This window comes from Saccopteryx bilineata, chromosome 2, assembly GCF_036850765.1.
Source record: "Saccopteryx bilineata isolate mSacBil1 chromosome 2, mSacBil1_pri_phased_curated, whole genome shotgun sequence".
Taxonomy (NCBI): domain Eukaryota; kingdom Metazoa; phylum Chordata; class Mammalia; order Chiroptera; family Emballonuridae; genus Saccopteryx; species Saccopteryx bilineata.
Genome location: NC_089491.1, coordinates 308751269 through 308821473, shown reverse-complemented (window position 1 = coordinate 308821473; position 70205 = coordinate 308751269). Strand labels below are relative to the sequence as shown.

Genomic DNA, 70205 nt, shown 5'->3' with positions numbered 1-70205 from the left:
CTCAGGCCTCATCGCCGCCCGGCGGGCTCGCGAGCTCACACCGAGAGGCTGTCCTTGCCCGGCAGCGACCCCTGGGCGCAGTCGGAGGGCTCAGAGCAGGTGACTTTGACGTAGACCGGGGAAGGGCCCGCTTCGCAGGTGGCGGAGGCTGTGCGGGGCGCCAGGGCCACGTCCTCCGGGCCTCCCCTGGGCGGAGGCGCATACTTGCGGCGCAGGGAGCGGCTGACGGTCTGCGTCGGGTACCCCAGCAGGTGGGTGACGCGGCTGCCGCGCCCGCTGGCCTTGCACCCGGGCGCCACTGCGTCCTCTCTGTGGAGACAACAGGTGGGCGGGTGAGCAGCTCCGAGGCGGCGCGCGCGGGACTGGCCTGGCAGAGCCGCGGCTGCTGTCCACCTCCTGGCTCCCGCGCCTCTACATCCGGCGCCTTTCTGCCCCAACCCCCCGCTGGGCTCGCTCGGCCTCCACCTACTCTCCTCTCTGCCTCTTCCTAGACTGGCGACCCCACAGCGATCCCGAGCCATTCCCATCCTCCAGGCAGGGCTTGCCCACGCGTGTCCGGACAGCTCACAGCAGGCAGCCTCATCTAGGCGTTCTCCAGTCCCCTTCTGGTGTTTTCCCAGAACCACCGACTTTAATAGGGAGGGAGGGCCCCTTGGAGATCCCGAAGGAGCTGCTTTCCTGGTCCTTGTTCCCTTAAAAACCCCAGCTGTGCCCCCTCTCCCTCTCTTCTTACACCCGCCCCTCGATCTTCATCTTTTCCTCCATCCCCTGCGCATTGCAAACATTAACACTGCAAGTCTTTTTCTGTTTTTATTTCTAGTTTGTTTCTAATATAAATTATTATCCCTATTCTTATTACTAACTCTTCTTAAATAAATAAAAAAAAATCCAGAGTTCTCACAAGCTCAATACAGGAGGGAAAGTGGAAAACTACAGGCCCTGCCCTTCAGGAGCTTACAGTCTAGACGAGACAGAGAGGGGTGCCCGGAAGGAGATCATGACAGGGGAGCAGAGCTGAAGACGGCATGCGAAGCGGGAGAGAGAAAAGCCATGCGACAAGTGACAGGTCGACATGCTGCGGTCCCAGCACTCCATGGCTGTGGCAGGCAGGGTTGGGGTGGCAGGCAGGGGTGAGGAGGGGCAGGGCGCCAGTCCCGTCACACAGCTACATGCAGCATGCATCAGGTTTTACCTGATCTCATTAGCCAAGTCTCCGCAGTCCCCTCCGCCGACCCCGCTGTTGCCATAGCCGAAGGCACCGCGGGCGCGGCCAGCCCCGGCTCCCCCGCAGCAGCAGCAGACGAGCCCCCAGATGCCCACCAGCAGACAGCCCAGCAGGAGCAAAGAGCCCAGCACTGCACCGATGATCACTCCTACGCGCCGGGAGTCTGTGGAGAGAAGGAGAGACCCATCAGAATCTGCAGCCTGGCAGTTGCCTGACTAACCAAGATGTCCGTGGAAAAGGGGAGCTCAGGGCCCTGGGATATTCAATGAGAAACATATGGGGACAGGTGCAAGTTAACCCATGATGTCTGCGTGTTCCTCCCAGGGATTCCCAGCTGCCCTAGGCAGGCCTACATAGGATGCAATGGGCAGGCAGAGCCAGCTGCAGCTCCAAAACACAGCCCAGGTTCTCCAGTCCAGGCCTCCAAGCCACTGCACCTACCTGAGACCCTCACCTCCACCACACACACGCTGTAGCCCACGTGGTTGGCCACCGTGCACTGATACAGCCCGTCATCCTCACGGGAGATGTCCTTCAACATCAGGTCACCGTTGTTGAACAGACCTGAAACTGAAGTTGCAGCACAAAGCTGTAGTGAGGCAGAGGGGCCCAGTGTCTGAGAACCCCGCCCCAGATGGAGGCACTGTGGGATGCGGGATGAAAGGAGGGACAGTGTGGTAGGACTTCACACACAGGTGGGATATAAAACTGAGACTCATGGGCATAGATCAGGGGTCTCCAAACTACAGCCCGCGGGCTGCATGCGGCCCCCTGAGGCCATTTATCCCGCCCCGCCGCACTTCCGGAAGGGGCACCTCTTTCATTGGTGGTCAGTGAGAGGAGCATAGTTCCCATTGAAATACTGGTCAGTTTGTTGATTTAAATTTACTTGTTCTTTATTTTAAATATTGGATTTGTTCCTGTTTTGTTTTTTTACTTTAAAATAAGATATGTGCAGTGTGCATAGGGATTTGTTCATAGGTTTTTTTTATAGTCCGGCCCTCCAACGGTCTGAGGGACAGTGAACTGGCCCCCTGTGTAAAAAGTTTGGGGACCCCTGGCATAGATAAAAGTAAAGTAGTTACCAGGGAGATCAGGGTGTGGGGGAGGGGGAGCTGGAGTGGAGGGAAAGGTGTAAAGAGGGACAAATATAAGGTGACAGAAAATGATTTGACTTTGGGTGATGGGTATTACAATATAATCAACAGTTCAAATGCTATAGAAATGTTTACCTGAAACCTATGTGATCTTATTGATCAATATCACACCATTAAAGTTAATTTTCTAAATAAAATTTTTAAATTAAAAAAAAAAGGAGGGACAGTGTGCGCGCGCACACACCCAAGTCTGCCTTTCCCCTGATGAAACAAAAAGGCAAGAAAGGACCCCTCTGCCAATAACAGGACAGAGATATAATTACTTCACTCCATGATCTTAGGGAAATAGGTCCCTTCTGTGAGCCTTGGTCTCTTTGTACAGTGACGATAAGGTTGGACCAGGAAATGCTAAGGATTCCTCCAGCTCTGATTGTCTTGGTTGGATTCTCGGTACTAGCTAGAGTCTCTGTGTGCCAGCAGATTTGCACACTTCACCCCATTTAATTCTCACAGGCGCCTGGAAAGTAGATGTCATCATTCCCTTTTCATACATGATGGACCAAAGCACAGAGAAGTTAAACCACTTGCCTGAGCCTTGCAGCCAGTCAGTGATCCGGCCAGGATTCAAGCCCAGCTATCTATCTCACACCACGCTCTTTCCAAATTAACTATACTGCTTTTGGCTGGCCCTCCACCATCCCTTTGTCTCCTCTTCTCTCAATAGCAATTTCTGAAACAGGCTCAGTGGAGGCACCTCCCACAGGAGTTCTAGGTTTGACTTGGTGCCACTGATGACTCAAGGAAGTCCCAGTGGGTCCCAAAGTCTTGATCTCCCATCCATTTCAACCCCCTTTCCCCGGGGTTCCTCACCTTGATTTATAGAGCTGTGGAAGGACTCCTGGTAGGACAGCTCAGAGTGGAAACTGTGTTGGGAATGGTAGGATCCTGCACGGTAAGGATGGGTGTGCCCACTGATCTTGGCCCACTTGTAGGAGAGAGGCGGGGTGCCCCCATTGGCAAAGCACTTCAGCATCACATCATTGCCATATGCCATGTGGCCTTCAGACCAGCACATGGGCACTGCAGGCCGAGCTGCAGGGAAGCAGGCAGTGGTGAGCCAGGCTCAGTCAAAAAGCAGAGCCAAGATCAGAGTGGCCAAGCCACCCTTGGCTCTTAAGTCTGGGGAAGGGGAGCCCAGAGGAAACTGGCCATACCTTGGACAGTGACAATGACCTTCCGGCTTGCTGTGGTGGTCTTCTTCACTCGGCACTCATAAGTCGCTGTGTCAGATACCTGCAGGTTCATGAGGTTGATGGAAGCATCATACTGACTGGGGTCCGAGGCTGCAAAACGAACCCTCTGCTGCAAGTGGGGGAGGTTGCCATGGTTGATCCTCTTGTCCTGATAACTAAGGAACTGTGAAGAAAAGAAGAAAACAGAGGTAGTGAGACAGGCAGAACCAAGGAAGGCCGTGTAGATTGGCTCCTTTGGACAACTCACTTAATTTTTCTATGACTCACTTTTCTCAGCTGAAATATGGAAATGATCATGCCTAGTCCACAGGGATCAGATAAGATCAAGTACTTTAGAAAGCATAAGGTGAGGCTGGGAACTTCTTGAAGTCAGGTACCACCCCTTTGGAGTGGCTGCAGGGTTCTCATCCCTTTTGCCCCATTCTGTGAGAGGCCTTGGGAGAAGTTCAAGGTCTGGTTTTATTATCTTCCCTCCTTATCCCTTCCGAGTGGTTGCTGCCCAACACGTAGACCATGGAGTATAAGGTAAAGGAAACCATGTGCCCAGCACTCACCACATTCTCCCGATATGAAGGGTCTGCATTGACCTGCATCCACTCGATGTCCAGCCCACTGGGACCATAGTCCTCAGGGTCCAGAAGGTAGGGGCAGCCCAGTCTTACATTGTCACCTTCTGCCAGGTACAAGACCTCCTGGCCATCCCCATTGATCCGTACAGCAGACAGCAGTGCTAGAGGAAGGGCAGAGCAGATAGGCGGAGGGGAACAGAACCAGAATTTGGGTGGTCGGCTTCAGTCTCTCCCTCCACCATTCTCTGTCAGCAGCAATCCAGGAGCAGTGGAGGTTCCACAGGGAGGAGGGGCTTCCCTGAGTGTGTGTCTGTGTGTGTGCATGAAGCAATATATGCATGCTTCTATCCTATGATGGGTGAGATTGCTTCTCCATCCTGTTTGCATTATATACAGCTGTTAGTTATGCTTCTATGTGTGCATGACTGTATGTGCGTGTATATGTATGTATACACATGTCTACATATGTGTTTATGAATATTTGTGGCTGCTTGTGTGTACTATGAGGATACTCTTGCCACAACCAGGTAGGATGTCTTTTATATTAACATGGTTTTGCATGTGTGTGTGTATACAATCTGCACATGGAGTACACAGATCTGTTAAATGCTCTGATAGGAAGAACTGGCTGTTTAAAAGCTGCCTCTGTCTGGCCCAAGTGAGGTGCTCCTATCTGGAGTCAGGAAAATGAACACCATGGCCTCGCAGGTCATTTCCCAGCCCAAGAATAAAAAGGATTCTGTGAATTGTGTATGACAGTGTATGTCTGTGGTTGTATCCTGTGTGTGACAGCAGGTGCCTAGCTGTGTCAGTGCTCTGAGTGATAGTGTATGCCTGTGCATGACACTGAGTGGCTGTGACTGGGCTGTATTCATATGTGACAGTGAATGATAGTGTGTGCCTGACTCTGTGGCCACACGCATCTGTAGGACAATGTGAGCCTTGTGTGATGACATGTAGCCATGTTGACTTTGTGTCCTGCCATTGTGTGATTGTATGGCTCAAGTACAGCCACCCCCACACACTCACTCCAACTGGGGAAGCCTCACACTGCTGCCAGCCTGCTCTACTGAGTCAGCCTGGGTGAGGACCTGGCATCTGAAACTAGGCATTGAGTTCTCCCTCCTATTCTGGAGCTTCAGGCAAGGACTAGCCCCAACTAGCTGGTCCTAAAGAGGAATAGGAGGTGTGTGCCCAGGCCCCAACCTTGGCAGGCAGGGCAGGTAAGCTCCACCTTCCAATCTCCTGCACCTCTCCTCCACCAAGGTCCCTTGTCCAGCCTGGCTCACTCTCCTACATTCTTTGTTGAGAGGCAGCAAGTCCTTTGGAGTCTCAGTCTCTGATCTTAGCAGCTTATTGCGCTGTGCCCTGGCTCTCTCCTAAAACCACCTTCACACTTAGAGAGCATCTCACATATCAATTACACCACTCTGTCATAGCCAAATGTACAAACACATAGACATACTCTTACCTTCCAAATGCAGGCATGTAGTTATACAGTCCCAACTTCCTACACATGAATACTATCATATCCATATAGACACACATCTGCACACAAACACAGGTCCAGATTAATCCAGAAGACACGACCACTACATACCATATAGTCCATGTGTGCTTATTCAAAACCAGGCATACATGCTTAAGCTTACCCTGGTTCTAAAGAGCCAGCAGGCACTCCTCCAACAATCCTAACAGCTCAAGCATCACTGAATTTGCCCTGGGAACCCTGGGCACAGCTGGAACTTCCAGCTTCCCATAGCACAGCTGGAACTTCCTGTATAGGCTTTATGAGCCAAGCTCTCACCAAACAGAGGGTGCTTCAGACATCCTGCTGAAAACTCAATCATTCACACACACAAACCTTAGTGGGGTTAGGCCATCAGCCATGCCCTAACCCCACTAAGCTCCAAGGAGACTCAGAGCAGGCAGGCTAGCTGCTGGGGCTCTAACGGGACCTTGTGATGCCTCTTCCAGCTCCAGGCCAGAAGAATATCCACTCATTTCTGAGATAAGGATCCTGATGCCATCTGCCAAATCCTGGGTGGCACAAGGCAAGCCAGGGATGAGCCAGAACCTAGCAGAGAGCAGAGACTCCACCCAGAGGAAGGGCTCCTGGAAGCAACCCACAGAAAGAGGACTCTTCTCTGTACTTGAGGGACAGCCAGCAAGAGGGTAAGTATTCAGGGAAGGGGGCTTGGGAAGGAGGGGAAAGCTGAAAGAAGAATGTCTTCACCCTGCCGTAGGCTGGGTGTCTTCTTAAAAGCTTTCTCAACCTCTTCTCAAAGGCTCCAGCCTTTCTGCACTCTTTCACTCTCCTAGAGAAGTTCTTCCTGGTGTCTCACCTTGATTTCTCTTGCTGTGGCACTGAGGGAATGTGAGAGAAGAAAGAGACTGGAGAGGAGGCAGAAAGCCAGAGTGGAAAAGAGTACTGGGGAAGGAGATTCAGAGAAAGGAAAGGAAATCACAGTGGGCTTCAAGGAAGAGGACAGTGGTGACTAATTGTTCCCTCACAAAAGCACCAGAAGCTACACACTCTCTGTGGATGTCACCTAAATAGTAGTGTCTATTCTCAACTTGTAATCCCTTGTGAATTCTCAAGCTGCTTCCACAGCCTCTAATATTCCCTCTGGAAGTAAGAAAGGAGAAGGGAGGGGAGAAGAGGATATTGGTGCTAAATACACACAGGACACACATAGGACACGTACCATACACATGCAGATATCCCAGGTTCCCATAGCACAGCTGGAACCTCCTGCACAGGCTTTACGAGCCAAGCTCTCATCAAACAGAGGGTGCTTCAGACATCCTGCTGAAAACTCAATCATTCACACACACACACACACACACACACACACACACACACACACACACAGAGGCACGCAGAATTTCATCCTTAAGCTCTCTTTCCTCACCTTGCTTCAGCCCAAAACAAAACCCCAGGCCAGGGGGTCTCAAGGGCATTTCCAGCAATGCCCACGCAGGGTGACCTTTGCTGAGAGTTACCCCAACCTGAACAGGTAGCCACAACAACCAAGCTGAGCCTTGCCCTCCACGTGTGCCCCAGTGGTCTGAGGGGGCTCTGGGAGTTGCTGTCCCCACCCTCCTCGGGCCTCATCCTGGAGAGGGAACATTAGCCTGGACCTCTCACAACACAGAGTCTAGAGCAGAGGTCTCAGGCCAGGGCTGTAGCAGGCAGTGCTGGGAGCAGCCACTCGGACCACCTTAGTCTGAGGCTCTGCCCTCTGGAGGCAGCTCCCTGCCCTGTGCTCTGGCCTGGAAGTGGGGGACCCTCCTGCTGGAATAGCACACACACTGGTGAAAAGGGGTCCTCACTAGGCTCCTCCTCAGCCCCCATCCAGCTTTGATGCTCACCTGGCCATCCAACCCCCTCCCAGTTCCCACCACCCTGTACTCCTGTAATAGCACGTGTGTGCATGTGAGCCCCACAGGAAGGGACCACCAAAGGCCTCTGCCCCAAACTTGGCAATATCAGAACCTGGGTGGCAGCAAAGTGAGGGTGGGATGCACCCTGCTAGGGCATCTCAGACAGCTGCTGAGGCTCCTCTGTGCCCCTTGCTGCCTCTTTCTCTGCCCATCTGGCATTGCGCAGGTATCCCTGCCTGCTACCCAGCCCCATACCTGGGCTCAGGCACACGAGTAGAAGGTGGAATGCTCCTCGAACTCCCATGTTTCTAGGTTCGGTGTTTCTCCGCCTGGGCCGGGTATCCCTGAGCCAGTGCTGTCCAGCCCGTGGTAGTGCGTTGTGGGAATGGGTGGAGGGAGGGGGAGCTGAGGGCCCAGACACTGCCTGGGGTGGCAGGAAGGTGCAATGAGTGCCCAGCTGGGGAGCTGTCAGAGTTATTTCTATGGGAGGGAGGGGGCCTGGTCCCCGCCTTGGGGAGGAGTCCCCAAAACCTTAATTATCAGGGTGACAGAGTGGCCTACCCAGGCATTACCCAGTCATCACCCAAGCTCTTCTCTATCCGGAGAGTGGGGCAGGGCGGCCAGTGGCACTTGTAATTAGTCACCTGTTAAACTTCCACATCTTCCTGGACCATCCTCAAATGACAACAGTCACCCTATTTCATGATATCTATTGAGTTCCCTTCACCATTCAGGTTTGTTGCCTTTTCCCCCAGAGAAAATGGAAGAGGAAAGAGAAGCCAGGCTTGGGGAGGAAGACTGTCAGGCCTTGAAGGGTTAACACAGACCCCAGCGTACAAGGGTCTGATACACTTTCCAAATCCTACCCTCTCCTGTCTCTGATATTCTGAGGAATGCCCCCTCAGGTTGAGGTCTGTGGGAAGGGACACCAGGGAAGAGGATACTAGAGCTAGAGGGAAGGCCCAGCCTGATGAAAGGAGCCCTCCTGGGTAGGGAGGGTATCAGCCTACCTTCCACCTGAGGTCTCTGGCCCGTTAAAGGGAGTCAGCCCTCCTGAGCTGAACAAGGGAGGGAAGGGGTATGTGAGGGATCAGGGTCTTCCCCTGGCTGCCCCCTCTGGAGCTGTACCCTTAACTTATACCTGATGCAAGGTCATCCTTGAATGTTGAGGACCCCTGGGAGCTGGGAGTGTTATAGGGATCCAGCCCAACCTCCCCCTCAACACACACACAAAAAAAACAATTCAGTGAGGCTGAAGGAAGAAGGACCAAGGTGTATGGAAGGAGCACAGTGAGAGTGAAGGTTAGTAAGAGGATGTTGGGGAGAATAGCACCAAGAGAGCCAGGGAAGGGGGTGTGCCTCTGTGTGTATCTATTCACTGTGATATACCACATCTGTACTGAGGAAGGCTAAGCCCCCTGTGTATACTTCTTCTTTTTTTTTTTTTTTTTTTTTGAGAGAAGGGGGGAGGAGTAGGAAGCATCAACTCCCATATGTGCCTTGACCAGGCAAGCCCAGGGTTTCAAACTGGCAACCTCAGTGTTCCAGGTTGACATTTTACTGTGTATACTTCTTTTAGCAATTGTTTGGTGTCCTTGCTTCTGTACATAGGAAGGGAGACCAAGGACTCTCATAACCTAGACTGCTCATCAGGGTGACCAAGTCAGCAAGGTCTGGGCAGAATAGAGCTGGGGTAGGAGGTTCCTGGTAGGCAGAGGGAAGAAGCAGAGGGGCAACCTTGCTGGTTGTTCCAAGGGTTCCCAGAACAGCCCTTAGGCATCCTATGGGCTTCCAGAGAAATGGGTCAGGTCATGAGTGTCCCTGTTAATAGCCCACCCCATCCCTGACAGGGTGCACAGGAAGGACTTGGGGAAGAGTCTTGGGAAGAGTTATGAGACTCAAGGATACTGCCAGGGCCTACTCCTCCAAGGCAGAATGATAAGGAACCACAAGGAGCCCACACATCATTGCATTTCAAATCCCTCCACCTATACTTACCCTCAACAATAACACGGTGCCCTGGGACCCACCAGGTGTATACAATCAATATCTTAATTTCCTTATTTATTTTGAGGTTTATAGGATTGCCCTGCACACTCTGGAAAACAAGGATCATTAACTCCACTTTAAAAAAGGAGAACAGAGGCCTGGAGAAATATGAGGATTCCACTCAGGTGATGCTTCTGGGCCTGACTAAATAGAGGACACCCAGAAATCTTGATTCTCAACCAGCATGGTCCAAGAAAAGTGTTTGGTGATCCTATGGATTACTAGACCCGCCCATGGGGACAAAGCATGGAAGGTTAGTGATGGTTAGAGAGGAGAACAGGTAAGGACCAGGAAGAGGAAGACTAAAAAGAAAGGAGTAAAGCTGTCTTCCATTTAACTGAAGTGTAGGTTTGGAGTTTAATTGTGTTCTGGATTTCAGCTAATGTTAGAGTTGGGATGAAGGCTACATTAAGGTTGGGATGAAAGTTGGAGTTAATAGAACTATGAATGAATTTTAGGTCAGATTTGAGGTTAGGATGGGAATTAAGGTTGAGATTAGGGTTAGCGCAACAGCTAGAACTGAGGCTGGTGTTGAACAGCCAGGATCCATATTATAATAAGGAATAGGATTTTAGTTTCATTTGCAGTTATGTTTGAGAATGCAGCTACAGCTCAGTCAAAGGCAAGGTGGAGACTGATTTAGGATTGGGATTACAGCTGAGCTAGAATTGAATTTGCAATTTGAGTTAGAATAGACTGTGGTTCGATTTAGAACACGGGTTAAAGTTATATGGGCAGGAGGATTCATGGGAATAAAAAATGAGGCTTTATTTATGAAACAGAAAGACTCAGCCTCCATCTGCTAAAGCCAAGTTTGGCTAGAATTTTTATCCCTGTGTTCTAGGAGAATACTAATAGCACATGTTGATTGGGGACCCAAGATTTTGGGGCGAGTTGCAAATACATATGAGCCCATCTGAGGGGTATGAAACAACTTAATCCAATAACAAATGTAACAACTGAAGTCCAACTCCATGACCTCAGCTCACCACTGTTCACACACTCCCAGAAAAGGATTTGGGAAGGGGATACAGGAAGCTATTTGGAATGAGTAGAGCTCTGACACCACATTGAACTAGTAGATGGGTCCATCAGAGGCAGTTTTACTGGGGTGGGGGGAGGGTCCTGGTTTTGGAGTCTAAGAGATAGAAGTTGGGAAAGACTGAGGGCCTAGGTCAGGAGTCGGGAAACTTTTTGGCTGAGAGAGCGATGACCACCACATATTTTAAAATGTAATTCTGTGAGAGCCATACAATGACCCGTGTATGTTATGCATTATCCAATAAAAATTTGGTGTTGTCCCCGAGGACAACTGTGATTGGCTCCAGCCACCCACAACCATGAACATGAGTGGTAGGAAATGAATGGATTGTAATACATGAGAATGTTTATATTTTTAACGTTATTATTTTTTTATTAAAAGTTTGTCTGTGAGACAGATGCAGCCATCAAAAAAGCCACACCTGGCTCACGAGCCATAAGTTCCCGACCCCTGGCCTAGGTGATCCTAGAAGAACAGTTACTTTTGAGAGCACAATGCAGGGGCCCCTCTAAGCCTCAAAAGGCAAGGCACGTTGTTGTTCTCCCTTGACCCACTGAGGCCTAATTGCCACCTTCTTGCAGTTTGGGGCCCATAAAGGAAACTGTCAGCCTTTCTGTCTTGTACCCTGACCACTGCAGGGTTTGGGAGGGCAGTGGTAGACTGAGGGCACTGGGTATCAGCTTAGTTTTCACGGCATAGGTCTAGCCCATGGCCTCTTCCCTCTGGGACCAGCTCACAGCTCAAGTTTCTCTCTGAGCTTCATCTTCAGCAGAGGAAGAGGGCCATTCCTAGGAGGATTCCTACCCCAATTCATCCCTCTCCTTTTCCCCAACCCCAACCCCATCTTCACCTCAAACATTCCATTTCCCCACCCACTTCCTTTTCAAGTTCCATAAAAGTGTGGACAGAATCCTGAGACTACTGGGATTCCCTCTGTGCCCCCAGGAGAGACAGCAATTACTAAGAAGCAGAGGAACACATGTGGCATCCAAATGGCTCACCCAGAAGTTCAGAGACAGACACACACATAGGAGCTAAAGGCCAGTCTATGACCTAGGGCCCAGCATACAAATTTCCAAAAAGTGTCCTTTGCTTTTCCTTGAGAAATTCAGAGCTCTCCAGAGGAGAACAGCTCCTCTTTTGTGTATACTCCACAGTTTGAGTTGTATTTCCTTCTATTCTAAGACATAAACAGAAACTCAAAGACAGAGGGTTAGAAAGCAGTGAACAGACACCAAAGAGAAGGGAAGAGGCAGGTCAAGGACCCAGAAAAGCCCACAAACTGTTTCTGAAATGAGGTGCAGCCTGACCCCAGGACATTTGAGGGAAGGATAGGAGGTAGCCTTGGCCTGCCTACTCTTCCTCCAAAGCATCCTTCGTGACAACTTAGCACAACTCCAGTAACCCCTGCCCTCATCTGCCTAGACTGTCCCTCCAACCCCTCCCCCAGGCCCTCTGAGCTCAGGCTCAGATTCTTATCTCCCCTCTAGCCCCTGAATCTGCAACTTGACTCTTTTTGAAACACACACACAGGAGTCAGCAGGCTCCTTAGCACCTCTCCCGAGTCCTCTTGTAGACCTGGCTGACCCCTGCTACCCTCAGGAGTGAGCAGCAGACTCCTGGAATGGCCACACAGAGAAAGCCTCTGAGGAAAGGTCTGGGAGCAGGAGTCATGAACAGCACAGGATAGACAACATGCTGAGCCTCAGAGAGGGCAGACAAGGCACTACATGCACATAGTCACAGAGAAGCCAGGGAGTTGCTGCAGCTGTTGCCTTTCTGCGTAGCTCTCCGTGAAGATTTGGGGTTGGAGGACTACCAAGTGAGGCCGTGCTTGGTTGAGAAAAGTGGAAGGTTTAGAGGTGGTACAGGTGGTGTGATAAAAAAAAAATGTTAAGTTCAGTTGAGGAAGAGTTAATGTTAGGTACAGAGAGAAAAATAAAAGCCATGTGTAGAGTTCTCTTTCAGGATCTGGGTTAGGGTTAGAGACTGAGGTCTAGATGAGGGCTGGCAGGCAAGAGTTGTGAACTCATGCAACCTAGGGACTCTCTGAGCCCCTACTCAGGCTTCCCAAGCCTAGCGATTCTTGGTGCACCTCAGAAGAGAGGGATGCCAAGACAGAGCCTGGATATGCCCACATCTCTCTCATTGAATAATAAGTTAGCCTGGAGTTGGCCTGTACTCATAAGAGTAAACAGCACTAAAGTGGGCCCCATCACTGAAAGGAGTGGCCATCAGTAAAGCATCACAACAAAGGGTGGTGGATAAAATGTTATGAACTGAACTGGTATCTAGGGAATAATGGAGGAGAAAAGAATCCACTTATAAAGACTATGTAAATTCCATGATGACAGACCTGAAGAATTAAGAGACCCTGAAGATAAAATTTCTTCCTCACCTCGATCAACCATATACTACAGAACTTTTATCCCTCAGCAAATGGTCTGGGCCTTGTACTGGGCCCTGGGGAGCAGTAATTAATGAAATGCAGTATCTGTTCTTTTGTTCTTCTAGAGCATCCAGTCTGGTGAGGGAGGCAGACAAGGGAAGAGGCCAACCCCTTATCCCAGTGCGATGAGCTGTGGTGCTCTGACCTGGGAAAGAATGTTTAAACAGAGATCTGAAGGATATCCAATGCTGTGCAAGAGGATTAAGAGTGGAGAAAGGAGCCCTGGCCGACTGGCTCAGTGGTAGAGCATCGGCCTGGGGTGCAGAAGTCCCGGGTTCAATTCCCAGCCAGGGCACACAGGAGAAGCGCCCATCTGCTTCTCCACCCCTCCCCCTCTCCTTCCTCTCTGTCTCTCTCTTCCCCTCCCACAGCGGAGGCTCCATTGGAGCAAAGATGGCCCGGGCACTGGGGATGGCTCCTTGGTCTCTGCCCCAGGCGCTAGAGTGGCTCTGGTCACAATAGAGCAACACCCCGGAGGGGCAGAGCGTCGCCCCTGGTGGGCGTGCCGGGTGGATCCCGGTCGGGCACATGCGGGAGTCTGTCTGACTGTCTCTCCCCATTTCCAGCTTCAGAAAAATTAAAATAAAAAAAAAAGAGTGGAGAAAGGTAAGAGTAACTTCAGTCCATGGGAAATAAACCAGGGCCCTGCCAGAGACCACAGAGGAAGAGAGTAAAGTCAAGAGAGACAGCGAATGGTTATTTTTGAACTGGGGTGGAAAGATCCTTGAGCATTGAACTGATCCTTGAACATTCACTGAGATTAGAGCTAGGCTTTCCACATAGACAAGCCAGGCTTTCTGTGTGTGTTTGTATGTGGAGAGAGAGAGATCTTTTGATGGACTAATCCATATTCACACTGGGACCCTGACCCTTGAATTTGTAGAAATAAAATTTGCCTTTGATTCTTCCATCTGTATTTTCCCAATACACATCCGCAGAGGAGAGCTGTGTTTCCCCTCAGCCTCCGGGGTGGCCACAGGCCTGCTTTGCCTTCCTGGCAGTTGCCAGGAAAGGTGTGTGAGAACTGGCAAGTGGCAGAGCTAAAACCGGGTGTGTGTCTGCTTCTGAACCTTCGCACAAAGCCTGTCCTGCCCAGCCTTCCCTCTGTTCTCCATGTTTGTTTCTTGTTGCCTGGACACTGAGAAGTGGGGAACAGTGTGGGGAGGGTAGTTCCAGAGGGGGCGGCCTAAGAAGCAATACACCTTGGCCAAGGCGGGAGAGTAACATGCCCAGCCCAATGGATGAAGTGGAAGTTTCCTGGCTTTCTTCATCATCCTCCTTCTGACAAACCACTCACCCTCCCCCCAAATGCTCAGAAAAGCATTTCCAGAACTTTGGACACTTCCTCATATGGGATCAGGTTATACAGGAGCTGTGGGAGGAGATATCTGAAGGGGCATTGTGTCAATAAGGCCTGAACTTGTTTAGTGTGGTCCCAAAGCGCTAAGGATACACAGTGAATGCACAGGAGGACATATATTGTCTCAATATTAAGAACTTTCTGAACATTAGGTTATTATGAGATAGTTTTAGTTGCTATATGAGGTAATGAGCACCCTGAATCTCAGAAAGTACCAGTAAGCTCAGACTGTGCAACCATTTGGTTAGAGATTACAAAGGAGATTCAAGCACTAGAGGATCCTTAAGATCCCTCCCAGGCTTGAAGTTCTGTGATTTGGTGCTCACACCCACTAGCCCAGGGAAAAACAATCTTTCCTCAGGGGCCATGTGGAAAACCTCCCCAGCTCTGAGCAGTTTCTCCTGCTCCCCACTCCCTCCCACCGCCTTGCCTTTTCTTTCCAGAGGTCTCTGAAAAAAGCTACCCTAAGTCTCAATCTTATTCGGTCCCAGCCTCAAAGTCATCAAAGGACACTGAGGTAATGGTGACCCTATCCCAAGAGGACATGGAGAATGCAGGAATGAATGCAGCACTTGTAGCACAAGGAGAAAATCCCAGCTGGCAGGGCGGGAGCTGAGACAGAGGGAAGGTCTAAGCTATCTAAAGCTGGTCAAATCAAAAATAACTTAACCTTTCCTGGGACTCTAGATTTCTATGATGTTGTAAATGAACTTCTTCCAAGTAACCTTGTTTGATTTGCCAGTATAGCTCTCAGAGTATGGAGGGGAGAGAAAATGGGGGACAGGTCCCCTTGGCAGCAGCCTAGGATGAGGGAGGGACTTTTGGGTCTAGAGTGAGCCCTCCCCTCCACCTTCTTACCCCCAGGCTCCTCCTCTGCAGAAGGAACAGTCAAGATGGATATCAGTGAGTAATTCCATGGGTGCTGCACTCAGACTCCGTGTCTGAGACTCTAGCATCTTCCCTCCACTGTCACCTAGACAGCTGCCACCTTTCTCCACCCCAAAATCCCTGTCTGGCTTTGAACTCTCTGAGCCCCTTTCATCCAACCTTAATCAAAGTGCCTCTAATGAGACCAATTAAAGCCTGGACCTGAGTCACAGATGTGAATGTTGATGATTTTAGAGGTGCTGTAGGATATCCCAGCATCCCACTGAGTCAGGGACAGCCTGACTTGGCCACCAAGGCAAGCTGCTGAGTCATGACCCACTAGAGATGCTTCTTCGGCAGATGCAAAGCTTCTGAGACAGCCTCTAAGCCACAGGAGTCTGACACAAACAACAGGCACATGTGGGCAGGTGGGGCATGGAGTCCAGCCAGGAGCAGGGGACTCAGGAGGCCACTGCCTGAAGATGTGATTTAATGCTCCAAAGTGGAGCCCAACCACTGGATTTTCCAAGCTACAGCAGCCCAGTCTGACACTGCAAGAACAGGAAGACCGTGGGGGTGGGAGGAAGGCAGAAGAAAGAGAACTGGGAAGCCAATCAGGAACCTATACAATAAAGTCAGTAGTTTAAGTACTTTTTTCCTACAAGCTTCTCACATCTTTACATCAATCGAGGGAACTCACCAAACAGCACTTCCTACTCATCCTCAGATTTCACCCACACTGTTCTCTCCTTCGCAGCTTCCCAAACATGCCTGAGCTAATTCAGTGGCTTGGAGGAGCATACAGAGCTCATTTCATCATCTGAGAACCAGGAGGGAAAGCTGAAACCACCCAAGGAGAAAGCACCACTCACCCAAAGGTTTGACCTCTAGCAGCAAGACTGAGGCTAGGGTTATTCTTAAGCTGACAAGCCCACAAAGTCTTCAACAAGTTCCAATTTCTCACCACTCCCTTCTGCAAGTTGGGCTCACACAATCCTTGCTGGCTATGCCCACACTTTCATACCTGACCCCAATTAAAACCAAGGGCATTTTCCCAGTAATGAAACAATCACACTGAGAGCAGTGGAGATTTTACGAAAGGTGTCCAGATGTTGCTGGCTAGCCTCAGGTGCCAGTTGTTAGCGTGGCTGTCAGGAGTCACCCACTTTTCAGAACTAGTTTATGCTGATGAGTCAGGCCAGTCCTGAAGCCCAAGGAAGCCTGTGCAGAGCATTGCAATAATCCAGAGAGAAGAAATTGAACCTCTCTTTCATATTGTAAGTCAATTCCAAGAATTCTTGGGGGTGGGGGGAGAACCTTAAAGGCTGAACTCAGAGCTTCTCTCCCAAATCACCTTCACCTACTCAGTGGTGGCTACACTCTTCCATTTGAAGCCAGACCTTGATTCGTGTAACCTATAACTGCCCCCCACTGTGTCCAAGCCATGCGGAGATGGTCTCACTATTAGGCCTTATGATCTGCCAGGCCCTGCAGACCTGCATTTTCACTAGCAGCAGTTCTGACGAAATGCTAGTCTTGCTTTCAACCTATGAACTTGGCTCCTTTTTTCTCTATATGGTCTCAGAAGTCAGCAGTGGGCACGCAACTTCTTTTCTCCTTGAACTGTACTCCAAGGGAGCCCATTTCTCCCACCCCTGAGATGGATGACTTAGGTAGGAAGCTGGGCACACTCCATGCACCCAAGGCCATTTCCTGGCACAAGGGTTCCCTCAAACAGGTAAAGGCCAACTCTTTGATCCCTGCGGGTATTAACTGTGCCATAGGTGATGCTCAGAGAGAACATCGGCAAGTAAGCCAGATGCAGAATGGGGCCAGAATCCTCAGTGGCATTGCCATGTCTTCCCTCTCCCCCTAGGCCAGGTCCACACTTTCCGAGACTCCTAGGGAGGAAAATAGCAGTTTCCCTAGGTAGGAGTGCATGCACTTAAGGGTACTGAACAGGGAAGATGAGAAAGCCTTTTTCCCAAGTACTTGGTGGGGCTGCCCACCTTGCTGGGCAAGGCTACAGTATTCCCTGGCGAGAAAGGTGGAGAAGGTGCCTGGGGACGCTGCAGCTGTCCTGAGGAAGAGGAAGCACAGGAAGCAGCTTGCCTACTCTCCCTGGGCCCTATGAAAAGAGGACTCTTGCCTGAGGCCCTCGTAACCTGGCATTGTAAACACAACTATCTTCCGCCAGCAGCTGTCTTCTGCCTCTTCTACCTCCTCTAGTGCAGAACCTGGAGGAGAGAGACAAGACTGGGATCTGGATTTAAGCAATGAAACACAGGACAGAGGGGTGGGGCACCATTAGTGATGTGTGCTGGACGGGAGCACTTTCCCCCCAAAGCATACACAAACTGGAAATGGCTCTGTCCCTAGAAGTCAGCACTTCAGCCCACAATAGGAGCCAGATAATCAGGGTCCTTCCCCAAAATGCTGAGACTATTATAAAGGACAAGAAATTTGGTGGGGGAAGTTGGGGGGACAAAGGAGGAGCAGACTGGGACAATAAAAAGTTTCTGTGACAGTAGAGCTAGGTCTGCTGTGTTCACCTGAGTGCCTAGAACATACCTAACACATTGTAGGTGCCCAACAAGTATTTGAGTGAGTGAACGAATGAATAAAGAGTATTAACACAGATAACAGTGGATTTGGGGAGCGCCGCTCATTGGAGAGGGGTGGACTAAGGAGAGCCCAGCCACTTGACTGAGTGGGACAGTTGTGTTTGGCTGAGAGGACTAGGCCCACCAGGTGAGAAGCATGCTGGGTGTGCCCCACTGGAAGACAGGCAGGTGTCGTGTTGTGGCACTGCCTGGAGTTGAAAGGACTCTAGCAGGAGAGGGCTGAGACAGGAGGGTAAGCCCGGGTTCAGGTACCGCCCCCTTCACAGATGTGGTCTGAGTCATGGGTGTGAGGCCAGGAAGAGTTCCGCCTCCGGCAGTCCACTCCCTCCTTCCCTGTTCTGCCCAGGCCAGCCCTACCCCAGCCTCTCCCTGAGAGCTTCTCTAGCTCCTTGCCTCAGCCTTGCAATGCCTAGTTGGGCGTGGACTGGAGGCAAGGAATTGACTATGCTGAAAGCTAACATGATGGCAGCATCTCAGCAGGTCATAAAAAGGCTACAAACCACCAGAATAAAGGGACCACCTGGCTTAGAAGGACAATCGAGAATATCCTTGCATTCCCAGCCCCTGAGCATCGCACCACCCACACCTGATCTCCTGTAACCTATTTTGCTCCACATTCAGTACCCTGTAGTAGCCACATCCCCACACAAGGAAGCTGAGCTGTTTCTTAGAGAAGTAGAATGGATTTAATCTGTAACTATAAAATGTCTAGGTTAGCAACAGTCATGGACATCCAAGGATTGGGCAGAACCTTCCCCTGCAGGCATCCAGAGTATCTCAGAGGTGGCCCTCAGTTCACAGAGGTGGCTGGCAGGATGTTAGCTTTGCGCTCGGCTTCAATGCAGTACTTCTCAGGAAGGCCAGTGGCTCTGCAGGAAAAACATGGGGTAGGTGTAAGGGGAAGATGGGACCGGAGAAAAGGCAGCAGGAAATGGGTGGGCTTATAAAACTTTGTTCAGGCCCTGTACCCCCAATCTCGATCCCAAGATTCATCCTCCCCACATATTCCTGTCAAAGCTCCAGTGTCCTGCCAAGTAGTTCCCAGAGAGCCAGGAGAACCCAAGTCCCAGGACTTTCTGCTGGAGCCCTCTTCAAAGGACCACATCACTGAGAGCCTCTTTAATGCCTCTTCCACCCCTGAATCCCAGCTTTCCATCTCCTTGGGGAAGGGAAGAGGAGCTGGGAAAGCACACCTCAGTTCTTCAATCTTTTTCTTCTTGATGTCATCAATGCGCTCCCGCCGCTTCTGGGCCTCCTCTTTGAGACGCTGGCCCTCCTCAAAGGTGGCGATCCGGTCCTGCACCTGCTTCTGCTGGTTTTCACGCACCTGACGCCTGAGCTCATTGGCATGCTGTAAGCGCCCTGTGGCCTTTTTCTCCTCCTCTAGCCTCTCTTTTTCAATCTGCTCTCTCTGAGCCCTGGAGGAGAGACACCAGTTATGGAACAGGCTGGGCTGAGCTGTGCCCCATCAAGGCAAGGAAAGAAAGGCAAGGCACTGGAGGAGCCGCCTGGGCAGGCTCCTCCCGCAGATGTGTTTCAGAGACCCACGCTCAGGCACTCTTCAGCGGCTCAGAGATCAGCCTCCAAGGATACCTCTGCGCATGCTCCCCACCCCGCATCCAGCCTGAACATGCAACTGTATGTCATGGGACACTGAGAAGGGCTCCATGCTTGACTTAATGCTCCGCTGTCACTGTTTTGAAATTCTTATTAGTTTTTTAACACGAGCTCCAACAATCTCATTTTTCACTGGGTCCTGCACACTATTTGCTGGTCCAACAGTGAGGGTTTCACTCACTGGAAGCTATTGTTCCTATTCTTCTCTATTATAACAAAGCACAACTGCTCCAGCTTATTTTACAATATCTTTCTCTCTTTCTGTCTCCCTTCTTCTTTCCCTCCCTTCCTTATTTCCTTTCTTCCCTTCCATGAACAGTAATGATAACATTACAAGGACCACAAAGAGGATACTTAGGAAGTTAAAGGAAGTGGTAAAATCTGTTAGGTGAGCTCTCCTTAGTTGCAAGAAGAAGGAAGAAACTCAGCCTGACATCTCTTAGTTCTGATATTGCTCCAACTCTCCAAATTCCTCTTAGGAGCAACTTCTGCAAGAACGCTTTATGGACCAAGGAGCTTCTTCCACAAGAATACTTCACAGACCCTGACATCAGGGGAGAAATGGCTAATATAGACTAGATAGGCTCAGAAAAACTTATATGTATTCACAGCTCAGAGGAAATGCAATTACAAGCCATCCTCTGCTATCATTTTATGTCTTTCTCAATGTAATCAAACAACAAAATGTAAGATCTTCTTAGGATCTTTCATCTGCTCTGCTTCCTTGGGGTCATTCATGCACCAACAAAGGTAACAAAAGCACCTTTCACTGACTCATTATCCTCTAGCCATCTTCAAAGATGCACCATACATGGGGTAACAGCTCAACTCCCAGCAACTCTTTCATACCATACAAATACCTTTTAAAATCCTACACTTACTACAGAAACTTCTTAGTTTATCAGAAGAAAACTGCTGAGTCCTTGCCCTTCTGTACTTAAATACCAAATCCCCACTGGCCGGGCACATTTACAGAAGCAGGAAGACTCTCCTCTTTGCCCTTTCATTATTTTTCTATATAGAGAACAGTTTCCTATTGTTGCACAGTATGTGAAATGGTGAAAATGGGAGACCTGTATGCATCACTAGAGAGTGCTTTGTGTGGCTGGCAGTTGAAAATCTGAATCGAGAAGACCCTGGCCACTTTTCAGAGTTGGAGCAGTGATCTCGGAATTTTTTAAAACTACTGATGCCTGGGCCTCACCCCAGACCAGTGAAGTCAGAATCTGTGGAGGTGCAGCCTGGGCATCAGTACTTTATGAAAGATCTCAGGCATTTCTAAGAACCTCTGCGTAGGATAGGTCAGTTATCTCTGCTTAGGCAACAGGCTGAGAGATAAAGACATCCCTCTGTCCAGAAGCAGGAAGTCCATATATAGGCCATACAGGACACTGTGCTTTTGAAGCAGGAAAAGTTGGCTATGGCAGAGATGCTCCTAGTACCTGAAGATACCCACCATGGTTAGTCACATGGCCTTGGAGACACTAAGTCTAAATACTAACCTAGAACAACAGGTAAAACTGAGCTTCTCCAATGAGCTGGCTAGCTTTAATAACTGACTGGCAGAAGTAAAACTTTATTTTCTTTCCATTAATATTTATTAGTGCCTGCTAATGGCATAGAAGCTAGAGGGGGAAGACATCTGAAAGGCAAACTGGAGCCAAGGAATAGAATCCTTGGGGCCATTAAGAAAGCTGACTTCTTTACCAGGTATCCAGAGACCATGGCACAACCTTTGAGGGCAGAGAAAGCTACAGAGCGAGAGGGCATTGCAGCCAGTGGGACATGTTGGGGGTCCATAGTACAATAAAAGACTAGGAACCTGGCTCTGACAAGGACAGAGACCCTTATGGATTTGCTCTGCCTCTGGCCAGAAGTCCAAGGGCGTGGTCAGGCATGCAACTAATGGGACATACCAAGAAAAAGGAGCATGTAGACCAAGAAAGCCGAACTGCAGAACTCAATCTCTACTTAGCTGAGCATTATTTCAGTAACTTTGTATCCCAACCCCTTACCCCAATTCAAATTTTGTTTGGTTTGTTCTCTTTGGAAAATTTCTCATCTTATAGAGCCTGAAGATTTTATAGAGTAAGAACAGAGTCATTCCTAGTTAGACCAAAACAGTTTGATCCTGGTGAACACTCAGGGGCCACGTCTGGTGGTGGCAGACTGCCTGATTAAAACTAGAGCAGCTCTGACTGCTGACTGCTTTGTGGCAGAAATAGTGAGAGATTTGAACCCTTAGCTTTCATTTATGTGTTGGAATTATCATTTAGGCATCAGAGAAAACAAAAATAAAAGGATAAAGAGCCAGCAAGGCAAGAGAAATGGATAAACGTAGGTGAGGTCCATCTGAATGAGTCCCTGACATCCTTCCCACATGAATGGACAAGAACAGTGTTTTATTCATCTTTAGTATTTCCCATAACACCTAACTCAGAGCCTTGAATTTATATGCTTATTACATATTTGTCAAATGAATGGCAAAGACCTCCCTTAAAGCCCTGCTCCAATGACTCAACCATTAGTGTTCGAAGTTTCCTCCATCTCTCCTCAATCTCCCTGCTGCAATTTCATCCCTAACTTACAGGAGGATGTGGAGGTGGGGAGGGTCAGAAGGGACAAGATTTATATCTTTACTTATACCTTTAACACTTCAGGATAAATAATCCAAATAATCCCAATTCCCTGAACACTTCGAGGTGCTGTTTTCCAATTCTCTAATCATAAAATTCTCGGCTCGAGTGTCTGAATATTTCAACCATCCATCTGCAGAGACGGATTAAGGTCAGGTGAGGCCCCAGGCACAGAAGAAACTATTGGGCCCCTTACGTTAGAAAAAAAGTGTGAAGTTGGGTTTTTGTGGAGCCCTTCAGAAACTGGGCCCAGGGAACGTACCCTGGTGCACCCGCGGTTAAATCCGCCTCTGCATCTCTTTGGAATGACCCCATCGATCCAGTCAAAGTGGATGTGCATCTATCTGTCTGTGGGCATGCCTGAAAGCTTCTCTACCCAATATAGCCATCCCTGCCATGGTGCAAGGAAAGAAAGCCAGGGTTGCCACTCCTACCGAAGGATCCTCTCGAATTCATCCCGGTCCCGTTGGACCTGAACAGCCAGACTGTGCTCCTTCAAAGCCACCTGCTCCAGCCGACTTTTCCGAAGTTTGGCCTCCGTTTCCATCTTCTTCTGTGCATTTTCCTTTTCCTTTCTGCGCCACTCTCTGTCTGCAACCTCCTGGTTACGCTTGGCCCGCAAGGCATCCTGGGAAAGGAGAGGGTAGAGAGACCAATGAGGGTACAAAACAACCTCACACCAAACAAGTGCCTTTGGGAAGACACACTTTCACAGACACCGACACAGTCTGAGAAGCTCTTGCAGCAAGGTTATTCTAGGAAAGAATAAATGGAATTCTGTCAGAGAACTTTCAGGTCAAAAGATATCCTCCTAAGGGATCATCTTGCCTTTCCACCTCACTCATCCCAATTCTTTTTCTATACTTTAAACAACTGCAGGTAGTCCTGCAATTGCTTCTAATTTTAAAAACTGCTAATAATGGAGATACTACAGTTTCTTCTGGTGATACATTTCAATGGTTAGTTGAGTTGAAAGTTCTTTATGAAATAGCCAAAAACTTTCTCTTGAACCTTAAACCCATAATGCTCACTAGGTCCTTGCTGCCATAGGGTAGCAGGCCCACCCTTCTTTTCCAGATGACTGGAGTCTAAATAACTGGCATTCTTTCTTCTAAATCTCTACCCTTGAGGCCATTTTACGGGCTGTCATAGGAATAGTTAAGGAAATTGGAGAGGTGGAGGGTAGCAGAGACTAAACAGGTACCTTTTCTGCCTGGTAGTCCTGGGCCTTTTCCTGCAGGGCCCTCAGGCGGGTGATCTCCTTTTCTTTCTCCCTTCTGGTTCTCTCCTGCTCAGCCTCAAACTCTGCTTCTCGAGCCTGCCAAATAGAAATGCTTTGTAAAATAGTTCCATTGCCCCAGCCTTTCAGAAAGGAACCAAGCCCTTACACCAGTCTGTCCAGTATCTCTCCTACCAGCTCTGGACTCCTTCTAGTAGGGTAAACTGACTAGCAATGCAAGGACGGAAAACCAATTGGCATTTGTCAAATGGTTTTTCCTGTATTATCCTAGAGAGTTCTCATATCTCATGAAATAGATATTATAGATGGAGAAACTAATGTTCATAGAAATCAAGTGTCCTGCCCAAGCCTTGTATAACTAGTTGGCTACCAAACAATTTGAATGCAGGTTTCCTGAGCACAGCCTTCATGCTTCTTCCACAACTTTACAATTTCCAAGTTATAAGGCCACTGGGCCTAGTTTCTAAATGTAACAACTGTGGTTCCCTGCCTGCCTTGTAAAGTTTAGCAGGTGGAGGTTAACTCATTATTCCCTGGGCAAATGGCCAACATGCTTTGGGCAGTCTCACAGTGGTTAGCAGATACCTAAGGAGTGAATCATCAAAAAGAACAGATATATCCATAAAAGGTTACCAAGCCCAGTCACCCAACAAAACTTTCAGGACACTCATAGACTAATGGCTCCTGTTGGATGGAAATGTGATCTTCCCATAAAGAATATTCCTTAGCCCTCATTCTACCTGCCCAGACTTTTGTGCAGCCCAATGCATTGCCTACTTATAAGCTGTGTACACTGGCTATGTGTCAAACTGTTCTCTATTCCCCCTTGTTCTAGATGGCAGGGCAGAGAACTCTGGGCGCTTCCACAGCAAATTAACTCCAAAGAGGCAGTCCTGCATGCAAGAACAGAGACCACTGTGAGGTCAGGAAAGGGTTTATGATATATTTGGATACCTACAGAGGGCTATAGGCATGCCCAAGTGCCTGATCCCTTTGCCAGTCATCAACCTCTCTCACAGCTCTTCTTCCCACCAGTGTTCTCTCCATGTATGAAGACTAGACATATTCTTCCCCTGCTCAAAAATCTAGGGTGATTTCTTATTGTTCCATGCTTCTAGCTCTGCTCAAGGTACAAGGTATCCTCATCAACTTCTCTCAGCTCTCTGTCACCTTACCACCTCATTTCTTATCATGGCCAGCACAGATGCTCTGCTGCAGCCAGTAAACCTGTTCATCAACTCCAACATCACCTTCACCTATTCAGGGAAATAGTCACTGAGTTCCATACTGTTAGTGTAGGTATGTTCAGCCTAATCTGCCACTGGTCACATATCAAAGAATTCAGGACATTTTGAATCAATCAGTGACTAAATTCACAAGGTGGTTGTAATGATTAAATGAGACAGTTGTGAAGCATTCAGCACTGAACCTGTGCACAGACTAAGCACTCAACAAATGGCACTTCTGTGTTCACTATTATGCACAAATCATCTATGCCCCTCATCTTGCATTCTCACTCTGTTCCCTGTATATGCATCCAATAAACTTTGTTGAGCTTTATTTTCTGTGTCCTGCATTTGGAGTGTATAGGTACATCACCAATGCCTTTTAAAAATACACCCACACTCTCCCCTTGTCCATTATTAAAACTCACTACTGCCTGACTAGTGGTGGCAGAGTGGTAAAGCATCTACCTGGGATGCTGAGGTCCCAGGTTTGAGGCCCTGAGCTGCTGGCTTGAGCAGGGGGTCACTAGTTCAGCTAGAACCCCCTGGTCAAGGCATGTATGAGAAGTAATCAATGAACAACTGAGGTGATGCAGTTATAAGTTGATGCTTCTCATCTCTCTCCCTTCTTGCAAAAAAACAAACAAACACCTCACTACTATAGAGAAGTATGATGTGACCTCTGTCATCATGGAACCTCAAAACTAGAGGACAGACAGGACCAACATATGTAGAATTGAATGCTTTTCTTCCACTTTGAGTTCTTCCTTTTCTTTTTCCTACCATTCCTCACAGACCCAGTCATTCCATTTCCCCATTTTGCCCCAGAACAAGCCTGCACATTCCTAGGTTTCATCCCCTGGTAATTATTGCAGGCATTACCCTCTGTTCCACGGTGCACTTGTTCTTATGGGTTCCACAGTGGGAAATAGGAAGACTCTACTTTCTGACACTAGTACCCAGTACAGAATGCTCAATATAAGAATTTTTTCAAGAAATGTATGGGAAGCTGACTCATGAATACTGGGAATGCAATTATCCAGGTCATGAGGAAACACAGAAATCTTGTCTTCCACCAATAGTTTCAATTTTCTTCCCCGCCTGCACCTGACCCTCATCCCAACTTCTAATCAAAAGTGTTAATAAGGATAATAACACCCTAATGTGAGAGTATTTTCCAAACTATTCTTTTTTAATGAACAAGTGGATTGGCAAGATGAAGAGAAAAAGAAGCCAAGCCCTTGAACTAAGGACTTAAGTTTTCAAATGAGGACAGGGCTGCCTTGTGTTGGAGTTCTCAGGCCTGCCTCCCCCTATGACAGATAGTCATTCCATTTCTGGGCAAAAGTCTCAGGCATCAGAGATCAGGTTCCTACCATCTTCTTCTTGGTGAACTCCATCACCATCTGGTCTGCCAGCTTCTCCTGAGCCAGCAGCTCCGCTTTCTGTTTCTGGTTCTCATCATTGATGCGCTTAATCTCAGCTTGCATCTTTAGTTTTTGCTGGTGCCTTTGTTCCATGTCCTGCCAGCAAAAGGAAGAGAGTCTCTGAGTAGAAAGGGACAAGACCAAATGATACTAGCATATAAGTTTAGGGAGACATTCATAGATGCAAGAAGACAAATGCTTCCAAAGCTATCCTTTGTTAAAGCTATTCTCTCGGCCCTGGCCGGTTGGCTCAGCGGTAGAGCGTCGGTAGAGCGTCGGCCTAGCGTGCGGAGGACCCGGGTTCGATTCCCGGCCAGGGCACACAGGAGAAGCGCCCATTTGCTTCTCCACCCCTGCGCCGCGCTTTCCTCTCTGTCTCTCTCTTCCCCTCCTGCAGCCAAGGCTCCATTGGAGTAAAAGATGGCCCGGGCACTGGGGATGGCTCTGTGGCCTCTGCCTCAGGCACTAGAGTGGCTCTGGTCGCAACATGGCGACGCCCAGGATGGGCAGAGCATCGCCCCCTGGTGGGCAGAGCGTCGCCCCATGGTGGGCGTTCCGGGTGGATCCCGGTCGGGCGCATGCGGGAGTCTGTCTGACTGTCTCTCCCTGTTTCCAGCTTCAGAAAAAAAAAAAAAAATGAAAATGAAAAAAAAAAAAAGCTATTCTCTCATGGGTTGTCAATGACCAATTCCAGCCAAATGGCCTCTTTACAGTCTTCATCCAACTTAACTTCATGGCATCCCCTGACAATGTTGATCTATATATACTCTCAGGAAGTGGAGGATCTTAAAAATTCCCAACAGTGTATCCCACATATCATGCTAAACCTCATCCCTATGGCTTTGTTTATGGTGTGTTCCTCCTACTCTCCTACCTTCAATTTCTTTCTTCTATTTAAACCCAAATTTTTGGTCATATCAATAATAATGTTTTAAATAATAAGTATTGTCCTAATTGGGTACTTTCTATTCGTTGAGCACATAGCCTATCTCTAACACGTAAACACATCCCCAAATCCTGAAAGTTAGGCCTTGTTATCTCCCTTGTACAGATGAAGGAACTGAGGCACAGGGTTTAAATGATTTGTCCGAGGCCAAACAGACAATAAACTGCAAAGCCAGAATTTTAAAACCTAATCTGTCTAAATTAAAGTTCCAATCTTCTCTGGAAATCTTACTTGATTGCCCCAAGTTTTAATTCTCTCTTCATTGCTGAATCTCTGCACTTAAGTTGGTGCTACACTTCCTGGGATTTAATAACACACTGCCTTACATGTTCTATGCATTTCTTGTGTGTTCATTCTGTCACAGCTCGAGAACAGGAGCCATGTGTCATATTTCCTCTCTTTCCAAACAATATGTAGCCCAACTGAGAGGAAAACAGAAAGTTCTCAATAAACTATTGTTAAATAAGGCAGGGAAGTAGGAACAAATGTGAGTGGCATGTAAGAAAGAAAAAAAAAGACATTCTTAGACAGAGAAACACAATGAGTGATAGAGATCAGAGAACCAATGTAACAGTGAATGACAAGACCCCCTCTAAGGAAGGAACCTCTGCCTTCGCCAGCCCTGAGCCTCTGGAAGCTCCTGAGCCAAGCACATTCTCAGGCCCCAGTGCAGAGGGACACCAGAATTTTGTGCAGCTGCCTCCTTACACTCTCTAATTAAATTCAGACTCCTTCCTTCAAATTCCTCTACCCATCAACTCACCCTACCTCTCACATTATTTCCAGCTCCCTCTATTTCTTCAAAGACTAAACCCTTCTCTGATATTCCAGCAACTCCTCTGCCCAGCTTCTACCCTGACTCATCCAAGGTAATCCCACTGGCTCTCCCCCAGCCTGGCTCACTGCCCAGTTTAGGGCTCCTTTTTCCACAAAACCTTCTCAACCAGATCAGCACAGCACCGTCTGCGTACAGCCAGATCCATGTGGAGCCTGAGTCACAGCTACCAGCGTTCCTCCACTCGCACTGTACCCACTTCCTTGCACATTCCACTTTTCCCCTTTTACCATTTCACTTCTCACACTCTTTTTTCCCTTTCTCCCTTTCTTCCTTTCCTTTATACCTTCTCTCCCATACCACCCAGTTTCAGGTCTGTCATTGGTACCTCAGACATTATTTAATCCCATTAACCTTGAAGTCTGAAAAAGCTGTCAATCTCTGATCTATGACATACAATTGTGTATTTATTTGCTGACTTCTTTGCCTATTTATTTAGTTTTTCAATTTGTTATTTTTCTTGGTTCACTTTATTTCTGAGAAACCAAAGGACTTTCCTTGTTTTACCATCTTTGAAGCCATTCAAAAGCAACCCCAAATTAACTCTCTTCACTCTTCTCATCTTGTTAGCATGGGGAGAAAGCTGCCCTTGCACCGCCCTAAGATGATAAGGCAAGTCTAAGCTAAGGAGGCACAGTGAGTGCCTATTAGGGGAATAGCATAATGACAATGATACAACATCAGTGTAACAGTGCTGACTCAATGACACCTGGAATTTTCTCAGTGAGCCTACCAATTCCCACTCACTATAATCTAGTTGAACTTCTTAGAGTTTAATTTTTACTCCTTCCTCTACATATCCCATGCCTCTTCTTTTAAAATATTTTATTTATTCATTCCAGAGAGAGAAGGGGGGAGGAGCAGGAAGCATCAACTCCCATATGTGCCTTCACAGGGCAAGCCCAGGGTTTTGAACCGGTGACCTCAGCATTCCAGGTCAACACTTTATCCACTGTGCCACCACTGGTCAGGCTCCCATGCCTCTTCTTTCTGGCCCTTTTTCTTCTCTCACCAGAGCCAGGAATTTGACCAGGTATTTTTGTTTTCTTGGCCTTGTTGATCCCCTTTCTCAAGCAGTTCACAAGGCTACATACATGACCCCTTGTCTCCCCCCAACTATCCAGGTGATCTTCCTCCCACACTACAGGTGATGACAATTCAATTATCCATGAACACGGGGAAGGAGGAGAGAAATAAAAGTATACATGTTCCACAAGTTAAATGGCACCATGAGGAAACAATCAGACAACTTATAATGTGGGACATTTTTCAAGCCAACCAACCTGGAGAGGTTTCACAATATCAGTGTTATAAAAATGAATGAATGAATGAATGAATGAATGAATGAAGAAAGGAAAGAAAGAGGAAATTTCTATTTCAAAACATACTAAAGAGACTTAAGTGACAAATCCTGGTTTAGAAAAAAAAATGAAATACTTTTTTTGGAACAATTGGAAAAATGTGAATGTGAATTAAATATTAAATGATATAGAATCATTGGATTTGATTTTTTGTCAAGGAATATTATAATGATATTGTTGACACAATACAGACTGAAGAGTTTAGTAGCAAAGTGTCACAATATCTGCTACTTACTTTTAAATAGTTTAACAATAACAAAATATGCATATACAGCTAAAAGAGACAAGTACCTAAGGTATATTAGCAATTATTAAATCAGTGAAGCAGTAATGGGTGTGGTACAATTCTTTCACCTTGTCTGTGTGTATAAAATTTTTCAAAAGTAAAAAATTGAGGAAAAAAATAATAAATGCTCCAAATACTATCCATGTTCCTGCTGTGATTTTGTATATTGCAACACAAGAAATAAGGAAATGGAAGCGAAATTGTTTTAAGTCTCTTAGTTTGGACAGGTATGTCATCATTTCTTATGCACTGAATATACATACTAATTTTATTTAGGCTAACAGGAGAAAATGTTTGGCTCTTCAACACAATTAATGACACTGGAATGCTATGTACTTTGAATGAGGTAACAGCAGGGAGCCTGAAACTAAGACACTACTACTGTTCATCTACAAAGTGTAGAATATCGCTAGATAATTGAGGGAAGATCATAAAACATCCATCCCTCTGTTTATTTGTGTAACGCAACTAGCCATATATTTACTTTATGTGTCCATTCACATGGATATATCAGTCTTAGAACTCAGGTCCCAGAGAAGCAGGAACAGACTCTATTCAAATCACTGCTCATCCTCAGCATGGCGCCACAGCCAAATACATGTTCGATATGGCAATAAAAAGTTGATGGTGATGATGATGTGAGATGAACATGTGCCTGAAAAAATAATGCATGCCCTGGAACCCTCAAATCTTGGAGGGCTTTGTTGCTGGTGCTAGTTGAACTTGGCATATCTGTCCAGCCCTGTTACCCTGAGATCCTCCTCTTGAAGCTGTTCCATGTATTCCAGCATCTGCTCCTTCTCCTGTTCCCGCTGCTCTGCAAGCAGTGATCGCTCCTCCTGGTTTTTTTCCATCTGCTGCACAATGTGCCGTCTTCCTCTGGAGGAAATAGGGCCACAGTGTCTTAGAAATCAAGGATCTGTGTCTCTATGCTCCAACTTCATTCATAACTTCAAGGATGGGAGGCATGATAGGGACAATTTGAGAAGTGCCCTAACCGTGGCTGTGTTTCCAGAGCCAAGACCAAAGTCCTTCCCCCAAGTGTCTCAAAGGGTCAGTCCTCTCCCTTTCAAGTTCCTGGTTCTGAGGCTCAGACTGTTTTATATTCCCTTTCTTTACTTGTTTCCAAGAGTGCACTCCACATCATAATGTATTTTCTCCCTTTCAGCATGTAAAGAGCTTCTGAAATCCTACCACCTCCCAAGCCTTCTCAGAGTAATCACAGGGTACTTACTGGCTTCCCATGGAGCTCTTCAGAGATTCAAGAGTTCACAAGCCCATGACTTCTCCGTTCTGCAGTACCTCAGCTGTCACCCTGTATATCTTGTCACCCCTACCTCCCATGCTTGGTTGGCTGTCTCTCTTATATCCTACCTTACATTTTGAGACTGTCAGATGCCAGTAAACAGGGCTGAATATGAAGAACCAGATTCTACAATCAGTGTTGCCGTCACTACCTATGTGTTATTGGGATGTCAGTAAACTTGGAAGCACCCAGACCCTGAGATATCTGAGTAAAGACTGGGAGAATGAGAGAATACAAATATTTATATTAGAATAAGAATCTAGGTGAAAGAATACAAAAGTCTCATTCAGAGAGAGCATTCAAATGGCTTCATGACTCCAGATGAAATAGAGTACTGGGCAAGAGTTACATGGGAGCATGTAAGAATAAGGACCAGCTCAAATCATTAGAGTTGCCTAATGAGGCAGAGATAGTTCCTTGATTGGAACTATTTAAACAGAAGATGAACCACTTAGCCATTAAATAAACTTTTATTGGAAGCCTACTATAGTCTACCAGGTACCTACCAGAAGTTTAGAGATGAATGGTGTAAGAGAACAGAATAGAGATGGGAAAATAAACTGCCATTCTGTGTGGTACAAGTACTAGTTATAGAGGTGATTTCTGTTTTATATGGTTGGTATACTAGATTTAGGATGCTATGATTTTATAATGTACCTGCTCTGGGTCTTATCCTTTTCTGTAAAATGAAGAGAACTAAATTCATTCATTCTGACATATATTAAGCACCTACCACAGGCCAAACATTCTGCTAGGCCCAGGAGCTACAGAAATGAGTAAGACAGGGACCCTGTCCTCCATGACCATGCAGTCTAGTGAAGGTCAGAGAGCCACAGTGAAAAAAGTGTCATGTTGGGTATAAACAGTGTGATAGGACACAGAGGACAGAGCCACCAAGACTGCCTGGGAGAGTGAAGGGTGTTTCTGAAGGGAGGGGACAGCAAAACTACATACCAAGGGAAGGGACAGTGTTTTCCAGGGAAAAGAAAAGAAAAGGGTACTCGAAGCAGTGAGAACAACAGAGGTCATGAACTTGTGACAAGAACTGGCATATTTGAGGATGGGGAAAAACGTGGAATGGATGGCAGGAAATGGTGACAAAAAGGATGAACTGGGGCCAGATTGTGAAGTACCTGTTATGATTTTGGAAATAAACTTTAGGAAATTCTGTGGTTCTATGAATCACGTCATGTAGATTTTGAGATAATAATAGATTATGATAATGACCAGTTCTCATCTCTTCCTTCTGTGAAAGGCTACATGGACCTAAAGATACATAGAAATGACAGAAAGAGAGATGCCAAAACCAACTCTTTACCGGATTCTTTCCTCCCTCCTCTTCCTGTCCAGTTCTTCCTGCCTTTGAACGGATTTCTGCCTTTCTATCTCCATCATTTGATCCAACCGCTTCTCCTCTTCATCCAATTCTTTCTGAATCAGCTGCTTCTCTAGGATTTGGGCATCCCGGATGGCATGACACTTGGCATTAAGGATGATCTGGGGAATAGGAATGAAATTGTGTCATTAGATCTAAGAGTAAGGTTAGAGAGGGATACATCATGGGGCATGTGGAAGTTAGAGGAGAGAGAAACAGAAGCAGAATACTATCAAGTGTGCTGGAAATGCACATGGCTGCTTACAAGCCCAGAAAATAAAACAGTTCTTATATAAATATTGGAACTTCCTTTTAATGTTATTCAAACATAACACTTACTGGGTTCCTGCTAAGTGCTTCTTTCAGGGAACAGGGTCTTAGTGTTGGGGGCCATGGATCAAACTTTGGAACTATAATGAAAGCTATGGACCCTTCTTCCATAAAAATCACTTACATAGAGAAACACAAAATCTCCTCAAAGCTTCAGAGGTTCATAGTCTCCTTAGGGACCCATGAACCCCAGTTAAAACCCCTGTTCTACTCCTCAGGGAAACTAAAACACTCTTGCAGAGGCCAAGACACAAAATTTTTAAGCTGGAAAAGCCCAACATGACACAGAGGGGATGAAAACCCAAGACCATCAATAAGAACCATAAAGTAAAAACTTTCTAAAATAAAAGGAGGTATAAGTAAACAAGATTTACCTGAGAGACAGAAATTATAGATGAAGGAGTTGGGGAGTCAGCATTTTTCATTTGCTAGGAAAGTGAACCCCACGCTAATGAAGAATTCAAATGATCTCTGGTCTTTATGCTCTTAACTAAAGCACTTCAAAAAAAAAAAAAAAAAACCAATTGCCTGGACCACCCTCTGTGATCAGAATTGAACCAACAGGATAAAAATAGAAGTAAAATCCTCCCATTTATTTATCAATCCACAGTTTGCAAAGACTGTCCCATATAGCAGTCCATTTAATTCTACCAATAATTCCCCCAAGGAGTTTTATCACCCTCGCTTTATAAATGAAGAAAGCAAGGCTCAGGGAAGGCAGTTGACTTGCTAAAGGTCACACAACTAGCACAAAGCTAAGCCAGTTCTCCCTCTGATCTCAGCAAACACAATGACAGGTGAAGCTCTTCCCACCTCTCCTCCTTACCCCAGCCAACCCCTCACCTTTCTCCCTCCTTGCCCTCTCTCCAGCTGGAGCCAATGCTGTTCAATGTGTGAATAAGAGGGAAAAAATGCAGAGCCCGAACCTTGCTCATGTCCTTGAGTTCCTCCTCCTGCTCCATCCGCAGTTTGTTGGCTCTCTGCAGAAGGTTCTGGGCCCTCTCCTTGGCCACCTCTTCTAGATCACTGAGCTTTTTGTTGTTTCTCGAAATCATTTCCTTCTGTTTCATCACCTTCTTGTGTGTGGTCACTATATCCTACAGGGGACCAGTCTGTATCAGTGTGGGACCGTTCCCTGTGCAGTATCCTGGGCACTAGTCTGGCTACCACAGATCACCCATTATGATTTTTGCTCCATACCATCATGCTATCAGAACTCAGAAGTTTCTCAGTCTGGCTTTATTTTCACCTCTCCCCATTCCTTCCCAGATGCTCCCACAACTTGTCCCCATTCCATAGCATGTCTCCACCCATGCCTTGTTCCAGAGTCCCCTAACTAGAGCCCCCTGTCTCATGGGAAACTGGCCTCTCCCCAGCACCATCTCTCTTCTGCCTCCCATTTGTAGAAACCAGGTCTCAAGAGGTTAGCTACCAAGATGGCTTCCTTCTCCTTCTTGAAGGCTTGCTCCCTGGCCTCGAGTTCTTCTCTGGTCAGCACATGGGATGCCCATTTAATCCGCTCAAACTCCTCAGGACTCATGATAAGGGATTCCCCAGACGGATCCTTTGTGGGAATGCTGACACAAGGAATGAATGAAGTTAGAGAGGGAAAGCTCTTGGCACTATGCTGCAGGCTTCTCTGCTATCATCCTCGTCACTGCCAACCCTTTAGCACAAACATGGCCAGTGGGAGGAGAAACTGCACTATAGGTCCACTGGGGAGAAGATGTCCCAGAAAAGAGTGAAGTAGCATCATAGGCTATAAAGCAACATTTTAAGAACTTTTCTAAAAGGCCCGGTTTATGTGTTGCCGTCTCTGTTTTGTCATCCATAGCCCTCCCCACAATGTACACCCACGCAGATCCCGCCCCCACCAACCAAACCCAATGACCACCTCCTGCTCTGAGCCCACCCTGATCTGTTCTCACTGCCCATGGTATAGCCAGCTGGGTAAGGCCAGTTTCCTTGCTAGAGTACAAATTCCTTGAGGACATGGTCTCTATCTTAACCACATTGGCAGCTTAGTCTCTGGCTCAGTGTTGGCAAGAGAATGAGAATACAAAAAAAAAAAAAAAACTGCTAAATTAAACTTTTAAAATAGCTTATTCCTCAAGGATGACATTAAAAGAACAAGGGGACGCCAGACAGGTTGAAATGAATGCTGTGAGAGACCTAAATACCCTGCCTATTCAACCCAGATAGAAGCTTTGAACCCTAAATATTAATTAAAATGTCTGATCAACAACAGTTGGAGACATGTCTATAGACCTCTCCTTTCTAGCTGCCCAACCATTCAACAAACCAATAGGTAATTATAATGATTACAAACAAATGACATACATTAAAGATGGAGCCAGGGGAAGCAGGGGGTGGGAATAAAGCTGCATCTGGGTGAGGCCATTTAACAGGCGTATGGCAATAAGACACGGACGTCTGAGGCAGGAAGTAAAACCTCATCTAATAAAACTAGTGTGGGGGGAGGTCCAGGAGGTGGAGCAAATGAGTGAGTGGCTGTGGGGCTTAGCCAAAGTCTGGTTCAGAGTGGCATGGCCCCAAACAGCCTGGAATCCGGAATGGCCAGGAAGAACCAGAATCTAAGATAGCATCTAGTGGGCTTTCAGCAGCCCTGACAAGGAGCCAGTAACTTCATCCCCAATGTATTTTCAGGACTAGGCCCCTCCAAGAAGAAACTATTTCTCTGACCATGTCTTGCCATTTGATACTAGGACTAACCAGACAGTGTTTCTGGATCTGTGTCTTAGCTGTGCCTCCCCAGCTCATTACACAGGCAGCATTTTCTAGAAATTCAGGCTTTTAGCGGGTGGGGCAAAAGATTGAAAAAATCATTTCAGCGAATGAAGTACTAGCACATGGGCTAAACCACTGAGCAACAATATTGGCTCATTTCACATTGCTGAATGAAGCTTAAGCCCCACAGGAGGGGCCAAGCAAGGGGGCAGCTATGATCAGGAAGCTGTGCTGAGCTAATCCCAAAAGAACCCAATGGGAATTTCCTCTTTTGGCCTCAAAGCCTGGAGAAAAGCCAAGGGCCTAATTAGGCATCTGAGCAGTTTCCTTTTGCTTCAGATTCTTGATACAGCCAAAAGGAAGTGATTCATATGCACCATTCCCTTTACCAAGTGCATTCATAGGGGCTCAGGAAGGACCCATTAAGCATCTCTCCCCTACCAGCCCCTTAGATTTTAAAGCAGGCAAAAGAGAGAGCAGAGAAAGAAGCTAGAAATTAAGGGTAATGGAAATCATAAATACAAGAAGAGGGAAAACAAAGAGGCCAGATGAGGAAGAAAGAAGGAGAACCATGAAACAAATAGAGGAAACGAATATAAAAAAGTGGGGACTTGATTGGCAATGAAACCAGGTGGGTTCCCCATTTCCCTGCACAGGCCCTCAACAGAAGAGCAGACTAGAACCAGAGGGCAAGGCCCGGGCCCTGGATACTCACATCAGCTCCCGGATCATGTCCCGGGTGATGAGCTGGATAGTCTCTGGCTTGTGGTCCAGGCCCAAAGCAGGGAAAGTTTTCTGAATGGCATATTTATCTTGAAGCAGCACGATGGGGCTGTCACTCTGGGCCAGGGGCTATGGGTTCAGCAAGGACAGCTTAGAAGCTGGTCACCTCACTTGCTGCTGGTCAGTCATAACTGCATGTGTAGCTTTCCCCTCTCCTGGGGCTTCCACCCTATGCAGTGGCGGGGCAGGCTGGCTGGGGCCCACACTGCAGCGCCACCGAGAGTAGCCAGGGCACTGAGACAGCAGCATGGTGCTCTGCACTTGAACACGGCCAGACGTGTTCTGTACTGACTGGCTCTTCTGAGAATAAGGCCTCTCTATAACTTGTGCCAATACTCCTAGATGAATAGAAAGTGGGGGTTGCTAGTGTGTGTCCATACCTAACCTAAAACCTAATGATTCATTGACTTTGATCCTCAAAGAAGGCCAAAGGGGTGGCAGGGGGGTGTTAGAAATGGCTAAATAGCCTGGTAAAGACCTTCCATTAAATCTAATGTGGTGAGAAAGACAGAGAGTTAGAATTCAGCAAGAATACAAATTAGATATATGATTTTTTTCAAAATTTTCTGACCATGACGGAATTAATAAGAAAATGAAGTTGCTTATTTTAGGAACGTTTTGAACACCAGAGAAAATTCCATTTGTCATTAATGCAGTAAATGTGTCCCTGAGCAGAGGCAGGGAGATGGCCTCAGTGGAAGTCATTCCTGTCCTGAGAACCTCACTTTGCACAGAAGTCTCAGACTGCCACCTGGTGCACATCTCAGCTCCAAAGTCTGCCATGTCGCAGGCCCCTTCTGCCCTCTACTGCTGGTTCAGAGACTTCCTAGACTCTCATCCAGCAAAAAGGCCAAAGAGACAGGGCCAGGAACAGGTTATTTTTCTGACTGCCCCTCTTGCTAGCCAGCAGGACTACTCAGAGACTCAGCCATTTCTAAATCTATCTTTAATTTGACTAGAAGAGTCCCCATGGACCCAAAACAAACAAACAAACAAAAATTTAACTGAAATTGCATTCCTTTGATTCTTTCCAGTGTCAATAGGAAAATGCTGCTGAGTGGGGGTTATCTAAATGCAGAAAGATGCCTATCTTGAACCCTCTGAAAAGTCCCTTCACAGTGAGGACAGTGAGGAGCAAGGAAAGATGTCACCTCTCCTCACCCTAATGCCCCTCTGCCAGAGGTATTCACCCCAGTATTCAGACCTCCGTTGGCATCTTCTATCTCTTTTCTTTCTTAATCTCTCCATGTCTTATTCTCTTTCTAGACTTACCTCTCTTCCTTCTCACCTACTGAATTCCATATATACCAAGATTATTCCAAGTAACACTCCAGCTCTCTTTCTTAGACTACAGTTGTAAATCTCTTAGTCAGGACAACATTTGCAAATAAAGACCTGCTTGTTTCCAAAAGCTAATAAATTGTTTTAATTGACCACCTAGGAAAGAAGGATGACTTTGTGTTTTGCTCTGATGCTGTTCTTGGATGAAGAGGGAAATATATTTCTCTGTGTCTACAAGCTTAGTCCAGTGTCCCTCAGATGTTTTCCTCACAGAGTATTCACTAAGCAACTATCCAGTTTTCTGCAGTTGAGACTGCCCTTCAATATTACAACAAACTTTCAATGCTGTGCAGATATAAAGATTGCATGGATAGAGGAAGCCAGGTGCCCTATTAACCTGGGCTCCACTAGATGTCAGAGCTCTGCTGGCTCTCAGAACTCGCCTCTGTCTTCATCTGAAAGTTACCAGGAAGACGAGAGTGACATGCCTAGTGCTAGCTTTGTCCTGAGTAATGCTAGTCCAGGTTACTGCCTCTAGATGGCAGCTACCTGGAAGGGCTCAGTAAGATTACCTTGACACCTCCAAAGAGGCTCTCATCTACCTCAGAGCTCACAGCTTTGGTCCGATAGCGAGTCTTATTTCTTGATCTGTTGGAAATAGTAGAAGAGGAGCTCAGGATACCAGTTGTGCTTAATGGCTGCAGGGAGAAGCAAAAAGTTTGAGCCATTAGTACTGAGTACCATCTGGACCGTTGGCAAAGTAAACACTTTACCAGCCCATACCAGGGTAGGTAGGGGTACATGTGGAAGAGCCACTGAGGGAAAGCACATGGAGAAACCCTGAAACATAGGAGATATCCTTAAGAAGTAGAGGGTTTGCTGACCAGGTGGTAGTGCAGTGGATAGAGTGTTGGACTGGGATGCCAAGGACACAGGTTTGAAACCCCGGGCTCGCTGGCTTGAGTATAGGCTCACCAGCTTGAGTGCAGGGTTGCTGGTTTAAGCGTGGGATCATAGACATGACCCCATGGTCATTGGCTTAAGCCCAAAGGTCGCTGGCTTGAAGCCCAAGGTCGCTGGCTTAAGCAAGGGGTCACTCACTCTGCTGTAGCCCCCCACCCCCATCAAGGCACATATGAGAAAGCAATCAATGAACAAGCAATCAACAAAAAACTGAGATGCTGCAATGAAGAATTGATGCTTCTCATCTCTCTCTCTTCCTGTCTGTCTGTCCCTATCTGTCCTTCTCTCTTTCTCTGTCTCTGTCAAAAAAAAAAAAGAAAGAAAGAAAAAGTAGAGGGTTCTACGGGGAGGGAGCAAGCACATTAGCTCAGTGAGAAGGAAAAAGTTTTATATTCCTTGAGCTGAAGAAGGCCAACTCATCATGCCATACGGAAGAAAGAAGGAAATGAGGGTGGCAGGAGGATGACCTCATTGTTGTCCCAGTTCCAATTTCCCAAAAGACACTCTTGTGAAGCCACTTCAGTTTGTCTCCCCAGAAATATCCAGTGTCCAGTTGTCCTCTTCACCTCTAAGATTCTCAGAGTGAGCTCCACACTCCCCCTTCACAAATGACACTTCTATTTGAATTCCTTCCCATATCTACAATCTCATATGGTTATAGTGGGGACTCCGGACATTGAGGATGGAAAAAAACCTCACCCACTGTTTGACACATGGTTGGTGCCTAAAAAACTTCAGCAGATGAGTGATGTCTGACTGCCAACTACAATCAGACAAACCGATGCATAACATCCATGATGTAGCTTTCACTCCCAAAACCCCTTTAACATGCATTAGTCAATCTTACCCATCCAGTGTCTTTCTACATTTGAAAAGTTCCCATCAACAAACTGTGGGAGACAAGGTTCATCTCTTAATTATTAAAGCTGAAGACACCAAATATTTGCCTTCCAAGCCTGGGCAAAGCCAATCAGATCACCCAAGTCTGACAAAGATTATGGAACTAGTGATGCAAAAAAGACAGCAAGAAAAACCTTCTAGCAAAGGTGGCAGTCACAGCCATACCCAGTATGTGGGGAAATCCTGGTAAAGACACCAGTAGCAGCACCACATAGTCAAAGCTACCAGTATTGGGAGTGAGACACCGTATCAAGGATCCTTGCCAGACTAGTGTTGGGTTGTGATTTTAGCCTCTGTTATGGCTGCAACTCCTCCCTTTGTTCCCATTTTCCAAACCTAGTTTCTTAGCCTTAGTGTAAAGTTCACAAGCTTTCCAAAATCCTGAGTGTTTTGGCTTTGCTGCTTATAACCAGGAACCCTGACTAATATAACCTCACTCCCAGAGTTCACCCAGCTTCAGCTCAGTCCCCAGAGAAGTCTGTCTCCAGTGGTGGCTTCAGCGAGGACTGAAGTACAACTCCAGACTTAATCCAAAGTTAATTCAAATCTCTCTTTGCAGGAGCCCACATCTCCCACAGTTCTCCAAGCTAAGATATCTCCAGGGAAGGGGCCACACATGTTGGGTCTCCTAAGCCTGGGAATCAGCAGCTGTCAAGGGGACAGGGTGGGCAGGGAAATGAACTATGTATTCCAGGTCATTAAACACTGGACAGTGTGTTTTGAAAGCTCTCATCTGCCATGACTGATTAGACACCCCCGCACCTGTTCCATCTGTGTCAGGTTTTCACACTATTTGGGAAATTATTCTCCTGCTGTCTTTGTTTCATATAAGGAGCATTGCTGTGTGCCATGTCCCTCACTGCCTGGCACAGCCAGCAACAGGTTTACAGAGGGAATCTCCCTTGGAAGACTCTGTCAGCCCCAATAGAGCAGAGCAAAAAAGCTCAGATTCATTTAAAGGCAAATATAGCCTTTAAATAATAACAAACTCATGGTGAATGGAGAGCAACTGCTCCCCTTTCCAAGGAAAATAGAATAAGAGGAAATGACTAGAAACTGCAAACGGTGGGAGTGAGGCAATGCAATGGGAATAGCTGGAAAAGGTGGAAGGCACTGGTTCATTAGGGATGGTGTGAGTTCTGTATATACAGTGAGTCCGTAAAGTCATGGTGCACTTTTGACCGGTCACAGGAAAGCAACAAAAGATGATAGAAATGTGAAATCTGCACCAAATAAAAGGAAAACCCTCCCAGTTTCTGTAGGATGATGTGGCAGCATGTGCGCATGCGCAGATGATGATGTAACACCGTGTATACAGTGGAGCAGCCCACGGCCATGCCAGTCGAGATGTGGACGGTACAGAGGGAAGTTCAGTGTGTTCTATGGCTTGCTAAATTCAAATTCGTGACCAAAGTGCAAGTGAATATCAGCGCATTTATAACAAAGCACCACCACATAGGAATAACATTACTCGGTGGGATAAGCAGTTGAAGGAAACCGGCAGTTTGGTGGAGAAACCCCATTCTGGTAGGCCATCAGTCAGCGACGAGTCTGTAGAGGCTATACGGGATGGCTACCTAAGGAGCCCTAAAAAATCTGTGCGTGAGCCCACATCAAACTGCACTGAATAGGTATGAAACTGGGAGAGTTTTATTTGGTGCAGATTTCACATTTCTATCGTCTTGTTGCTTTCCTGTGACCAGTCAAAAGCGCACCATGACTTTACAGACACACTGTATTAAGGAAAAATATGTGGTCCTGACACATAGTAGGAGCTCAATATGCATTTAATGGAGAATTAATGAATGAAACTAAACAAGATGATTTCTCAAAAGCTGAAGGCCAGATTGAGACGGAAGCCTTTTGGGGATACACCTGCCTGACTCCACATCACTCCACCTCTGCACATTTCCCCTGTCATGTATGGCCAGCACTGGGGAAAATACTGTATGAGAAAGGGCTAGAGGACAGATGGAAAGTATTATTATTGTTTTGGTTTGTTTTCCCATTTCTTTTCAAGGACTCCTGCAGGTTCTCCCTTATGCTCGAGTGTCTACCAAACTACAGGTTCCTTAGGGTTGACAACCCCTTGCCCCTTTCCTACACCCTTGGTACCCAGGTCAAGAGGATGTCACACAACTGCCTAAACCTAGAAGTCAAAGAAGAGGAAGGAAAACAGATGACCACAGACAAGCAGCCACTGGGCAGGACAGAGGGAAGCACTGAGTTCTCTAGCTGGGTGGCTGAGAAAACCTCACTGGGGAAATGTTGACTTTAAAGCCACAAGCCGTACACTAAGGTTAGAATACCCATTGTGCCAAGAGAAACAAGAAGGATTAGAGAGGTCACTGTGTAAAAATGCTAGAAAAACTTGAAGAACCAAGTAGAAATGGAAAGTCAGTTCCCTCTGGGCCAGAGACAGTAGCTAAAAGGTCCTTTCAGGCAGTGAAGGGCTGGTTTTTCTTACATGACCAAACAAACATCCCAGAGAAGCGGAGTAGTACCTAGAGAAAAGCCTGTCTAGGAAGTAGCTCTTGAAGAAAAGGAAGAGAGACAGATAAAAACTGGTAGCTATATGGCCCTTGCCGGTTGGCTCAGTGGTAGAGCGTCGGCCTGGCGTGCAGAAGTCCCAGGTTCGATTCCTGGCCAGGGCACACAGGAGAAGCACCCATCTGTTTCTCCACCCCTCCCCCTCTCCTTCCTCTCTGTCTCTCTCTTCCCTTCCTGCAGCGAGGCTCCATTGGAGCAAAGATTGCCCGGGCACTGGGGATAGCTCCTTGGCCTCTGCCCCAGGCGCTAGAATGGCTCTGGTCCCAACAGAGCGACGCCTGGGAGGGGCAGAGCATCGCCCCCTGGTGGGCAGAGCGTCACCCCTGGTGGGCATGCCGGGTGGATCCTGGTCGGGCGCATGCGGGAGTCTGTCTGACTGTCTCTCCCCGTTTCCAGCTTCAGAAAAATACAAAAACAAAACAAAACAAAATGGTAGCTATAGCTGAGAAGGCAGGAGGGAAAGGAAAAGATGAGGCTTGGAGACAGGTAAAAGATACCAGAGCTGCTTTAATATTTTCATCTTGGTGACTTAGCTAACTCCCTTTCTCTTCAAAAATTATCCCACCCCAGGAGCACCAAAACTTAGCCACTGCTTGGAACTCTGGCAAAGACTCTGATGCAGTAAGATTAGCTGGTCAATTGCATGATGATTTTGATTTAATTATTAACGTAGGATAAACTATACAACATATTGTTTTAAAGAAAGCAGATGTATGTAATCCTATAAAAATATTTGTATAAAGGTATGCATACAGAATGTATTACTGAAACAATGTTCACAAAAATATTTAATTTCAGGTGAGCTTTATCATCTTAAGATGTGTCTTGTATTGAATAATGAGTAGATAACTCTTATTATGATCAGGAAAGCAACTTTTTATTTGAAAACAAAAAATAACAATGGGCCTGATGCCCTAATTCTGAACACAGGTGAATCTAGCCCTTTAAAGACAGCAGCATTTTATGTCCCAGAACATTCAGCTCAATTCCAGCAGAACAGAGCTGAGACAGGGCTGGCACAGGTCAGTGTGGGGTTTCCCTGACAATACCATAACACCTCTCAACCGAACAAAGAAATGAAGGCGTATCCTTTCCTGCAGGTCCTCTCCACCCTGTATCTGTTCCTCCTTTGCATATAAGTTCACTGCTGGCTAGCAAATTCAGGCTTCAAGCTATTTGCCTGATTCTACTTCCTTTTTTCTGTAGGCTTTGGTTACTGAGAAGGTAGGGATGCCCAGGTAGCAGACACCTTGCCTTTCTCTAAGTGATCCAGTCAGTTTACTTTTTCCTCAAATGAAACCAGGTTGACAACCTGTGGGATCCCATCTGAAGATAACATCCTAGTCCAGGGGTCCCCAAACTTTTTACACAGGGGGCCAGTTCACTGTCCCTCAGACCCTTGGAGGCCCAGACTATAAAAAAAAACTATGAACAAATCCCTATGCACACTGCACATATCTTATTTTAAAGTTAAAAAAAACCAAAATGGGAACAAATACAATATTTAAAATAAATAACAAGTAAATTTAAATCAACAAACTGACCAGTATTTCAATGGGAAATATGGGCTAATGAGATGGTCAATGTGCTCCTCTCACTGACCACCAATGAAAGAGGTGCCCCTTCCGGAAGTGCGGTGGGGGCCGGATAAATGGCCTCAGGGGGCTGCATGCGGCCGCGGGCCGTAGTTTGGGGACCCCTGTCCTAGTCAGTACTGAGGTCCATCCCTTCTTCTACAGGATGTTGTTATTCCTTGTTTTTTCAAAAGTTCTAGATATCTGCCTAATTGCAAGGCCCCCTCCACCACCACCTCTCTCCATTCCTCCAAACATTCTCAAAACTAGCGGTGTGGCACCATACACACACACACACACACACACACACGTACACAGATACATACACAGACACACACAACCTTGCTCACACACATCTGGCCTACCGGAAGAGTAGAGGTCACTAAATTGACCCACCTCTTCTCAAAGGTGCCCATCTGCCCAGTGCTATCCAAGGAATTTTAGAAGGGCTCAATCAGCAGGCGAAACCTCTGCCCTGAATAGTCTTTGGGTGGGGAATCCCTGATCTGGGTGCACAGAAGCCCACAAGTCTAACCCAGGTGCAAGTCACTGATTAATTTGAACTTAGAATTATGAAAAATTTAAAACAGGAGGAAAAAAAAGAACTAACATTGACTGTATGCCCTCAGATGCCAAGCATGATGCTAGGCCCTCACAGACAGACAGACACCACTGCGCCTGTAAAGCACAGAAGAGCTGAGAATAACAGTCACAAGAAATGCTTAGGTGAAAGGGACCCCACTGCAACACCGCAGGGAGTCCTCAGAAGGGGGAACTGCTCTTTGCTGGAGACTTCTTTACTTTATAATTAACAAACCTTTTCTGAAATCTCTACTTAGGGTTCCTGCATTTGAACCACTGAGCCCCAGAAAAGCAGTGTCACCTCTGAGCATGAAGTATGTCCACCAGTACACCCAAGGTGCCACTTTTTCCACCTTGCATGCTCCCAAAAATTCTAAAGTTATTTCTAATACCTCAATGCTGCAACATCTATTCTCTGCCCTCCTTCCTTATCCCTCAGGGACCAACATGCTCCTCACTGGAGCCCAGACACCCCCTGCATAGCTCTTTCCAGGCCTGCTGCTCTTCTCAACCCTCATGACCCTGGTAGTTTTTCCCACCCCAGAGAATCCCAGGTTGGTCAGACCTGTCCCAATCACTGTCCAGGGCCTTTCAAATCTGATACCCTCCTCATTCATTCATTTGAAATGTTTCTTGATTATGTAATGAGTGATCCAAGCTGCAGTAACAGAAGAGAAAACTTGAGAATTTTAGGTGACATGTGTTGTCACTCTGCTAGTTAGCAGCAGAATAGGTATATATAACCTGTTATCTGGCCTCCTCACCAGTGGTTTTTCTCCATCGCATCTCACAGTCCCAAGCCCAAGGGAGGGGAAGAAGATCAGACATCCCTCTCTGCCTAATGCCCAGGCTCAGCACTACCACACATTTTCAATCCCTGCCCTTGGAGGAGGAGGTTACTCAGGACTTTCCTTGCTTCTTCTAGAAGTGTCCACCCAGTTTCTTGCTTCTGGGCTTGCCTGATACCCAGACCATGACCCAACTTCTGCCCTCCCCAAGTTCTGCACTATTCCCTGCTCAGAAATCCAACCCAATTCAGGACCCATGAAGCACTACCAAAGTTCTCCTCAACCCAGGGGAACCTCACCATCTCAGCTGCACCTCCTCCACCTTAGCCACTGTCACTGCCAAAGAGGAGCCTGGTGTTGACACGTTGCCGTAGCAACCAAGGGCAAGCGGTTCGGCCCATGCCCCGCCCCTACTCTCTGCTGCCCCGCCCCTGCTCTCTGCTCCTGCAGGCAGCGGCAACGTGCTGGTGGCCTCAGGAAACTGAACCCTCCCTAAAGTTTGAAACTGTCCAGACTGCGCTGAAGCAGCAGCCTGGGTTCTGAAAGACTGGCCTGCCCTAGCTTCAGTCCCACTCCTCACGTTGGCTTTAAATGAATTCTTAGGTCAGGACCCAAATCCTCAAGGGAATAGCATGGGCCCTGGGGGTCTAACTGCCAGCAGTCCCTCCAAGAGCCAGGCCTAGGGTCACAGTTTTCCGCAGACACTTCACTTAGGTTACCACGGTTACCATCTCCCCAGTGAGGTGCCAAGCCAAAACCTGATGAGAGTTTAGTCTTCATAAAGCAAGCAGGATCAAAAGAAACAAGTTTCATAACAAGAGAATCTGGATAGACCAAAGAAAGAACTTCCAGCCATAATGATGTATATGTAGTTTCAGGAGCAGTTCCTTAAAATGTGGTCCTCAGACCTCCAGCTCAGAATTACGTAGGAGAGCTTATTAATAGACTTAACTGAATGGAAATCTCTGGTACACGCTTTAGGGAGTCTGCCTTTTAACATTTCCTAGTTGGTTTTCCCAGTTGTTCCCAAGGGTTTTTAGAAGTTTTATGATTTGGATTAGTCCCTATGCCTCCCAAACCTACAAGGACAAAATTGAACTGACCTTCCCCCCCCCATACATACCATACACGCACGCACGCACGCACGCACATACAGCCTGCCAGTGCAACCCTCACCAAAGCTTTCCTACCTGACCAAGATAATTTTTCTCTCCAGTGCTGATTGAACTCTTAGGCCAAAAAGAAGTAGCATTCTGTGAGCTGCTTTCTCACTCCCAAACTTCTCTCCAAACCCTCACAGCTGACCTTTCTGAAGCTTACTCCAACTTGACTTTTTGAAGCCAATCACTGCACCATGTGTCATTGGCTGCAGAGCTAGGGGCATCGAAGGCAGTTCACAAAACCCAGGAGAATGGAGAAGGGTGATGGGTCACCTCCAGTTGCTTTTTAAAAGACTTACTCCAAAAGGCTTTACATTTCTTCCCTAGATTTTTCAGCCTTATCTCCTCTGGAGCCTCAAAAGGACAAGATGGAGGGGGCGAGCACAAAGTGTTGGAGGTGGGCTCATAGGGAGAGGGAGGCAAAAGTAGCAGCTATGCAGAGGCGGGCCAGAAGAGGGGGAGCACAACCCTCAGGGCTTGGGGGTAAGGAAAGGGCTTTTCCGTTCCTGACAATCTTCCTTTCTCAGTCTTGCATTATAACCCCCTCTTCTCTGCAGCCCAGAGAGGCAGAAAGAGGAAGTAACCAACCCACCGTGAACTGGATGCTTCTCCTGAGTTTTCCACGCAGTCTTCACAGCCACATCTCTATAGTTATCTCCTTCGCCAAGTAGGACACTGAGGCAGAGAGGAAAAAGTGCCCAAACTAAAAAGCTGGTGTTTTCTCAACCCAGGCTGCCTCTCTGAAAGAAAGGTGTTAAGTTGAGGCAGGAAGGAGGGAATGACAAAGTGTGATAAGGATTTTGTTTGAATTCACCTATCAGTGCCTAAGCCTCAGACCTCTCGTCTCCATAAATTCCTTGCAAAGTTCTTATCAGTGTGTCTCCTTCGCCATATATTTTTGTAAATTTGCAAAAGTAAGTTGGGGGATGCATTTATTTTTAATTTAGTGAAATATGTTGGTTTGGTTCTCCATCATTTACACGTACAGTTACATTACTACCTGCTGTCCCGCTATCTGGACTACTCCTTCCACTGCTCCACTCCAGCTGACGCCAGGACAGGAAAGTGCTGGCCATATTCCCATGTGAACATGTGCTACAGTGTACAACACCAAAAGTATTTGCCAAGTGAAGGAAAAACAAGGTTTGAAGTAAGCAAAGCCTGAAACCAGTTCTGGAAAAAATTCTAACCCTCCATGTGTCAAATTTTAAGTGGGGAGGCCTGACCAGGTGGTGGCGCAGTGGATAGAGCGTAGGACTGGGATGCGGAAGGACCCAGGTTCGAGACCCCGAGGTCGCCAGCTTGAGCGCGGGCTCATCTGGCTTGAGCAAAGAGCCCACCAGTTTGGACCCAAGGTCGCTAGCTCCAGCAGGGGGTTACTCGGTCTGCTGAATGCCCACGGTCAAGGCACATGTGAGAAAGCAATCAATGAACAACTAAGAAGTTGCAATGCGCAACGAGAAACTGATGATTGATGCTTCTCATCTCTCTCCTTTCCTGTCTGTCTGTCCCTGTCTATCTCTGCCTCTGTTAAAAATAAATAAATAAATAAAGTTTAAAAAAAAAAAAAAAAATTTTAAGTGGGGATTCTGTTCTAATCACTGCCTGGTCAAAACTAAGGTTCGCTCTGGTCAGAAAGAAAACAAATAATGCAGCATATATAACTATAAGCCTATTACACCTCTTTTTTTTTTTTTTTTTTTTTTTTTTGTATTTTTCTGAAGTTGGAAACGGGGAGAGACAGACAGACTCCCACATGCGCCCGACCGGGATCCACCAGGGGCGACGCTCTGCCCACCAGGGGACGATGCTCTGCCCCTCCGGGGGGTCGCTCTGCCGAGACCAGAGCCACTCTAGCACCTGGGGCAGAGGCCAAGGAGCCATCCCCAGCGCCTGGGCCATCTTTGCTCCAATGGAGCCTCGGCTGCGGGAGGGGAAGAGAGAGACAGAGAGGAAGGAGGGGGGGGGGGGGGGTGGACAAGCAAATGGGCGCTTCTTCTATGTGCCCTGGCCGGGAATCGAACCTGGGTCCCCCGCACGCCAGGCCGACGCTATACCGCTGAGCCAACCAGCCAGGGCCACACCTCTCATCAGAGAAAAAGCTGCCTCCAGATGACCTAAACTTGTTGACTAGTTCTATTTTTCCAACAATGATGCTTTCTTTTTGATTTCTCTCATAGGTAGAGTATTTTAAATTTTTTTTAAAGATTTTATTTATTCATTATAGAGAGGGGAGAGAGAGAGAGAAAGGGGAGGAGCAAGAAGCATCAACTCCCATATGTGCCTTGACCAGGCAAGCCCAGGGTTTTGAACCAGCAACCTCAGCATTTCCAGGTTGATGCTTTATCCACTGCGCCACCACAGGTCAGGCCAGGTAGAGTATTTTAAACACATGTGTCTACCTAAATTTTTCTATGAATAATGAAATTATCTTTCCATTTAAAAACTATCCTAGCCTTGTACATTAGTTTTCTACTGTTGCTATAACAAATCACCACAAATTTGGTAGCTTAAAAACAACACAAAGTCATCTTACAGTTCTGGAGTTCAGTATATGTCTCATTGGGGTAAAATTGAGGTGTGAGCAGGTTTGCATTCCTTTTAGGAGTTCTGGAGTCAATCTTTTTTACAGTTGTAGAGGCCACCCACATTCCTTGACACATGGTCCCCTTTCTTCATCCTGAAAGCCAGTAATATTACATCTCTCTGAGCACTCTGCAGTAGTCACATCTTCTCTACTGGGAAAGGTTCTTGTGTGATTAGGTTGGGCCTACCTGGATAATATTATATAAATAATCTCCCCATCTCAGAGCCCCTAATTTAATCATATCTCTAAAGTCCCTTCTGTCATATATGGTAAATACCCACAAATTCTGGGAATTAATAGGTGGATATTTAAAGGATGGGAGGTGCATTATTCTGTCTACTTCACCTTGCTAGGTAGCAATGATAGTTTAAGGATCTGTAATATTCTTGAAGGCTTGGAAGAGAAACACACACATAAACAAAATAAATTTTTATTCAAAAAATGTATTTCAAATAAAAAGAAATTCTCCTTGAAGATGTAGATAATACAAGTGAAACTCAACAGAATTTGGACATATATCAAGAGTATATTTTCTTCTTTTTTCAACTTTAAATGTATGTATTAAAGAACAGAAGGCTTACTTAAAATTTAATGGGTTTAATCTGAACAGCAAAGGAAACCATGAACAAAATGAAAAGGCAGCTTACTGGATGGGAGAAAATATTTGCAAATCATATATCTAATAGGGAGTCAATAGCTAAAATATATAAAGGACTCATACAAATCAATAGCAAAATAACAATTCAATTTAAAAATGGAAAGAGAAACTGAACGGATATTTTTCCAAAGATGATATTCAAATGGCTAACAGGTTCATGAAAGGATGCGAAACATCACTAGTCATCAGGGGAATGCAAATCTAAACCACCTCACACCAATTAGAATGGCTGTTATCAAAAAGACCAAAAATAACAAGAGTTGGTCAGAATATGGAGGAAAGGGATCCCTGTGTACTCTTGGTAGGATTGTAAACTGGTGCAGCCACAATGGAAAACAGCGTACGTGTTCCTCAAAACAATGAAAAATAGTACTATTATATAAATCCACCAATTCTACATCTGGGTATATATCCAAAGAAAACAAAAATACTAGCCCTGGTCGGTTGGCTCAGCGGTAGAGCATCGGCCTAGCGTGCGGAGGACCCGGGTTCGATTCCCGGCCAGGGCACACAGGAGAAGCACCCATTTGCTTCTCCACCCCTCCCCCTCTCCTTTCTCTCTGTCTCTCTCGTCCCCTCCCGCAGCCAAGGCTCCATTGGAGCAAAGATGGCCCGGGCGCTGGGGATGGCTCTGTGGCCTCTGCCTCAGGCGCTAGAGTGGCTCTGGTCGCAACATGGCGACGCCCAGGATGGGCAGAGCATCGCCCCCTGGTGGGCAGAGCGTCGCCCATGGTGGGCGTGCCGGGTGGATCCCGGTCCGGCGCATGCGGGAGCCTGTCTGACTGTCTCTCCCCGTTTCCAGCTTCAGAAAAATACAAAAAAAAAAAAAAAAAAAAAAAAAAAAAAACAAAATAAAAAAGATACCTGCATCCACACCTTCATTGCACTATTTTTTATACATATAATAGCCAAGATATGGAAACAACCTAAGTGGATGAATGGATTTTTAAAAACTAAAATATATACAGTGGAATATTATTCAGCCATAAAAAGAAGGAAATCTTGCCATTTGTGACAACATGGATGGATCTTGAGGGTATTATACTAAGTGAACTAGGTCAAACAGAGAAAGAAAAATATTGTATATTTCACTTATATGTGGAATCTAAAAAACAAACACACACAATGAACTCAGACCCAGAGAACAAACTGGTGATTGCAGAGGCCTGAGTAACAAAGCTGAGGGTAGTCATAAAGTACAAACTTTCATTTATTATATAAGTTCTGGGATGTAATGTACAGTATGGTGACTATAGTTAACAATATTGTAGCAGTGTTCAACCACTAGCGTGCCTGTCTGCATAAGAGTTAACTGCCCTGATATTGTATAAAGATTATAGTAGATCCATGGATTAGTAGTTAAAAAACACTGGTGTAGTATATATCAAAAAGTTGCTGAGAGTAGATCTTAAAAGTTCTCATCACAAGAGAAAAAAATTGTAACTGTGTATAGTGATAGATGTTAACTACACTTATTGTGGTGATTACTTTGAGACATATATAAAATATCAAATTATTATATTGTACATCTGAATTTGTTATATGTTAGTTACAATATCAATTTTAAAAATAACAAATTTATGCCTGACCAGGTGGTGGCACAGTGGATAGAGCATCGAACTGGGATGCAGAGGACCCAGGTTCGAAACCCCAAGGTCGCCAGCTTGAGTGCGAGCTCATCTGGTTTGAGCAAAGCTCACCAGCTTGGACCCAAGGTCACTGGCTCGAGCAAGGGGTTACTCGATCTGCTGAAGCCCCACGGTCAAGGCACATATGAGAGGGCAATCAGTGAACAACTAAGATGTCGCAACAAAAAACTAATGATTGATGCTTCTCATCTCTCTCCGTTCCTGTCTGTCCATCCCTATCTATTCCTCTCTCTGACTCTGTAGAAAAATAAAAAAAAAATAATGGATTTATGAAACAAGTGATAAAAATGAACCATGAAATCAGTAGAAATTATTTTGAAATTGAGAAATAAATTGTTACAAAAATTTTCAGGTTATACCAAGGAAAGTAATTCAGTAAGAAGAATAAATAAATTTTACACATAATAAATGGTTGAATTGTTTGATAATCCAGTTAACAAAGAAAAGAAAATCATTATGGACACATTGGAAAAATACTAAATTTCTTGATTTGATATAAAACATTGACATTGATGGAAATTACATATGCCTCATATTAGTACACTAAAATGAGGACAATCTGGTTAATGAGAGCTATCAATTCAAAAAATATGTAAGACTAATTACTGAACAATGTCTCAAAATTCTACAACTGAAACAAGAAATTTAGCACAGATGTTCCCAATTTGACATAATAAAAATTAACACGATTTTACCAACAAACTGTGAAATGAAAAGAAACATTCTAATGTAATAATAAAGTTGTTGATCAATGCATGCCAGAGGAAAGACTAGTTATTGCTCTGTTCTTTCTATATAAAGTAGTACTTTAAAGTCATTGTCATTTGGAGAGACAAAGAATATAAGCAGCCAGAAACGGTAAGGGTGAACTATTCAAGAATTGTTTCAGGCAGTGAAGTCATACAAATCTATGTTACTCTTCTGGATGTTATGTTTATAGTATTTGCCAGATTTTTAAAAATTTATAATTGGTTGTGACTTATTCTAAATAAATGTTTACTCCTGCAATTAGTTTTGTATCAATAATTTTATATTGTTTTTCTTAGTTTGGAGCTTCCAAAATTGCATAAACAAGTAGGGAGTCAGCTTTTCCCTTCTCAGCAAATCTTGGCTCAAACTTGCAGCTATATCCAGTGGGGATTGGGAGGGTACCCGCTTCTCCCTTCACTACCCTCTTCCACCTTCTTCCCTGACCCCTTCCTTTCCTCCTCATTTCTACTTGCTCGCATCTGTGTGCCCTCCTTCTATTTCATCCCCAAGCTCTCATTTCACTCTCCTGCTCTGCTCTGTCTCACTGCCCTACAGGTGAAAACAACAGAGAAGCTGAAGGAGCCTGAGGAGTAAGGCCTGTCTAGATTCTCAGCCCAACCCTAACTCCACCTTGGGTTGCGTGACTCTTCCTACCAGGTTGCCACTTCCAACAAGTCTCAAAATGAACCCTGGATTGCTGGCCAAGGGCCTGGAGCTAAAAGCCAGGAGAAGAGCTGGGAACAGAGCCCAGCAACCCTGGGCTGGGCTAGATCCCACAGCCTGTCCTCACCCCACTGGGCCTTGGAGCCTTCTGGGGCTGGTCAAGCAGGCCCCACTCTGCTAGTCTCCTGAGATGCTTTACACTCTGGCTGAGGTGAGAGGGATAAGAATTTTGACTCTGTGATGAAAAACCATATTTAAATGGGAGGAGCCTGGAAGGCAAGACCCAGAGGAGCCATTTAGTTAAAAGGAAAAGTCTGGACTCTCACTTGAGCACATCTAAGAACAGTGATTCCTCTCTCTCTCTCTCCCTCTTTCTCTCTCTCTCTCTCTCTCTCTCTCTCTCTCTCTCTCTCCCTTTCCCCCCCTTCCACCTTCCTTTAAATGCATTTAGGAGCCTGCTCTTCTCAGCATAGGGTCAGCGATGCTGATTATGAATGGGGGATGAGGGTAGGAGGGCCATAGGTATAGAATGAATCAGAGATGGGGCTTTCACATCGCTATGGAAGTGTTAAGTGTATGTAGTTCTTTGTTGATGATTGTCTATTTTGCTTATGTTTTTTTCTGAACTCCATGTGTAATGCTGGTGGCCAAGGCCAGAGAGATGGTAGAGACACTGTGGAGCTGGAAAGAGGTGGGCCATTACCATTTATTTGAGTCTTGCAACAGCGGACAAGCAAACAGGCGAGGGGAAACTGCTTCTCATGGCAGCAGGTGAACAAACAGCAAAATGGCCCCTCTCAGTGTAGGGCAGGCAATCCACAATTTGCAATCCACACTGAGGGCAAGCACCCATAGCCTTACATAGACTATACACACATGGCACAGCCACATATTCACACATCAGTCAGGCAAAATACAAGTAAGCAAGCCTAACACAGCTATTTCCCCAACAATTCACTCCTTTAGGGTTGCTCACCTCACAATCTGCACAACCGTGTCTTCCGCGATGGTCCCTATGTGAGAAGTTTAGGTACGTTACATCACAGAAACAGTACAGACTACAGCAACAGAATTACAAAAGCACAAGCTATTCCAAAAATGACAATCATTACAAAGGTGCCCTTCACAATGTCTGCCTGAGCACTCTGCCCAGAGAGTTAACTGGAGGGAGGCCCACCTCTTGCTACCTACCCCATAGGAGGTGAGAGGGACTGTATAATCAGGGCTATGTCTATTGAAGCCATAAAGTGTCCTTGTGTCTCTGCAACTGGGTGAGAGCAGCTTCCCAGTGCAGGAGGGTCTCCACAGGTGCCGTGTCCCCCCATCAGGGTTTCTCATACTGTCCACAAGTAGCATGTCCATCCAACAAGGGAATCAGTGCCCCTCTCTTGTCAAAGTCCATGCCTCAAGAGTCCATTATACCATTCAATAATCAGTCCATGATAGCGCAGCTGTCTGTAAAAATCACCCAAGGTAGAGGTCCATTACAGGCAACTAGCCATACAGCTCTTTGATAATGAACCTCAAACCTTTCCATAAGCACTCTGTCCATTGCCACAGGCACCATCCAAATCCTTCAGCAAGCTCACAGGACCTGACAGGGTCAATCATGTTCAAGGCCTATGCCACCTTGACAGTTCTCTTAGCTGTTGCTGCCAAAAATAAAATAAAATAAAATAAAAAAATAAATAAATAAATAAATCACTTACTGTCTTTTAAAGCCAATACCTGCTGCACATTAGAAGCAAACCAGTGTGGGACTGTAAAGTAGTACAACCATTATGGAGGAAAGTATGGTGGTTCCTCAAAAAACTGCAAATAGAACTACCTTATGACCCAGCAATCCCTCTACTGGGTATATACCCCAAAACCTCAGAAACATTGATACGTGAAGACACATGTAGCCCCATGTTCATTGCAGCACTGTTCACAGTGGCCAAGACATGGAAACGACCAAAAAGCCCTTCAATAGAAGACTGGATAAAGAAGATGTGGCACATATACACTATGGAATACTACTCAGCCATAAGAAATGATGACATCAGATCATTTACAGCAAAATGGTGGGATCTTGATAACATTATAAGGAGTGAAATAAGCAAATCAGAAAAAAACAAGAACTACATGATTCCATACATTGGTGGAACATAAAAAAGAGACTAAGAGACATGGACAAGAGTGTGGTGGTTACCAAGGGTGGGGGGGGAGGGAGGACATGGGAGGGAGGGAGGGAGGGAGAGAGTTAGGGGGAGGGGGAGGGGCACAGAGAACTAGATAGAGGGTGACGGAGGACAATCTGACTTTGGGCGAGGGGTTTGCAACATAATTTGATGACAAAATAACCTAGACATGTTTTCTTTGAATATATGTACCCTGATTTATTAATGTCATCCCATTACCATTAATAAAAATTTATTTAAAAAAAAGAAGCAAACCAGTGGATTGCCAATTCTACCTGGGGCCTCTGCCGTCCCCCCACCCATCCCTGTTAGGTGGGTCCCTCAGCCTTCCCTCTATTCAAAGTGGGAGAACAGGTCTTGGGGACCCTTCTCTTCCTCAGCTCAGCTCTCTCCATCATATAATCTTGTAACTGTGCAACCCGAACATCAGCCATTTTCTTGGCAACTGCCAAGGCTGCCCACTTCCTTCCACTTTTTCAGCAGCTGGAACCTCTGTTCTGGCTTAAGCTACTGCCAAAGCTCTAACAGGACTCTACTAGACCTACCATCCAATTTCTATCTACCCAGTTGCAATCAAATCTACCCACATCTGTGTTCAAGTAACTTTTACAGGCCCATTTCTCTTGTTAGTTGGCGGGGGGGGGGGGGGGCAGCAGCCCACAGTCTTCTGGTTTTGTGCTGCCTCCAGCTCCCCCAAATCTGCCACCATCTGTGTAACCACACTGATGGGCTGCCCCACATAGGGGCTCAAGATAGCCACTAGTGACCCAAAAAGGGCTGATGGGGTGCTGCAGAGGATAAGGTCCCTCATCACCTCTGTAAACACTTCCCTATGTATTTACATCCATATATAAATACTTCCTCATCTAGTCCATGGGACCTCAGGTTGAAAGCAGCATTCTTCACACCTAGTTCCTGGAGGAGCTACTGCAGCTCTGTATACAACTGCCACTGACTCACTGCACCTGGCAAGTTTCCAGCATTCTGCCAGAGTGTAGGAATGGCAGCCATCACCCATTCTAATCAGGTGTGGTTTCCTGAGTTGTCATGACAGTTCTGAAGATGCTGCCTCAAGGACAAGTGTGTGGTAATGATGGCCAATTTCTCCATCTCTGTCCTAGAAAGCATGATGCCATCCACCCCTGTGTCCCACACAGCAGCAACTGCCAGGGGCTCAGTGGGTTTCTGCCTGAATTTTGCTCCCAATTTCATCAACTCTATCTGGGTGTAGGGCCAGACCACACAGTGTTCCACTACTTACAGAGGGGGTTGTGCCTGCCCCTGAAGCACTCTTAGCTGCTGTGTTTTTACATTACGGGTGACCACAAGCCAGGCTCTGAGTCTGCAGATGGCAGTTTCAATACATACATACCCCCTCCTCCTCAGAAGAGGAAGAGTTGGAAACACCTGATACCACTGAGAGCCATTCCACAGGCATAAATGAAGCTCCCTCTTCAGTGACCGCTTCAGCTCGTGCAGCTGCCGTCTCAGCCTGAAGCTCTTGAACCTGCAGTTATTTCTCTAACAATTCTTGCTGCCAAGGTTCAGCTTCCAGGGAAAACTGCAGCTCTATGACCCATATTTCTTCCTTCAGTGACTTTTCCAGTTCCAGGAGCCATTGATGTTCAGCCTGCATTTCATACTGGAGCTTTCGAAAGCAGTCAGCCTCCTTCTCTAGCACTTGTTCCAGTTCAAGGCATTGTCGGTTCTCAGCCTATAGCCTGACCTGCAGGTCTTGAATCTGCAACTCTTTCTCTAGTCACCATTTCAGCTCAGGCTGGTATTGTCGCTCAGTCTTCAGTTTATCTTGGAGCTTTTGACCTCACACAGCCTCTTGCACAGAGGTTTTGATTTCTTCTTACAGGGCTGCAAAAGACACCTAGCCCATGACCCCCAAATGGATAGCCACAGGGAACCATATGCTGGAGACTGGCCACTCCTCTATCCCACCTGTTGGGCAGATAAAATGTATTATGCTCACTTTGTAAAAGAGAACGCTGCTCACGTGGAGGCCGTTGCCCAGGTGATATTAATGTGTGTTGGGGGCAGGCAGAATCCTTGTAGCCTGGGGCTTGGTTTTGGGATTAAGCCTTTCCCACCCTTTTTGATGTGGGGTGGTACAATCCAATCATGCCTCAGAGAAGTGACTTTGTATTAGAGACTTCCCTATTTTGTATATTGGATTAGAGGTTGTGAAGCTACAATATAAAATGGGGGCAGAATGAGAACTTGCTCTCTTGGTTCCTGGGATGATTAGCATGAGAGAGCAGAGGGAGCAGAGCAGAGAGCAGAAAGAGGCCATGTGGCCAGGAGAAGCAGCCAAGATGGTGGAGTGCTGAGTGAGATGCCAGTTTGCGCAGAGTTTGTATCTGGGATAAGGAAGGAGATGGGGAACTGAGGAGAATAAGGCTGGTGAGCTAGAAACCTTTGATTCTAGGAAACTCAGATAAGTCAGTGGCTTTGTGAGCACTGAATGTGAGTGGGTTTTGGAGCCCAGTGTGTGTTTTTACTTGCCCCCGGGTGCAAGCTAGAATTAAAGATGACAGCCCATCAGTTCTTGGCTCCGCTGTTTCTTTACCGACTGTCCGAATCCAGTGTGAACCTGCGTGGGCTGGGCTGCTCTGATGGTGGCCCTGGCTGTGGCCACTGGCTTTACACCTAGCCTATGACCCCCAAATGGATAGCCACAGGGAACCATATGCTGGAGACTGGCCACTCCTCTATCCCACCCTTCAAGAGTGTTGACAGCTCCATACCAATTTGATCTGAATCCTGCCCACTACACCAGATGTAATGCCTGTGGTCAAGGCCAGGCAGGTTCACACTGGATTTGGGCAGATGGTAGAGGAACTGTGGAGCCAGAAAGTGGTGGGCCTTTACTGTTTATTTAAGTCTTGCAACTGCGGACGAGCAAACAGGCAGGGGAAAACCACTTCTCACGGCAGCAGGAAAACAAACAGCAAAACAGTCCCTTGCAGTGGAGGGCAGGCAATCCACAATCTGGAATCTGCACAGAGGGCAAACATCCGTAGCCTTACATAGACTGTGTTAGTGCTCATGTACTAATCAAGCAAAGTACAAGCGAGTAAGCCTAACACAGCTGTTTTCCCAACACCATGCTACACACATCCTGGGATTTCTCCAGAATAGGGACCCCACCTCCTTCCTCAGGACCTGCCTCCTCTTCCTGTGCAGCTTCTGCTCCCATTTTAGGGGTGACCAACTGCCCAGGAAGGGAATTCTAAGATGCCATCCAGTTATCAGTAAATCCTCATTTCTTCTAGGCTGGTTCACAGCCTACAATTTTATCTAGAACAGCCGAGAAGGAGCTCCCCCATAAGTGGCACTGCCTGAGGCAGGACAGTGAGGCAGGAAAGCAGTGACTGATTCTGGAGCCAGACTAGCAGAGTTTGAAAACTGGCTTGGTCACTTACAGCTGAGAGACCTTGAGCAATCAGCCTTACTCACTTGGGACTTGTTTCCTTGGTTTCCTTATCTGTGAGATGGGGTAATGGCCCAAAAGAGAGGAACTGTGAAGACTAGGCTCAAAATTAATTTACACAGTGCCTGGTGTTTCTCTTCCCTTTTCCTTACCCTAGAGCAGGGGATATTGAAAGGGGCGGGGGTTCCTGGGTTCCTCTGTCCTCCCTGTAGCATAATCACAACAAGAATCAGACTGTAAGTCCCCAGCTGCAAGGGCGCCTGAAGGCTATTTCACTATCCCCTTCTTCCTGGAACACTTAAACTCTCAAACACTCCCTTCAAATCTTTCTAAAACAAAGGAGGGCTCAAAACATAAACAAATACTTCAATGTATGAATTATCTTAGTCCAAGTATTTGTTGCCTTCCTTCTTTCTTCAAAACTACTGATTCGTTGTTAAAAACTATAAGGCCTTCCAACTACCTCCTGAGACACCGGGCACAGAGCAGGAGCAAGAGAATGGTCTGAGAAACAAGAAGAAATTCAGGACCAAGGAGAAAGACTGTGGGCACCAAGGACAGAGTAGGGGTGTGGTGAAGCTGGAAAAGGGGGGTGGTTAGAGTAGGGTCGGAAGTGGGGACTACTGGGGGATGCCTGCGGCTAGAGACCCCCGGAGACAGAGTGAAGAGGGGGAGAAAGAAAGGACACAGACCAGAAGGGCAGTATCACCTTCTGATAGTGGTGCTCTCCACACAATGAATGAGGAGCTGAGTCTCCAGAGAAGTGAGAGAGAGCCCCATTGCTGGTCACATGTATCCTTACCGTTCCCCTCCTCCCAACCCTCCCCCAACCTGGCCACATTCCCATTGGGCAGATATTCCCCAAGCCAAGAAAAAAGACATTTAAGAATCCACAGCCTTCCCCTCCCTCACTCCCCTCAAAGCCTCATCTCCACCCTCTTGCCTATGCCAGGTTCTTGAACCAGCATTGCCCTGGTGCCCTGGACTCACCTCCATTTGACTGGCACCAGCTTCCCCGCCTACGTGAGTGACTAGCATGGGCCCTGGACTAGGTGTCAGATGGTGAGATAAGGCCAAGTTGGGGAAAACCACCAAAGCCAGGAAGTTACACAGCCTGGTTCCCCTGGCAACCCAGCCACAGTCACTAAACAGTACAGGGAAAGAGGTCGAGACAACTCCCATTCAAGGCCTCAGGTTAGGGCCCTCAATTTTTATGTCAGGAAACTTGTCTCCAGTCTCCTAAAACAGAGCCTAAGAATTATGGGGGTAGGGAGTTTAAAATGCAAATTTAAGGCATCACCCCCTTAGCCTCCACTGAGATTCTCAGCCTGGGACTAACTGAATCTGCATTTCTAACCAGCACCCCAGGTGATTCCAGGGCGGTTAGTCTAAGGACATCACTTAGAGAGCAGAATAAGTTTCAAGAAGTTGGGACTCCTTGTTTCAGGGATGGGGGAAGATACAGGAAAGGGTCTGGGACATCCCAATCATCCTGTGTCCACTGGCGTCTATAGCCAGCCCCATCCCCGGAGGCGCTTGACTTTGAGGTCTTTTCAACTTCCCATAAGTAACCAGGAGTCCAGACACCTGAATTCTAGTAATATACAGAACCAATTCAAAACCACACACTTTGATGGAGCTTCTTCTGGGCCAGGTACTACTTGTTCTGAGAACCATGAGCCATATAAAGATATACAATGTATGCTTTCTACTCTCAAGAACACTGGGACCTGGCACATCACTTCCAGTCTCTAGTTTTCAGTTTCTTTCTTTTCTCCAAAGGGTATAAAAATAATAAAACCTTCCCAAGAGGTAACAAGTCTCCCCATAATTATTACCTATCAAAGTACCCTGAAAGTGAAACTCTCAGATATTGTCCTGGTGGATGTGGTGGCTTTTATTGCTGGAGGTAAAAGTTAGGCTGTCAGGGGGCTCCAAAGGGTCAGGGAGACTTGAGAACAGAAACTCCAAGGATCTAGGGGCTGGGCCTTAGGGTCTCATTATTAGTTCCTTTCTGAAACTGCCAAATCTTCATTTGCCTTAAAGGGCTGGCTACTACAAAGCCAAACTTCCTGCACCTCTTCCCAGGCCTGACCTCTCTCTTCCTCAATGTGGCCCTGGCCTCCACCCACAGAAAAACTGCAGTTCATGCTGGCTGTAGGCTGAACCCTTCCCCAGGGTCAGCCACTTCACAAGGGAGCCCCATGATAGGAAGAGCAATTAGCTTGGACTTATTCTGTCATAAGTTTAAATCCCAGTTCAGCCACTAGCTGGGTTCTACAAGTTACTTTTGTTCTCTTATCTTCAGTTTCCTCATCTATAAAATAGGAGAAAATAATATGAATATGGCAAAAGTAGGTTTATAATTGTGAGTATGCAAAAGAGTTTATTCTTATATTATTGTTTATTAATTATGTCTTGCTTTCCATACAGAAACTGTAAACTTATTCTTGCCCCACTTTAGCCCCACCCTATATCTTCTGGTGATCTTAAGCCCCTTCTAGATTTCCCATCCCAGCAACAGACAACACAATTTGCTTAGTTGCTAAAGCCAGAAGCCTGTCTTTCTGGACCCCTCTCCCTCTTTTTCATACTCCACAATCAACCAGAGTGCACTAGACAATTTTGAAATCCATCCCCACTGGTGTTCCCTTAACCTAGGCCACTATCCCTTCAGCCTGGACTATTCCTACAATAACCTACTGAGCCCGCCTGCCTCAGCAGTCCTCTCCAACTGTAGGCTGCGCTCTACCCCGCACTCTAAGGAAACTTTCTAAATAGAGCACAAATCTCACTTCTTCATTACTCTGCATAAAATCATTCAATGGCTCCCTATGTCCTTAAAGAAATGTCCAAAGTTATTCATTTCACTCTGAAGCTCCTTGGATAACCTGGTCCTGGCACCCTTTTTCAATTGCATTTCTCAGCACCTACCCCCCCGCACACCTCTAAACACACACATTCTAGAGTCCAGAGTTGCACACTTATTTCCAGCCTGCGCACATGCCTCACTCCTGCCTAGAACACTCTTCTCACCACCACTGGCCTCTCCTTCATGCTTCTGATTGTCCTTAAATCTTCAGTTCAGACATCATCATCTTCCAGAAATCTTCACTGACACCCCTCCTGTGTTAAGCCCTTTCCTGTCAGTTCTCAGTACCTAGCTCTCCTCACATTATTATCACGCTTGATTCTTTGCTTTTCTAGCTCCTCCCAGGACGGCAGGTACTATATTTGTCTTGTTTATTGCTATATGACCTGTAGTCCTCCAGCCCACTGGGAACAACCAGTGCCACGTGGAAAAACTGCTGAAGACACACACTGTTGTCGAGAAGAGGGAAAGGCAGTCAAGAGAGACTAACCTCCCGAGTCTCCTTTTCCCAGAGCTTTCATTAATCAGAAGCAGAAACTCTAGATGCAACTTCAGTGTATTTTCTTTTCGTCTACCTGCATAGCCACTGGGACTAAAACTTATTTCTTTGTGAGGAGACAATTACTAATTTACCCTTTAGCCTTTTCTTCAACAAATTTGATCCTAGGCCCTTTATTTTTCCCTCTGGAACTCCGTGGTCCAGCCCTCTCCCTGTTCTACTGCTCCTGGGCTGTTTGCCAAGCTCTCAAAGGCCTCCCTAGCTATAGAGGTAGGGGTGGCAGAGGCGGGTTTAATGGCAGGCGCACCGGGGGCATGTCCTGGGCCCCAACTTCTGTAGAGCCCCACAAAAGCCCAACTTTACACTTTTTTCTAATGACACCAAGTTTGGTTTCATATGTGCAATTTTAACATTAATAGTATATAATATTTTTCATCTATTTAAAAACATGGTTAACATGTGTTTTTATTTTCCCTGTCTCTTTTCTTTAAGGGGCCCAACATTTTCTTCTGAGCCTGAGGCCTCAACTGACCTTAATCCACATCTGAGGAATGGGACATATTGTTCTCCACAGAGCCATTTGCAAGCACACACCTACCTATACACATAGGACACACACTTCTCTGCTCCCATAATCCCCAGCCCTCGGAAAAAACATGCTCATAGATCGCCTCCACACACAGTCGTAGACTCATCTCCTCCACCTGTGCCCTAATCCTGTGAATTCTCACACCTGAGCACACATGCATGCAAGAAAAAACCACACAGACCTATGCTTTTCCCCTATAGGAGAGCCAAACTAGGGAGAGTGTCTGAAGCCCTCCTTCATCCTTCTCCTCTTGCTCCTCCTCCCCCTCCAACTCTCCTTTCCACCAAGGGCCAAGCCTCTTTCTCTCCACCTTCAGTGATATTCCACTTCAAGACTGAAGGCAGATAGTAAATGAACCAAAATTGGCTTCAATCTTTTCCTCCTGCCCTCCTCTCATTTCCCCCCAAATCCTCAATGCACCTTCCATTTGCCCAGAGCAACACCCTAGTCCCCCTTCCCTTCCCAACCTCCACTCCTCTGGCTGTAGGGAGCACTACCTTCTTAGGTTTTAACCTTTTAGAAATGAACAGTGGGGAAGCATTGAAAACTTAGAGCCAATAACAGGAGGGTTACTGAGACCCTGGGCTGGTGGGACCCTGTGTCACCAGCCCAGGAGATTCAGGCACATGAGAGCACGGTGATATTCATTCACTCAGTACCTTTTTTACCTCATCTCCCTGCAGCCCCTCTTCTTGCTGAGCCTGGAATAGCACAAATTTAGCCAGGCTCATAGCCAGATTGACCTGGGCTCCAATCCCAGTCCCTTTACTTCCTCTTGAAGTATTCTTGGGCATGTTTTTTGCTTCAAGACCCAGGGTGCTCATCTGGAAACAAAATGGGGAAACAGTACTATCCATCTCATGGACTATTGTGGGAATCTACTGGGAAAAGGCAGTTGTTTTCACTTCACTCTGTAACATGCTGAGTGTCTCAGGAACTTGTGAGATCTATGACCAATAATCGGTAGCTATAGTTAAGTCAAGGAAAGGTGCAAATGGCTTGCTTTTTTAGTATAAGTATCAGTGAATTCAATGGTTTCTCCTTAATGATATCACTCTCCTTAAATGACATTCCACAAAGCCTTCCCAAATGGGAGACAAAGGGGTGAAGAAATGGCTAATCCCCTGGGAATTTATATATATATAGCCTGCAGCCTGTCTTATCTTTGCCACAGCCCTGGAGGAGTGCAGCCAGCAAGCAAATACCACCTCTTGCTGGTGTGGTATCAAATCAGGCTAAGACTCTATGCTGGCCTCTCCTGAATAGCCCTGGCAGGGGCTTGGCACACAGTAGGTACCTCTTGGCAGAGGGAACCCAGTGGGGCAGGGGAATGGTGGGTGAAAAGATGAAAACTCACTGATTATCGAACCTGCATCATCTGTCACTGTCAGGCACAATGTTGGGGCTTCTGCCTCGTAAGAAAACAGATGCCTGGAAGTAGAAAGTGGGGGACAACGGAGGCCAGACCCCTGGCCTGGCTGATTGGGGTGGGACCTGCCGTGGGGGGCTGGCCCAGGGTCTCTCAAGTTCTCCCCCGATACAGGGTCTAATGGAAGACCATGGAAAAAAGGTGAGACAACCAGGTGTTGGAAACTAAGGGCGGAACATTCATTCCTGGCCGAGGAGCTTGAGACAAGCTGACTCCAAAATTGATTATCTTTGTCCAAGGCCCCCTCATCTAGAAAGGAAATTTGCTGCTAGGCTCTCCCTAGCATGCAGTTCACAAGTTCATGGGTCGATCAATAAGGCTTCCTCCTTCCAACCATCACCACCAACATCCTGCTCATTTCCCAGCTTGCCAGTTCTTCCTCATCATGGCAACCCCTGCCTGGGGCCCCAAGCTAGTCTGGCCACCTTGTCACAGGCCTGCCTGATGGCCTCCCACTGGAGACTAGCCAGTACTCATGGTTGTACCGACAGTCAGCCTCACCCTCCTGCAGTGACTGAGAAGCTATTCTGGCTGGGGAAGGAGCCCAGACAGGAGCACCAGGCAAGACTGCCCATTCCTTGGGTAGGTGAAGGCCCCACTCCCTATAAGCATTGCCCACATATCTTGCATTATGGTTCCTCCAAGAGGAGTTGAGAGAGCCTGACCCTTCTCAACCCCAACCTACCCTCACCTAAACCAAAAGACAAAGACTGAGACGGAAACCAAAGATGGGGTGAGAATTACAACCTTCATCTCAAAAACCAACCTCATATTCTTCAGTCGCTGCACTTCCCCCATATTCTTCCCTCTCCAACAGTTGGCTCAGTGGCCCAGACACAGCCAGAGTCCATCCAAAAAAATGAATTTTTATTTAAATCAGCAAACTCAGATTCTTCAAGCCCCAGCCCATAGTGGGCAGCCCTCCCTTCCTCTCCCCTCACCCCACCCCTTAGCCACAGCAAGGGGAACGGAAAATGAGAAGCCAGGAGGGCCTCTGCCAGGACAGGCTGCCTCCAGTGTGCAGTGAGCCCAGTCCAGCTGTGGCAGGGGTGGCAGCTACCACAGGTCCCTCCCTATAAATTAAATCCCTGCAGCCACAGCTGTGGGCAAGGCATATTTGTGGAAGGCAGGCCCAAAGGCAGCGTTGCTGACCCCCAGCCAAGGAATGCATTGAGGGCACAGAGATCAGGGGAGAAGAGGTATAAAGGGGAATCAGAGGTCCTAAAGTTTGGTCCCAGGGAAAAAGGTCAGTTGGTCCAGTTTTTATGGGTTTGGGGACAGGAATGTATTAGTAAGCACAGAGGAAGGTCCCCATTGGGCACCCCCAGAGAAGACATGCCAGGCCAGGACGGGCCCTCAACCAGGCAGGGGGAAGCTTGGGAGCTCCAGGGGACTCTCAGGGAATGTCACTGCTATATATTAACCATCCAAGGGAGGGCAGGAGCAGGGCTGGGGGCAGATCAGAGGATCTGGCGTGGCATCCCATAGCCAGTCATGCCTGCCTGAGATGCCCCACGGTTGGTGCCCATCTGTAACCCAATCACGTTCTTGCCCTCTTGCAGCTGGTTGTCCGAGAAGTTCCGAGGGTTCTCCTTGGACTTCCTAGGTGGAGAAGGAGTATTGGTTAGGAGGAGGTTGAAGCTGCCTCAGTAATGTCTCCCCTAGACAGAGCATAGGCTTTTCTGTGGCTCAAGTACTGGATCCAGCTCTGTCCTTGAGTCCTGAGCTCTCTGAAGCCACCACCTCATCTCTCAAATGGGACAGTTCCATGCCAGAAGATTAAGTGAAATGAAGAATGTAAAAATATTTTATAAATGGCCAACTGCTATAGTGGATCAGTTTTGTCCTAGGGACAGGAATGTGTAGGAGGTCTGTGCCTTCCCAGGGCCTGGGCAGCCCCAGCAATACTCACTTAGGAAACCAGTTGGGATCCCCAGCAAAAAGCCCATCATCCCGGGCTACTGCCAGCCCACCCAGGTTCATCAGCGTCCGCTGCACACAGGCCATGTTCTTTCCTGGGAAGGAGAAGGGGAAGTGTTGGCCTCAGCAGAGCTGAGGTCCTGATGCCAAGGCTCCACTCTATCACTGAATCAGCAGGCCCAGCTTTATCCCCATAGCCTTTTTCATCCCAGACCCCACCATGGCCAGTTCCTCCATAAAACACACAAATGCATGCATGCACATACAAATACATCCCTTTGTCCTCAGAGAGCCAGAAACCCACCCCTTCTCCCTGGTCAAGATAGCCCAGCCCAGTCTCTGGTCTTCTGGATGACAGTACTACGGCCCTGGCCCACCTTCCCAGAGGTCCACAGTCTGGAAGATGTCAGTGGTGTTGATGCCATAGCGCTCAGCTGCTTTCAGGAACTGAGAGATCTGCTCCATCTGCTTGAAGGCCATGGTGGAGGCCTGGATCTTCTTCACTGGGGCCTGCCCCTCAGGGTACAGACCATTAATGAGCTCACACAGCACCTGAGTGAAGACAGCAGGTGTGCAGAGGTGAGACCACACCTACTGAAGATCAGAATGCACCACAAACAACACCAGAGACAGTGAACCATGGAGTCTTCTCTCCTACCTGAACACACTTGGAGTAAGCCTCAGGCTCTTCCTGCCCAGTCCCTGCCTCTGAGGCCAGAGTGAAAACCTCAATATTCTAATATCCCTGACTAGAGTATACCCCCAACAGTTCTTTCCTTAGAGGGTTCTGTGCATCACCAGGGCCTTCCACTGCAGGGAGGCCCTTTCACCCTTACTCAGTGGGAGGGAGGAAAGCACGTGCTCTGCAGGGTCCGGAAGAAGTTGAGTTGGGTTCGCCCTCAGTTCTCCAGGTGAAACAATCCCCAGTCCCTCAGACCCAAACCTGCTCTCCCAGCACTTCCAGTCAGAGGGGCCCAACTCTCACCGTGCCATCCTTGAGCCAGTTCTGGAAGTTCTCACGCCCAGGCTGGGGCCGGCCCACATCCTTGCGGCACTGGGTGGTGATCCACTGGATCAGGATCTGCTCCAGATCTACATCGTACTGTTTCTCAATCTTCTGCTGCACCTCCCGGCTCAGGCCATAGGCAGGTCCCCTGTTGGCCATTTTGAAGGATGGTGGTAGCTATTGGGAGCTGGGAAGGGGACAACCCAAGCCTTCAATCAGCACTCTGCAAGCTGGGGGGTGGGGGGTGGGGGAGGTCCTGCCTGCAGGGACACACATCATATCCCCAAGGTGAACCCCAGAGGTGGAAACAGCTGCCAAATGAGGAAAATCACATCTTGACCCCTGGACATGGGCTAGAATAGCACTGCTCAGACCTCTGGCCACACAGGCCACCTCTGGGTTCCCTCACCCCTATGACAGGCAGTCTGTTTATTATTAAGGTTTCCCACTAGATTTCATTTGAATGGTTCCACTACTAAAATGAAGTATGAAGCCCACTGGGAAAGAATATGGGGTAAATGAGGCCAATATTGGGGGTTTAGACCATCATTTGGGGTGGTAAGCTTTAGTAAAAGCAAACTGGTCATTCTAATCCAACCCTTCCCTTTTCAGCCCTGGAAAGGAGACTGATTAGGGGAAAAGAGGAAGAATACGGAGTGGCTTGGGAAGCCAATGCCGGGAGCCACACAGAGGATTGGCTGGATCCACCCTCAATCAGCCACTAGGTTTTAACTGAGCACCCACTATTGTGCTAGGAATTGTAGAAGAGACGAAGTCATTTATCCTAAAGTTGCTCGTAGTGCTACCAGAAAGACAAAATGAACACATATAGAAGGGCAAGTGTTGTATACAAATACCAAACTGCTCAGTCAGACCATATGTTGTAGGAATTCAGAAAGAGTATGGGCAGAAGCAGCTTGTAGGGCTTCCTGGAAGAGGTCTGAGTATACCCTTCACAGATTTTAGCAGGCAAAAGGAACTTCCCATGAGAAACCAGGCAATAAAAACAAATACATTCCTTTCTGGAAGCTATAGTGAGCAAAATAATGATTCTCCCCAAAGACATGTCTGTCCTAATTGCCAGAACCTGCAAATGTTACCTTACATAGCAAAGAGAAACTTTGCAGATACGACTGAATTAAGAATCCTGAGATAGGGAGAGTACCCTGAATCATCCAGGTGGGCCCAGTATACACATAACAAGGGTCCTCATAAGCAAAAGATGGAGACAGGCCTGACCAGGCGGTGGCGCAGTGGATAGAGCGTCAGACTGGGATGCGGAGGACCCAGGTTCGAGACCCCAGGGTTGCCAGCTTGAGCACGGGGCTCACCTGGTTTGAGCAGAGCTCACCAGCTTGGACCCAAGGTCTCTGGCTTGAGCAAGGGGTTACTCAGTCTGCTGTAGCCTCACGGTCACAACAAAAAACTGATGATTGATGCTTCTCATCTCTCTCCGTTCCTGTCTATCCCTCTCTCTCTGACTCTAAAAAAAAAAAAAAAAAAAAGATTCTCAAAAGATGGAGACAGGTTAGTCAGAGTCGGGAAAGTAAGAAGGAAGCAGAAGTCAGAATGATGCAGGGCCATGAGCCAAGCAATGCAGGTGCAAAAGGTAAGGAAATGGATTCTCCTCTAACCGCCCCCCCCATGAGGAATGCAGCCCTGCCTACACCTTGATTTTAGCCAGTAGGACCTTTGTTGGGGTCTTTAGAACTGTATGTGGCTTTCAGTCACTAAGTTTGTAGTAGTTTGTTACAGCAGGAATAGGGAATGAATACAGGAGCCCTGGATGGTATTTTTAGAGTAACCTGAAAAGAGAGGGAGGGATGAGGAAATTCACAGGCAGATTTCTTTAACTTAGTTTGAGGAACTCAGTTAGGAAGAACTGGGTGGTTTCCTGACTGATGGCCTGAGTTGGCAGCACCTCACTGTGGACAGTATGTCCCCACCCACCATCTCATTGCCTAGGTCTCACACCCAGGGGCCTGTCGGCAACGCTACCAATGTCGAAGGGCAGCCAGGACCCCATCCCCTCCCTCGATGGGCAACTTACTGCTTGTAACAGAGCTAGCTGTGTTCATAAAAGGAGATCTCCTCTTAAGACAGGCACCTGTGCTCAAGGAGAGGCAAAGGAGCTACTCCTTCTCCCCACATCTGGCTCCAGGCCATGTTAGATTTAAGGGATGAGGTCACTCTGACTCCCTCTCTCCCATGTACCCAAGGTTAAACAATCTTGCCCCGCCCCAATGGCCCTAAGGTAGGCCCGAGTACACGTTGCCAGGCCACAGGGACAGCAGCTGCACCCAGCCTTCTCATACCTCTCAGCCCCAGAGGTCCTGTCTCAGGCCAGTCCTCTCCCTCACATTCAACATGGCTGCTCCTTCCCACTCCGCTTATCCAGCTGCACATTTCCGGTAGAGATCCTCTCTCCATAAATCAGTTATTTTTAAACCTCATTAAGAGCAACCCACCCCACCCCACTTCCCCCAGCCTGGAAGCCAGGCCAGATAAACGACCCCCCCACAGCACCATGAGCGCACACACACACACAAACTCAGCTGGCAGAGGACAGGCAGTCTAGTGGCTGACCCTGAGGGATGGAGACAAGATTTCCCCCAGGCCAGCCTCAACTGCTCAGCCACTACTCAGTCTATGACCTGTGACCCCTGCCACACAAGGGCACAGCTGGAGACTTGGAAGGGGAGGGTTACTGCCTTTTCCCAGTAAGCCACCCTTTCCCAGGCCAATGTCCAGACCTCTCTTCTGGGAGCAGCTTCACCATGGTCACTTGAACATTAGGGCTGTATCTCCATGGACTCAAGTGACCTCAATCCCAGGGATCTCAACGGCCCAGGGAAAGAAAGGGCAGAGAATGATTAACCCAAACACCAGGGTTAAGGGGAGAGCAGGCCCAAAGCCTGACCCTTCCAGGGTCCCCCAAAGGCAGGACAGACACAGCCACTCTTGACACAGTATGGATTCTGATGGCCCCTCCTCCATTCCAGTGCCTGGACACAGCTGTGTCCAGGCTCCACTCTGCGGCCCACTGCCCTAGAGCCTGGAGATGCCAGAGTTGTAGGGCGAAGCTCTGGGAAGGGGCAAAGCTCCAGGAAGGGGTGGACCCAGCCAGGCCCAGCCTGTGGCAGCTGGTTCTTCTCCCCCACCCCCACACCAGCAGGCGAGGGCTGACGGGCTGTGGCTGCTGGAGCCGGAGTGGCCCACCCCAGTGACACCCACAGGACCTACTCCTGCCCTCCCTCTCAAAGGAAGGGAAGATAGCCAGGTCCTGCTGGGGTGAGAGATGCCCAGAGCAGAGGATCCAATGAGAAGACAACAATGAACAACTGGGAAGTGTGTTGGCTTTGAGTAACCTAAACTGGAAACAGCCCTGCACCCCCATGCAGAAGGGTACAATAGTTGGGAAAAGAGTAGAGGTCACCAAAGGCACTGGGGCCCTCAGCACTGCCCAGACCCTGGGCTGGAAGCTTACCTCACCTCCCAGACCAAAGCCAAGAAAAAGGCGGATGTGGGGTGGGGGTGGGAGGATTTAAGGGTTCCTGGCTGGAGGTTTAACTGAAAAGACAAAAGGACTATCTATTCATTGTGCAGATTAACACAGGGGAACTTCCCAACTCAGAACTGAGATTAAGACTATTCTAAAAGGACAAAATGGGGTACCTGTCCCCAAAGCAAGGATAGTGAGAGACATACAGTTGAGGTAGCCCCCTCACCAAGAAGTCACTGAGCAGGAAAGAAAGCTGAGGCTACACAAACAGGAAGCCACAGGGCCTGCAGGAGGAGGGGTAAAGTGGGGGATGTTGCCATGGCTTCTGTGTACCAAACAGGCACAGGGGTAGGGTGGGAGCAGACAGAAACATGCACTCAACACAGAGGAGTAGTGAGGAGGCTCCAGCGCCAGGGCAAAGGTGGGTCCTTGGGAAAGGGGCCATCTCACAGCAGTTCTCAGAAATAGCCAGGTGCAAGGCATTTCTCAGGGAGGCAGCAGTGGAGGGTATGGAGCACATTTGGAGAAGACGGGAAGTTCTGAGTTTGGGGACAGAGAAGTAGACTCAAGAAAATAGTTCAGGAAAAGAAGAAATACTCTGGGAACAGAAGATATATTCTGAG

General features: G+C 47.2%; 3 protein-coding genes and 1 non-coding gene across 8 annotated transcripts in view; 1 reads left to right on the top strand and 3 right to left on the bottom strand.

The window, feature by feature from the left end:
- VSIG8 (V-set and immunoglobulin domain containing 8) overlaps positions 1 to 7960 on the bottom strand; it is an 8329-nt gene extending 369 nt beyond the window's left edge. The window contains exons 1-7 of the mRNA XM_066255172.1: positions 7787 to 7960; positions 4130 to 4305; positions 3537 to 3738; positions 3193 to 3414; positions 1667 to 1795; positions 1193 to 1388; positions 1 to 309 (exon numbers count right to left, since the gene is read on the bottom strand). The exon at positions 1 to 309 is cut by the window's left edge and continues 369 nt beyond it. Coding sequence (XP_066111269.1) covers positions 36 to 309; positions 1193 to 1388; positions 1667 to 1795; positions 3193 to 3414; positions 3537 to 3738; positions 4130 to 4305; positions 7787 to 7835 — 1248 coding nt within the window. The 5' untranslated portion in view covers positions 7836 to 7960 and the 3' untranslated portion in view covers positions 1 to 35. The remainder of the gene's footprint in view (positions 310 to 1192; positions 1389 to 1666; positions 1796 to 3192; positions 3415 to 3536; positions 3739 to 4129; positions 4306 to 7786) is intronic.
- Positions 7961 to 13290: 5330 nt separating this feature from the next.
- TRNAP-GGG (transfer RNA proline (anticodon GGG)) lies at positions 13291 to 13366 on the top strand. Its single transcript has one exon. It is a non-coding gene; the product is annotated as a tRNA-Pro (tRNA).
- A 5229-nt stretch (positions 13367 to 18595) lies between these two features.
- Positions 18596 to 58776, bottom strand: CFAP45 (cilia and flagella associated protein 45). 3 transcript variants are annotated; one of them, XM_066255167.1, is made up of 12 exons: positions 58756 to 58776; positions 37892 to 38017; positions 35971 to 36107; positions 33940 to 34084; positions 33434 to 33604; positions 32121 to 32299; positions 30246 to 30375; positions 26018 to 26164; positions 23380 to 23493; positions 22610 to 22803; positions 19116 to 19340; positions 18596 to 18791 (listed from the first exon to the last, which is right to left on the bottom strand). In XM_066255167.1, exons 1-12 carry the CDS (start codon positions 58759 to 58761, stop codon positions 18713 to 18715), a joined length of 1653 nt encoding a protein of 550 aa, XP_066111264.1. In that variant the 5' UTR covers positions 58762 to 58776; the 3' UTR covers positions 18596 to 18712. The 3 variants fall into 3 exon arrangements, with proteins under 3 accessions (XP_066111264.1, XP_066111266.1, XP_066111265.1); XM_066255169.1 differs by lacking the exon at positions 58756 to 58776 and adding an exon at positions 44976 to 45038; XM_066255168.1 differs by lacking the exon at positions 58756 to 58776 and having other exon boundaries at positions 37892 to 38047.
- A 5228-nt stretch (positions 58777 to 64004) lies between these two features.
- Positions 64005 to 70205, bottom strand: part of TAGLN2 (transgelin 2) — a 7604-nt gene continuing 1403 nt past the window's right edge. For 2 of the 3 annotated variants that reach the window (XM_066261690.1, XM_066261691.1), the window contains 4 exons: positions 66060 to 66267; positions 65452 to 65626; positions 65067 to 65169; positions 64005 to 64756 (listed from right to left, as the gene is read on the bottom strand). In XM_066261690.1, coding sequence (XP_066117787.1) covers positions 64615 to 64756; positions 65067 to 65169; positions 65452 to 65626; positions 66060 to 66239 — 600 coding nt within the window. In that variant the 5' untranslated portion in view covers positions 66240 to 66267 and the 3' untranslated portion in view covers positions 64005 to 64614. Of the gene's footprint in view, positions 64757 to 65066; positions 65170 to 65451; positions 65627 to 66059; positions 66268 to 67411; positions 67536 to 70205 lie in introns of those variants that run through there. The other variant, XM_066261692.1, reaches the window with a different exon arrangement.

Coding starts and splice junctions, on each gene's coding strand:
- CFAP45 (XM_066255168.1), bottom strand. CDS start 38,047: ATGGCTCAAACTTTTTGCTTCTCCCTGCAGCCATTAAGCACAACTGGT. Junction 34,085..35,970: donor GACATGATCCGGGAGCTGAT/GTGAGTATCCAG, acceptor TCCTTGTGTCAG/CATTCCCACAAAGGATCCGT. Junction 22,804..23,379: donor AGGACTACCAGGCAGAAAAG/GTACCTGTTTAG, acceptor CTCCTTTCCCAG/GATGCCTTGCGGGCCAAGCG.